The following is a 72089-nucleotide window of genomic DNA, read 5'->3' as shown; positions in this document are numbered from 1 at the left end:
AAGAGGTCAAAGCAGGAACTATCCACCTCAATCGTATAATGTGTTAGTTGTCTTCTAGTCAAAGAGTCTGCCTCTAGCTTGAATCCTACAAATGTCGAATATGAAGTGAATCTAAGTAAAACAATAATCTTGGTTATCAACCTATTGTTTAATTCCTATGTTAATCTATTAATCCCTCCATCAATTGAATTATCATTTAATCTAGTAAACTCAATTAATCAATTAATTATCTAATTAATTATTAAACATCTAATCCATCCATTAATCTCAATCAACCATTTAAACTAACCTAATTAACTATCTAGCTTATCATTAACTAATTAACTTAATCAACCAAAAATCCAAAAATTAATCAACATACCGAATAAATAATCAGTTAAACTAGTTACCTACTTCCTTCTTCATTCTCTGTTTTGCTGGGGTTTGGGAGGGAATAGCTGTGGCTCCTCCTTGAGCACAATTCCGGCGAGGTTGTACATCATCAACGACGACGATTGTGAACACCGAGAGGAAAGAGAGAGCATGCGGGAAATCACACAATGCGAGGGTGAGCATGTACGGTTGCTCGACAAGGGAAGATGCGCATGGCTGCTGCTTGGGACGGCGCTCGCAGCCGGTAACGAGAGGGGTGGCCAGCTTCAACGAGGAGAAGGTGTGGGCTTCTAGGCTGGCCACCGCGTGCGCTTCTCGATTTACCCTGGTGGCTGGTGAGAAACTTCCGTGGGACCGGGTCAGTCATCCCAGGAATAGTCAATAAGGTTAACTGAGATTATCATTTTTAAAATAAGCTTTTCTTTTGTTTCCGAGGCTATAGTGTCGCGGTAGGACATCCAGGTTGTCACCCAGGCACCCATAATTAGTATTTGCAAGAGTTTTTCCTCCAAATGGAAAGTACAACTAAAGGATGCGGGTTGGCCACCGGCTTCTGGACTCTGGGTGGCTAACTAGGTTTATTATTATTATTATTATTATAAAATAAGTTTTTCTTTTACCCGTTTATTTCCATAAAATCTAAAAATATTCATATAAATTATTGAATAAATCCTAAAAATTTAAGAAATTTTTATGAACTTATTTCCTTATTAATTATTAATTATTATTTATTTATTTTCATATATAAATTTAATTAGTTTAAATTTTAATGATTTTAAATCTTTTCATCCTGATATATATTCGGTATTTTATAGTTGTTCTCTGCTTAAAGACATAATTCTAGATACACAGCAGTCTTTTGGGTTCCATTATAAGTGTTTGTCAGTATATGGAAATTAGTATTCGTTGCTTGAAGACATGATTCTAGACACACATTATTATTCTGGATTCCATTATTTTAGTCATAGAAATATTTTAAAGATATTTTGTAAATGGTTTCTCAGCAACCTACTTGATACATGCAATGAGTATGCACTTTTAACCCATCAATGATTTCATTCAAGAGTTAGTCATTACTTGGAAATCATTTATTCTTTTCTTAAAGACATGATTCTAGATACAAAGTATTCTTTTGAATTCCATTATCTTTAATTGTAGTTACATTTTCAAAGACATCTTTTTAAATTCTTTTGTCAACAACCTACTTAATATTAGTATTCTCAATCATCTAAATCTTCACTTGCATCCAGTCAATCACCTGATTTCGCTATGATATTCATTATTACAAAGTGATGAAGATAGTATAAATAAATCTATTTATAGCTTGCAAGATTATGGAAGAAGGCTTCACAAAGCTGCCGAGCCAAATTTTGGGTTTTCCTTTTCTTTACAACATCCAGATCCAGCTAACTAACAACAATGGGCCAAGAGTCTTAAATCTTCATTCTTCAAGGATCTGGACTCGGCACTCGGTAAGCTTAAAACATTAAATTCTTTGTGATCTGTTTGTTTTGTTGATTGAGGCTCCATTCATGATTCTTAATTAGATGAAATTGTCAGCCATCAAGTTAGGAAAGACTTTGACAGTTATAGTGAGGTCCTCGTTTCTAAACTCGCCATCCTATTAATGAATGAACTTTCAATCCTGAAAGAGAACAGTGGATAAATTTTGGTACCACAAGAAAAGAAGCATAGAAAGTTGGCTGTAGCTTCCTCTTCACTTCATTTAAAAGCAAACTTGGTCGTAGTTGCAGTAATAGCCTAATTCAAACATATATATCTATACTGACGTGCTTAATTATTTTAATGTAAAAGAGATGTCTTGCTCACAGCGACACCCACATGAACATCCAAACCTTTCCTCCCACCTTTAATCATTGCGTCTTTATGCCATTGTTGCTGCCTCCAGCTGAAAAGTAATTGCCAACATCCAACCCAAGCAACTAGTTGGTCCCCTGAAGCCATTTATTTGTCTACCTCCCAAGTCCTTCTGGCTGTGGTCCTGATCAAAAGGAACAGCTAAAGTTTGGCACAAGCACAAAGTTGTGTTTCGTGAAGTCTCTCTTTGTGATCCTATGTTCATGTCAAATCTCAAGATGCAGTACAATCCAATCCAAAAATGTAAAAATATGTGGATGAGATGTAAGGATAAGTTTCAGAGTCTGTTTGCCCTGTTCAATATGCATACCTCTCCGATCTTCAATATCACTAAGATGAGGGCCTGCTTTTATACCATTAGCCTAATGCAATTTAAATTTTCAAGAAATTAAATGTAAATGAGAAACCCTTGATATTTAAGCTATTCCAGAGGGACCTTGCATAGAGATGCATTAAGGTTACAAGGCTCTTGCTCTGCTCCATAACCTCCTACTATATTATGTATGGAAGAGTAGAAAAAGATGACATGCAGGGCAGGGGCTGCTGCCTGTGTAGTTGTTGGAGTGCCTTGTGAAAATACCGGCCCAAATGTGTGGATGGGTGTGCCAGCATAGCTAAGCCCAATGACACTGAGTTGATTTAAAAGAGCTTAATCAGTTTGGTGAATTATGTATATAATTAAGTTAAAGATGGGCAGAAGGTTTGATATCTTAAAAGATTCGATTGTTTTGACTTTTGCATTGTATAGGGTGAGAATTCACATGGTCTGTTCAGTTCCTTTGTGGTCTCACAATGGCTTTTGGAAAAGGAGAGCTCCTACGACCCTACCAAGCTTTTTCACCGATGCATGAAGAAGAAGCCATGGATGATGGATATGGAAGCATCCTTCCCACTAGTGCACCCCCATTGAATCATTTGTGTCAAGCTTTGCTTTGCTAAAAAGGAATCTTCCTTGCCATTTAAAACAATTTAAACCCATGTACCACAAATTAAAGCCTTCTTTCCATCTTCCTCCTTTTCCCTTAGACATCACTTTTGCGTTGTAATGAGATTATGAGAATACTCTTCTCTCTCTATCTTTTCCATGTCCAAATCTAAATCTATATAGATTTCAGTACTGTGACATGATTCCACTCTTATTTCCTCTGCCTACTTCCGCTCCTCCTCTCTCTTTTTGTCTCATTTTTTTTGTCTTTCATGTGAAATGATCCACCACCTCGACTGATGGAGATGGAAGCACATGGTCTGGTGGCTCATCCAAAAAGGGACTTCCCAACTAAAAAGAAAATTAAAGGAAGCAATGCAGAAGAAAATAAAGCATATATTTTTTTCCTTTAGCTTATTTAGTGCATGCTTACTTCCTGAAGCATGCATACCGAAGTGACGTTTTGCTACATTCTTATCACTTGGACCAGAAGCATCTCATGTGACTTACCATAGGATATATAAGAGATTTATTAATTAGAATAGAACTGGTAGAAAGGTATTTTAGTCGATACTAGCTAGATTGTTTTATTATTGCTACCAAAATAGGAAAGAAATAGCCATTAATTAAGACTTGTACACAAATATACTTTAGGATTGATTTGTGAATAGACTTGCATCTTTTCATACCATGATATGTGAAGGTGACTTTCATGTGAATCCTATTCTATATGGATCAGAGTTTATGAAACTAAACTAATCTAATGTAAAGGAAGCTTTTACATTAGTTTTCCATAAATGTTCTTTCATTTTACATTAGTTTTATTGATAGTTTTATTCGAGTTTACTGCATATGGCTGAAGCAGTGCTGTCACGATGCGGCTAAAGGTTCCCTTCATGCATTACTGAAGAGCTCAAGATGCCGAGGTGATGCGATGGAACAAATTAAACAACTGTTGAAGATGAAAGGGAAAAAAAAAAGGTGATGAATGATAGGTGGTATTATCCATCGCCAGACCCCTACAAGATTGATTCGATTATGGTTTAATAAGAAGGGGATGCAGGCGAGGCCAGGGGGGCATGGGGCTGTGGGGGAACAAGAGGAGGGAGATGGTGGTGGAATATTTCTCTCGCTTACTTTTCAGAAACAATAATCTCTCCATATCTTTCAAGCCTGAACTCATTGCATCTTCTTGCATGGGACCTCCTCCCATTTGGATATTGGAAGAAGACAAGTCAAGCAAAAACAGTGTTTGACAGTGCCCTGCCTCTTCAATCACACTGCGTTGTTGCTCCACATGGCTGATCCATGTTTGATAGTGCGTCACAGCCCTACTTAAATTTCCTCGCCAAAGACTATTTCTATAGAGAGGCATCCATGAGATTTTACTGCTGATCAGCCCTGCAGATTAAAAAATTTAAGCTTAAATAAAGCAATTCTGTTCTTCATTTTAAGGAATAAGTTGACGAGTCAAAAGTAGTTTAATGATCATGAGCATTAAACAGACGAGAATCTTCAATGCATGTGCATATCACGATCATGATCATGAGCAATCATCGCCTTATGATTTTAAATCTATTTCTAGTTTTTCCTAAAATTACTTACTTGGACATGAGAATCTTCATCCTTCAATGCTTGTGTGTGCGTGTGTATCTTAATTCGCGTACATGGATAGATGCGGCAACAAACAAGTCTTGTGCTTTTGTGGGTGTCATTACAGGAACGAGCTCACTGAATTAGTAGCGAATGCCTTCTTCCAAACATATAAGAACTCAATAATTCCGATGTCGGAACATCAATTAATTAATTAATGGTGGCAAAGCAGAGTATTTTGTTTGTCCTATGTATGTAACCCCACTCCTTCACGTATCGTTTTCTACAATTTTTATATTCCAGCAAATGGAAGAAGCCTGATTTGGCTGCGGGGCATCGCTGTTTTGTCTAACCACCAGCACGCTCATGTGCATGCCCTTCAACTCCTGCGACGCCAAATCAACAACAAACATATAAAAGGAAGATGATAATCGACTAGATATCGATCGATCGAAAGGGAATAATTAATGAGCTAGGACGATCACAAAAACCCCATCGCCGCACTGGCCGATTGAATAGGAACATGATTAGGATGCAGGGCAGGCCCCCCTACTTCACTCGATCAGGTTGTCTTGTATATATCACAAGCTCTGTTGCATGCTACCAAATTGAATTAATAAAGGTGGATCCGTCTGAGTATGTAAGGCCGCGAGGAAGCAGACTGGGTAGCAAACTCCAAAGAGAGCTAGTAAAGTAAGTCTAAACCCCTTGATTCCTCCTGCCTACTGTGAGTGAGTGAGTGAGGTTGAAGGAGATGAGCAGAGTAGTCAATAATTGGAAAGAGCATATATCTGTATACGAACTCGTACAAGTACAAGAGCCAAAGTTGAAGGCATGTATGTGAAGTGAGGAGATGACGCAGGCGGGGGAAGGGGGTGGGCGAGGCCCCAGCGTTGCCTCCCACTTAGAAAAGTTGTGACAGCGTACGCGGACGGCGACGTGTGGTCGGAGAGGTGGACGCTGGGATTTGTCACTACGTGGGCAAATGGGACAAAGAGGGCGCGCGGTCGACGGCGGAGCACCATCGACGCTCGCTTTGGGAATTGGGACGGCAGCAGGCGATGGTGGATGTCAATTGGCCTGCTGTACCGCTGCCTCACTTCTTCACTTCCCAGTTCGGGCAGGGCTCGTGCAGCTTACAGTGCCAGCAGGGCAGCTAGCGCATAGTCTCCCTTCTACTGTGAGTCTGTCTGTGCTTCAAAATAAATCATTAATTTTTCAGACGATCAAACAATTTTGTTTTTAAAAAAGTGACAAATTAATAGAGAAAGTGTCTATGTGCTAATTGATGCAGTAAAGAATTCTGTTCGATTGAACCGAGTAGATTGAATACTATAGTCAAATAAGTCACTTAGGTCATTTGAGTCGATCGAGCAAGAAAGGATTGCTCAATTTGATCAGTCCCGAGAAGATATCTACAGTGCTCCAATAAATTTACTGCATTCTCACTCACATGCCTAAAATATTTAATCAACTATCCAACTAACGTAATAGATAGGCTTAAATGAACTTTAGTGGTTATAGTCAAAAGTGTAATATGAGTTATACATCTAACCAAAAAAAAAAAAAAAAATCATCCACAGTTATATAGATCTAAATCTAATTGTACAATTGCATGTACTTACTAATATCTTAAAAGTAATGAATGTGTTTCAATTGAAACATTACATTAGCACCTCTGTTTTTTAAAAAATAAATAAATAAACATTCTTCTCATAATTTTATCTCTAAAATACCCTAAATCCAATGTTGTTGTAAGAAAAACCTACAGATGGTAGGGCCAAGTGAGAGGTCAAGTCAATGGACTCTTTAACTACATCGCCCGTAAACCATGGTGGCAAAAGATGAATACGCTCGCGCTCAACACCCCCGCCAACCCGTCCCAGGACTAACACGGAGGAGGTAAATCACAGTGGCTACTAGCATTTGGAATAGTGACTAGCACATAAGGGAGATATTTACCTCGGCTTTTGCCAAGATTTGAACCCCAGACCTACATCAAGATCTATGAGAGAGAGTTATCAAATCATCCTTGATTCCTCAATTGAAAGCCTCCCTGTCTCAACTGAAAAAGTATAAAAGACTCGCACACTGAGCTCATTCCTGATAGGAGAACCTGATTAGGGCTTCTTCCGATATCATTCCTAAGAAAAAGAATATTCCTTTATAAAAGGAGTTTATTAAACGAGAAAGGGTGATTCGGGGGTCCACCCTGCTTCAAAAAAAAGATGAGCCCTCTGGGGATTCACATACATTATTAACGAAAGAGGATTCCCATTGAGATAGATGTTTAATGAAAACATATGAATTAGATAGATTCTTACACGAAAATAGAGGAAGTCATCCGACTCCTCCTACTTAGTTCATTAGACTCCTCCAACTCAGCTCACCCAAGTCCTTTAACTCGGTAATTCAACCCCTCCGATAGTTCGGTCATCTGCTCTGATTTGGTTCACGAGACCCCTTCAGCTTGATCACCTGACTATTGAGATCAAAAAAATTAACATATCTCCATAATGGTATGATATTGGTCATTTTAGGCCTAACTCTCATAGTTTTATTTTTAAACTCTACACAAAATATCTCATACCAATGAAGATATCTTCATCCCTTTTAAACCCATGATCTTTTTCAGGTTTTTCTAATATATAACATTAATTGTATTCCCAACAATCCTCCCCTTAAATGAAAGATCACTATTATTATCATGGTCTGGGTCTCCCCACAAGTATCCGATCACTCTTAGTCTACTTCAGGCTTTCCTGAAAATATCCGATCACTTTAGACTTGCTACGGTCTCCCTGTAAGTATCCAGTCACTCTTGACATGCTCCAAGTCTCCCCGCAAACATTCGCATCAGGTCACTTTTGACCTGCTCCGAGCCTCCGTAAGCATCTAATCACTCTTGACTTGTTTCAGCCTCCCCCAAGCATCTGGTCACGCTTAACCTACTCTGAACCTCTTGCAAATTTACATTCTCATCTGGTCACTCTTAACATATTCCAAGTCTCCCTGTAAGCATTTGACCACTCTTAACCTGTCCAGCTCTCCCGGTAAGCATCCGATCACTTTTGACCTACTCCGGATCTCCTCTCAACTTCGTTCAAGGCTACCCCACATGTCATCTGATTTGAACCATAACTTTGATACCATTTGTTGGAATCTAAAGAATTCGCATATCTGCACAATTGTATGATATTGTTTATATTAGATTTAAGCTCTCATGATTTTATTTTTAGGCTAAACCCAAAATGTCTCATACTATTAATAGAAATATCTCTATTCCTTTTAAACTCATGATTTGTTCTATGCGTTTCTAATGTAAGACTTTGATTGTATTCCCAACACCGATTATTTCATCTTAGTCATCCTTGGTTGGGCTCTACATCCTATGTGGCTTACGATACCTTTTTTCTAGAGAACATTAACATAGCGGTTTCTCCCAAAAGACATGGGCAACATAGTTGTTTCTTTCGAAAGACGTGGACAAATGTATGGGTAACGAAAGATCATTTAAAGGTCGCCTGCTTCCACGAACGAAAGTGTAGACACACATAATCATCTAAACTCTTCTACTACTTTGCAACTTTTACCTTTCTCTAGCTGGAGTGGTCATGTTAAGTCCAATCTTTGCACCTAGTTTAACCTCTGGTTGAGTGTTGTAGATATCCCAAGTGTTCTTCTTCATCACAATAGCATCCAAGATCTCCCTCTCAGCAGTTGTGTATCTTGACTTACCAGACCACGATCTTAGACAAGAACATACAACATGTAGAAGATATTGGGTAACTTTTACAAATGAGTAATCATGTAACATAACATGGGGTGGCAAACCCAATTCCCACCAACCACCTAGATAAATTGGGAAAATGTACATGGAGGCTCATCTTAAGAGTTAACAAATTAGATTATATCAAGTTCACTAATTAGATTATATCAACCCATGTAACATATCAAGTTCACTACCCATTAAGGGAAAAAATTCTCAAAAATACGCCACAACTAAATCTTGAACTTTAAATCTCTGATCTATCATTGGATGGTCTAACCATAACACCTTGCTCTTGGGGGGTGTAGAAGACGTAGAAGCTACATGATAGCTTCTACACGCTCGGTCATAATTAGATTATATTCATTTGGACTGTAATAAGTATCATGGAGGCTACATGTTTATTTTACTCGTTGAAATATTATTTTAATCAAGTTATCACTCAGAGAAACAAAATTTAAATGAAATAAAGTCAACATTATAGAAACTAGCAACTATCTTTTATACATTGTAGAAGCTATATTCTAGTTTCTACACGTTTGTTGTAATCAGATAATATTCATTTAAAATATAGTAAACGTATAGAGTCCTCATCATTTATTTAACTCATTAACATATTATTTTAATCAAATTATTACTTGGAGAAATAAAAATATATAAAATTATTATGGTAAAAGTTAGTTCTCAGTTTCTAAGTCGAATGATCAAATAATCTAAAAATATTTTAGATAGTTCATGTTAAGGTATCCATTTAACTTTAATAAAAAATAAATTACCAAACTGATAATTTTATAAATGATGAACACCCTTCTTAATATTTATCCAATATAAAACATATATAACTTTCGATTTGTAAATTAAGACAATATATGTCAGAATTGAAATGGAGGAAACTGAGCAGCAATTGCTAGTAGTGGAAGATGGGCCCCTCCACTAGAGGCTGCCGCCCATGGTGGGAGCCCATGCTCACGTTTGGTGAGGTGTGAAGTAATACATGAAAAGGTCGAAAGGGGAAAAACCAGAAAACTTAAAAAAAAAACAAAGTGAAGAAAACAAAAAACAATTCTCACACTTGCTGCTCTTTATTGATTCTCGTGACTGACCGAGACAAAATGTAGATCTATCTGAGTCAATGAGCTTTTGACCAAGTGCAAGTATATTGTAGTCATCATTTGGTTGGATTTTGCGTATCCAATCATATGTAATATATCATATATCAACAGGATTCTCACTTACAACTCTTTCTAACCTCCATGCTTAGTGTCTGTATTACTAGGCATTTTCTCCTCCGTGTTCATCCTTCCTGATGAGATGGACAGACAGGGGTGCTAGGACGAGCACTTTTTCCCTTACCACTTGTATTACTAGTCATTTGTTGTCGATCACATCGTTTACTGTATCATGTTTCATTTGCATGTTACTGAAGAATAATGTGGCTTCATGGTCTTGGGACCATGAAGAAGCTAAGGAGACAGGGGCTGAGACCTATCTCAGACATGATTTGCTTGACTTGACTTAAGCAACTGGCCAGAACTGAGCTCTTTATTAAGAAAATGCTAGCTAATTGGGTATGAAGATAACAGAGGGTGCAGATCATTAAGATTTCTATATCCATATCTATAAGATGTCTATATTTACTAAGCAAAGACTATGAAAGAACATATCGATAAGATGCCTAGATTTACTAAGCAAAGACTATGAAAGAACATGCTAAGCTTTAGTCATTAGTAAGTGTCAATATGGGAGCTTCAATAAAATATTCTGTTACACCCAATTGTGTACTTTATTGATTTTGGGAAGTTTTGACACTCTACTCTTTTATCAAATATTATGTTCGATAAATTTGACACAATCTTCTTCTACATTCCAAACTCACATTTTTTTTTAAAAAAAAAAGGAGTTTGTGCTTAAACACAAAGTTGTTATCTACGGTTCAATCAATGTGCTATTCAGTGTTGATTGTTTAAAGGCTTTTTAAGTGTTTATATAGTTTGTCCTCTAGTGCTCACATATCATTAATCATTTGACTTAATCATGTTTAAAAATAATGTATTCTTGACCATAAATTTTAATTAGAAAAAAAATAATTAACAATGTTTTTGAAATTCATATATATATGACCAGAGAAATATATGCCACTTCAAATAATGACCATGCTTAGCTTGCACGAGCCTTCAAATATTGAGGCAGCACTGGCCCTTCTAACAAAAGGCTTTATTTAGCTGGTACTCTCGATCATGCTCGATCGAAAATGATTTATAAATATATATAATGTATTAATTAATTAATATGAGATCAGATAGTGAATTCCTTGTCCTCTCGTTCGCCACAAGAATCAACATAATTAAATAAACAAGTACGTACGTACGTAGCTGGCTAGGAAACAAAATTGAACATACAAGTAACTACTCGATCGATCGATCGCGATCTAGTGGAGACGTCATGAGGTAGCTAGCTATATAGCTAGGTCGTCTCATATATATTTATGTGGTCCTAAGTCCACACATCATATATTCATGCAGCTACCACCAAGATCATGAGAAGCCAACAAAGATCATGCTTGTCGGCCTTCTCTCAGCTTTTCCCTTTCCTCTCCATGTTCCTCCGCGACTGCATGCAAACATGATCATGATGCTCTACGACCGGCCTACCCACACACACATCCACCACCTGCAACCCCTGCTGCTCCTCCATTAATGCAAATATATATATATATCAATCCTTGGACATTCTAATTAATGTATATATATAAATCATGTCTTTAGGGTTATTAACAAGGCATGATTCGATTCAGGGATGCAGTATATGGGACGGATGATTACAAAGGACATGATGCATGTGTCGAGATCCTCCTTCCACCTTCAACCACCGCAAAGGCCAAAGTAGAACAGTAGGCGCACGCAGAAAGGCCAACTTTTGAGTCTATATATATATATATATATAGCTAGCGACTTAACCACTGTAGTAGTGCTTAAACTAACTGTGAACTGGCTAATTGCTGTTAATATATTGTTGTACATACGTATACACGTACGTACAGAAGAGAGGGCATGCATGAGAAATTAGTCTAAAGAAAGAAAGGGGGAAGAAGAGAGAGGGAGGGAATCCATTAATCACCTTTTAACACATGGATATGGTTGTAAAGCTAAGGGGACATTAAAGTCACCGCCAAGATCAACCAATGAGACGAGGCTTCCACAGTGTCAGCTGGTGAAGCAAAACTATCATTGTGTGTGCGTGCATGCACTGATGCACAGAGAGAGAGAGAGAGAGAGAGATCAGGGAGGAGATCTAGAGTTTGTGGGATTATATTTATTAATTACTGTTTATTGGCTATAACTTTGGGATTAAGCTAGCTAGTTAATCTGGTGTGGAATAATAATGGCATGAGCTTCGCTAGCTGTGGGGCATCGTCTGCTTTTGTTCACATATATCCAGCTACCACCAAACATGACACACACACACAGTCCCCATGCTGTCCTTCAACTCTTCTTCTTGTTGCAATCATGTATATATATATAGTTTTATTTGGAGTTAATGCTATTGTTAATTAATCTAGACTATCATTAATAGAGATTTAAATTCTGTAAAATAATAATACGACATTTGAGAGACAGAGGTGAAAAATAACAAATTTGAAACGTGAAAATAAATATTAATTAAATGATAGGAAGAACTGATCATCGAGATGAATGCATTAATTGCTATTCTGAAACTTGTTTCACAAAGTTTTTATTACTCCACTTCTTCCTTTGAGATTTGGGCATTGTGATATTGAAAAAAAGAGTTTATATATTAAATTGAAATGGAAGATTTTGATAATTGCAAGAGTATTTTTATTATTATTTCTATGTCTCTTAAGTAAATATTCACAGTTGTGGGGAGAAAACAATTAACTTGGTGTAGTACCGAAATTTTCGCCGATAAGTCCTTTGTTGATCAATGACAATACACATCCAATCATGCTAAGTAAATGGCACCATGTGGAAAAATGAGACGAAATGATTAGACCGAAAGTTCCTAGTAAATTTGAATCATAAATGGATAAGATCTAACACAACCTATCTATTTTTACCATGGAGAAATCTAGTAAGTATAATTTCATAAATTTTTTTAAGTCTCGTATCACATTAATTATTTTTCGAGTTGAGTTTTGCTATGTGACCAAGGATGATAAAACATATATCAAGTAAATTGGAGATTCAGTTCTAATTTTGATAAAAACATACGACGACTCTATATATAGAATATCAACATTTGCTTAGTTCAATTATAAATGAGTATGATTCAAATGTTATTGTAAAGAAAAGCAATACATCTTTAATAATTTGCTATTTTGATTCATTATGTTTAATATATAGATTTATGCTAAGAAAGTTAGTGCATATAAGATGAATATTGTACTAAAAAAGAATATATATATATGACAATAAAAATAATCATAAGCAAATATTATTCACCATACAAAACTTAATTATAATAAAAATCAATGAGAGTTATTTTTATGGCATGGTCATTACCCTTAATTAGTTTGAAATTTATAAACATATAAAAGTGGATAGAAACCTATATATATATATATATATATATATATATATATATATATATATATATATATATATATATATATATTGCAAACCCATAATCATAACATGCAATTAATGCACATCATAATCACATTCATTCCGAATTGATACAATACATTATGTCAAATTAATCCCAACATAATAGTCAACTAAACTATATATATCTCAAATTTTAGCCGCACATAAAAATCCAAAATATCCTCCATTCATAAAATCTAATTAATCACCTCAACGAAGGGGAACATTGTCTAGCTCAATGGTTGCTCAAGAGTAACATCAAGGTCCAAGCAACATAAATATAAATAAACGAGCAAGATGAAAAGTGGAGGAGGCGTTACAAAAAAGGAAGAAAAAATAGACAACTATCAAAGAGGCTAATACAAGAGGAAGATGAAAAATAATACATAGACAAAAATAGGATTGTACATGAGCTAAGCCAAGTCAAACTCTGTGGTGTCCAAGCTTAATTAATTAATTATTTGATAAGGGAATTGAATCACACCTAAAATAAAACAAGTCATTAAAATGTTTGTTCAAGCTTGACTTAATTTTTTTTTACAAGCTTGAGTTTGGTTCATTTATATGTTATCGAATTTTCAATTCAAGTTTATTTGATTTTTTTAAACTTTTACATCTTTAAACTTATTTGATTGATTGTTGAGCTTAAATAATATAAGTTTGTTTATTCATTTTTAAAGATTTTTTGTTTATTTAATAAATTGATAAGAATTTTATTTATGAAGATGAATCACACAAATGTGTATTAAAACTGATTCATTTAATTTAACAAGTAATTATTAAAGTTTGTTTATTTAATTGATCTTGTGTATATTAAACGAATATAAAAAAATTTTACCAAGTTGAACATCAAATATACTCATGAACATTTGATTCATTCACGACCCTAAACAATAGAAATAACATTCATCATCCAATATCATTGCGAATGAAATATCCTATCTAGTGTGTGCTCGAGTGCACATGGACCAATGAGTGAAATATGACTAATCACAGATTGTTCGATGTTAGACGTAAGAGACCTTGTCAATTACCCAAAGATAATAACATTGCCTTGATGCAATAGCATCCTCATTTCCTCTCATCCAACAATGAATTTATTATTATCTCTCCTTATTTTTTCTTTTTTTCTTTTTTTTTTGTCGATAGCTATTTAATCATTCAATTATATGATAATATTGCAGCTAGCGGTACATTAATAATTGGCCTGGTAAATCGCCATCGGAGATGCATGTATTTCCTGCATCATCAAATACACTTTTTCATTGGCCACATGTCACGGTTTGCCCAGAAAGAAAAAGGCATCCAACATAAAAAAACTCCACAAAACAAAATTCATCATTTTTTTTATTAATAATAATAATATTATTATTATTCAATAATAGAGGAAGAGGAAATCTATCAAACATCTCGAAAAAAAACACTCCTTGACGTCTGCGCAACTGTACCTGATACTCATACTCTCAGAAATAGTAGCAATAATATCGTATATTTCCTATGCGTACGGCAAAATAAAATTAAAAAAATAATAATAATTGTAATAAATAAGTGAAAGAAAGAAGGAAGAGAGAAATAAAAAATAGAGGGGGAAAGAGATCTCACGTGTATTTGGAGACAGGGCTGCATTAATGCATGCAATTTATACTGATGGAAGTAGCGATGAAATTATGGTGGCTTTTGTTTCTTTGTGGGGATGTTTGTTCTTTGTCCCAATCCCCTCCGTAGTGGTGGACCTTCAGTACTCCCAATTTAATTGTCTCTCTTTCTCTCTTTTCTCTCCTTCTCTCCTTCTGAAAGATCATCATCATCAGTCTCCTCCTCATCCTCCTCCTCTCACCATTACAAGACCAATTCCATCTCGATCTTCCCCAAATAATAATAATAATAATAATATTATTATTATTATTGTTATGGATCTCCTCAATTGAATTGAGCTTGTAGCTGTTACAAAGCTGTCTTCCTGTGTTACATAGATATCTAGCTCGCTTCCAAACGCACAAAACAAGATTCTTGAGGAAGGCTGGCCTGAGAACTTCCCTTCTTCTTGGGCCTTGGCCGTTCTCTGCCTACTTATAGCTCACTCGCTCACTATTTTGCGCGATCCATATCGCTAGGTAGGTAGTTCAATGTTAGGCTCTCCGTCGCCGGCTCCTCCGTCTCCGCTCGGCTTCAATGTGGGGGGAGGCAAGAAAAAGCGGCGGCCGGCGGGGACTCCAGGTTAGTTAGTTAATTAATTAATTAATGTTCGAGTCGATTAGTTAGTTAGTACTCTTCGATTTGCCTTTGTCTTTGTCTTTGTCTTTGTGTGATCGGGAATTGAATTGAATTGATCGATCGTCGGCCGGGATGTGTGTGTGTATATATAAATATAAATATAGATCCGGACGCGGAGGTGGTGTCGCTGTCGCCGCGGACGCTGCTGGAGTCGGACCGGTACGTGTGCGAGATCTGCAACCAGGGGTTCCAGCGGGACCAGAACCTGCAGATGCACCGGCGGCGGCACAAGGTGCCGTGGAAGCTGCTGAAGCGGGAGGCGTCGGAGGTGCGGAAGCGGGTGTTCGTGTGCCCGGAGCCGAGCTGCCTGCACCACGACCCCTGCCACGCCCTCGGCGATTTGGTCGGCATCAAGAAGCACTTCCGCCGCAAGCACAGCAACCACCGCCAGTGGGTCTGCGCCAAGTGCTCCAAGGCCTACGCCGTCCAGTCCGACTACAAGGCGCACCTCAAGACCTGCGGCACCCGCGGCCACTCCTGCGACTGCGGCCGCGTCTTCTCCAGGTCCAATTCATTAATATCTCTCTCTCTCTCTCTCTCTCTCTCTCTCTCTCTCTTCCTTCTTCCAACTAATTAATTAATTAATTAAATCTCAGTTTTAATCATTAATTTTCTTTTCTCTTTAATTTCCTCCTGCACGCATACGCATTTTTTTTTTTACTATCTATTTAAGCCAGGATCCAGATCTTTAGATCAATTTATATTTATAAATATATCGTACGCATCTTGATAGGGTTTCCTAAATTGATCTCCAGTTCCAGCAGACGATCACACACAATTCCCAATACTAAGCAGCTTTCCCTCTTCTGCCATTTAATTGCCATCTCTCTCTCTCTCTCTCTCTCAAATTTAGATTTTTGTAAATGGATATGATTATGAAAGAACTGATCATTCTCAATTTGCTGATTGAAATTTAACTCATTCGAGAGTGTTTCTATCTATTGCCACATTTATATATACATATTCATGCGGCAGCTGGATCTTGGTAAATTATTTTATTATTTGGCTAGCTAAATTTTATTTTTTAATGATCGGCGCGGCCGCCGCATGCAGAGTGGAGAGCTTCATCGAGCACCAGGACACGTGCACTTCCGGCGGAGCTCGGGCGGACCTCCACGTAGGGCCGGCAACGGCGGCGGCGGCGGCGGCGTGCTTGTCCAGGACGACCTCCAGCCCTAGCCCCTCCAGCGACACCAACTTCGCCCCCGGCACTTGGCCCGCAGGGCCCGCCCTGAGAATGGCCATCCATCCCTACCTCGGCGCCGATCAACCGTCTTCCTCTAGGTCCGTAATTCACCCGCACCGCCGCAACGAGCTCCAACTCCTTCCCGCTCACACCCGCCCTGCGGGTTCCTCCGCCCCCGCGTTAACGTCTCCGGCGAAGGAGGAAGCGATGGATGCGACGAGATTGCAGCTGTCGATCGGACCCCCGGCCGACGAGGAGCCCGCCCGCCGCTCCGAGAACGATCACGGGTCGGTGGTGGAGCAGCTGAAGCGGGCGATGGTGGAGAAGTCGCTGGCCGACGAGGCGAGGCAGCAGGCGAGGAGGCAGCTGGAGCTGGCCGAGCACGAGCTGGAGAACGCGAAGCGGATACGGCAGCAGGCGCAGGCGGAGCTCAGCCGGGCGCACGCCATCCGCGACGGCGCCGTGAGGCAGATCAACGCCGCGCTGCTGCAGGTCACGTGCTACGCCTGCCGGCAGCAGTTCCAAGTGCCGGCGGTGACGGCCTCCGAGGAGAACAACTCCTTCGTCGTCAGCTACATGTCGTCGGTGGTCACCGAGGGCGAGGAGGACATGACGAACGACGGCCGTAACCGCCGGGAAAAGATCTAGCTAGCTAGCTATATCTACCTCCCTCCAACTTATTGCCACAACTCAATTAATTAATATAACTGCATTCCAATGATCGATATTATATAGATCCTCTTCTCCATTTTCTCCTTAATTCTCTCTATCTCTCCCTAAATATAATTAATATTGTTGGGTGATGCATGTAAATTAATATCGAACGTCGTGCTATTGAGACATGCAATTGGATTGTAATATATTTTATGTTCAATGTTCATCAATCATCATCTCCATCTTTATATATATATATATGCTAATTCATAATTAAATAACTAATCCATTATCTTCCTAATAATATTTCAGCTTAATTAAATTGCTTGCTCGATCATGATCCGGAGAAGCAATGCTTTCCAAATGGTTGATTAATTAATAAAAGAAAGATATATATAGGTAGCTAGAAGGAGATGTCTTCTTCTCATGGCGATCTGATTCGAGAGCCCGCCTGCTGCATGCTCTTCAGCATTGTATTTAGCGAATTATAATAGGCATGTACTTGCAAGAGCAGAGGTTCTAATTAGGATATAGTGTGGCATGCAGCTGAGTAAGCAAGAGAGCAGTGCAAGGCAACAAGACTGAGCAAATGCTGACCCAAATCCACTATCTAGATAGCAAGAGATAAAAGTCGAGAGCCAATTCGATAGTGCAAGTCGCAGCAGTAGCTCTTGTCTCTCTAGGCTACAGATAGATTCAGGGAGGGAGGGAGAGAGAGAAAGAGAGAGAGGTGTGTGTGATGAATGTGTCAATGTGTTGGTGATGAATGTGCCTCTGTGTTGGTGTGGAGGTCAGAGCTTCAGTTTGCCATGGTACTTTTCATTACTGTTGGTCCCTACGCCATTGAAGTAGACAGCATACAAACACACAAACAAACACAGGCATCATTCATGACGAGAACATCAATTGCTATGGCATGGTATTCAGTGCCACTCTGCCCCCTCGCCCTCTCTCTCCCTCTCTCTTTCGTGCGCTCATGTACGCGACTCTGAAAAGGCAGCAGGAGCAACAGCGAAGAGAAAGGTTGAAACAAACAAAAGCATCTTTTTTTTCTTCTCACGCATCTGGTTCCATTCGCATCGCCACCCGTATATCATACTTTTAAAATACCAATTCAACGAGTGCTAAAGAAAAGGCTACAGAAGCTTTAAATGAGCTGATGCTCTTGTTTTAATTTGTTTTTTTTTTTCCTCTGATCTTCTTTTTTAACCTTTCTGGCTTTTTTTTTCACTTTGGGTGAGTGCCTCGCGCGTATGTGAGTTTGAGCTTGGCAGCGACTGGCATTGGTTAGGCTTTGTGCAGGAGGAGGCAGAGGAGGTCAGGAGATGGCAGGGCCAGGGGGGCAGTGGGGGTGGGCTCTTGGCTCATTGTGGTTCATCAGCTATGTTTCAGCGTAGCCTTTTGCTTTGTTTTGCTCCACCCTTCCTTTGTCTCATTGGACTTGGGTACAGTTGTAGGGATTGACAGGGGCTCTCGATCTTTTGTGGAGAGGACAATGGTCTTCCTTTCCTAATAACTCAGTCAAAACCCTGCTTCTTTCTTTCCTTCTTTCCTTCTTCATCATGCGTCAGTGTGTAAAAAGACTAATGATTAAGTTGCCTCAGCTCCTCCTCCTCTAGGGTTGGGTGTTGTTGTTGGATCATTCATATTCGAATCAGAAGAAACAAAATAATAATAAAAAATCCTTTCTATATATATATATTTTTTTTTCAGACAATCTAGGACCATCTTTAATTTCCTTGGAGTGGTAAGCTGGATAGGGACTTTAAACCCTTAAATTTTAAGCTACGACAGTAGTGTTTTGAATTTTACTCTCCTAACAGAATTTTGATACTTCTCATTAAGATGTATAGTGAAATTTGTATTCATAATTTAGATTAAATTTCAACACAACACTCACGCTCTATTGTTATGTCGCTCACCATGCAGTGCGTGCCTGCAGTGTACCATATTTTTTGTTTTTTTAAAAGCATAGGGTCTAGCCATTCAGGCTTTAGGGTTTAAAGATTAGGGTACAATATCAAATAAAAAAATAATATTAGATATTCACAGAAGTACGGTATATATCAGGTGTTCATATACATTGATTGTCACGTATTAGGTGCTCTCACAAGCACCATGATTAAGCTTCCACCGAGCATCAAAATCAACTTCCACTAAACACTAGAAATAGCTTCCATCGAGCATTAGGAATAACTTCTATTGATGTACGTAAATATTATGATCATTTATGCATATTTTAACGTACATTCACTTGTTTTATGCATATATATTCTTTGCATGATCGTCTTTTTTATCATATACTCATCATAAATACTCTTTTGTTCGGAGATCTTCTCTTTGTTTGATTTTGTGTTGACAGAAATAATTTTCGAAGCAAAAACAACGATTGTCGACGCACCGAAACGAGGCAGAGAACACGGTCGTGCAACCTCGCATGACCGTGTGACCAAACAAAGGAAGAACAATGCACGGCCGTGCTGCCAAAAGAAGTGGATCCTTGCATGGTCGTGCCCCCCCTCCCCCCGACCAGCAGACAAGCCATACACGGCCGTGAGATCCTACACGGCCGTGTCCCAGGAGCCGAGCCCCAGATCCACACGATATGCCAATTGGCACGGTCATGCAGCGCGACCAGAAGCAAAAGAAGGCACGGCTGTGCCACATTTGCACGGTCGTGCCGCGGCGCCGTACCCTAGCCTATAAAAAGGGTTTGTAACCCTTCTCCCTGGAAAAGAGCGAGCCGTCAAAGGGAGAATTGCCTTGGTGCCGTTCCACGCCATCCAAGACCTCCGTCCAGCGATCCTTCATCACCACATCAACTCCAGAAGCAAAGGATTGGATCCGAAGATCACTCGTCGTCGTTGGATAAGCATCCTTTCTCTTTCTCTCTTCTTGTTTGAGGATTGTATGCTTGATTACATTATGTCTTCGGGTTTTTCTCCGGCGTCTATGGAGTAGATTCCTTGCTCTAGGATTAGGAAGTAGTTGTGGATTGGTTTTGATGTAAGACTCATATTTATGTCTTTATTCATTGGATGATTTCACTTGCTTTGTTTCAACTACTATTCATGAGACTTGTTGCTAGATTTCTATATCGTATTAGTTGATTGTGTAGGAAATGCTAACCTCGTAGAGAGAGTGTCCTAGATCATATACCCGAGGAGTCCTAGTGACAGGGGTAACCCGTTCATGGATATCTAGGGTATTTCTTGAAAGGAGAGGCAACTTCTCCACAAGAAAGTAAGAGACCAAACCAAGCCCTTATTTCTATCCATAATGACACCAATTAGAGTTGCGTTCTTGTGATCTACCGAGACGCCTTAGTGACAGGGGTTGATCGTAACAGGATTTCACAGGGATCTTCTCTATTTAACCCTTAAGGATGGTTGCTTTAGCTTCCGACGAATGTATGTTGACAGACAATGAGTGAAGGGTAGAAAGTGATACATCAATACTACCACAATGAAACCGAACTCCTAGAACTCTTAATAAACCAAGTTAATTAATCTCTCTTCACTAGTTCTCGTTTCCGTTTCTCAATCTCTTTTCTTTAGATAACTTACAACCATCGGTAGTTTATCTAATCCTAAATGAACCATTGCTAGTGCTTATAACCAGTTCTCGTGGGATCAATAATCTTTATTACTGATGACGAATCCATGCACTTGCGAAATCATAACAAGTTTTTGGCGCCGTTGCCGGGGATTGCATCATAACATTAGCAAAAGTCATATTAGATTAGACTAGACTTTGTTTCTTTTTCTTTAACTCTCCTTTTTCTAATATTCTATATTTCAAAGATAAATAATTTTATTTTTGTTTTTCTTTATTTTCTGTATTTTTATTAAAACGCTAAAAAAATAATATTATTATTATTTCAACTCTTTTCTTTACTTTATTTCATTTTATTTTATTTTCCTTAATTTTTCACTCGAAATATTCCATATCTTGTTTTTTTACATGCGAAGAGCTAATCTTTCAGAACAACTTCTACCGTTCGATCCAGAGATCGATAGGACTTTCCTGAGAAGAAGAAACTTACAAAAAGTATTTCAAGCCGAACAAGAATCTTCAGAAATGGCTAGCAAACTGTTGAAGGATTACGCAACACCATATGCACGAGGGGTTCGATCTAGCATCACTCGACCGCCAATCGAAGCTAACAATTTTGAAATCAAGCCTGCAGTAATCCACATGGTCCACTAGAATCAATTTGGAGGAGGACCACACGATGATCCAAATTATCACTTAGAGCTTTTCTACGAGATTTGCGGTACTATAAAAGTGAACGGGGTCCCTCCAGAATTAATAAGGTTACTCCTTTTTGGATTTTCCCTAAAAGACAGAGTCAAGCAGTGGCTAAATTCTCTTCTAGCAAACAACATAACGTCTTGGGAGCAGTGTGAGCAGAAATTTCTGGACAAATTCTATCCGTTAAGTAAAACTGCCCACATGAGGAATTTGATCGCAAGCTTCAAACAGATAGAATCAGAATCATTATTTGAAGTCTAGGACAGATACAAAAGTATGCTGAGACAATGCCCCCATCATGGCCTTGAGAAATGGTTGGTACTACACACATTCTACAATGGAATCAACTATCACACAAAGGTATCCCTCGATTCTGTTGCAGGAGGAGCATTAATGAACAAGAGCCTTGATGAAGCTGAAGATATCATAGAGAATGTGGCACAGAATCACCATCAGTGGGCAACCGAAAGATCTGGTGGTTCTTTCTCAGGGAATCAAATAAAGCCGTCAGGAAAATTCGATGTAGATGCAGTCACACTCATGTCTGCAAAGCTGGACTCTCTGACCAAGAAGTTTGAGGCCATGGGAAACAACACGGCCAATGCAATAGTATGTGTTTGTGAAACTTGCGGAAGTACAGATCACGCTCAAGATACTTGTCCCCTAGGGCCAATACAAGCACAGATAAATCAACTTGAGAAATGCGATGCGATAGTCAGTTACAACCAAAAGCAAAACAATTCGTACTCTAACACATACAACCCTGGATGGAGGAACCACCCAAATTTTCGTACTGGAATAATCAGGACCAAGGACCAGCAAAACAAAGCTATCAACCTGGGCAACAGAGCTACTCATCTGGACAACAGACTTATCAACAACAGCAACCTTCACAACTGTCCAGAATCGAAAAGATGCTCGAAGAAGCTCTCTCAGAGCAAAAAGAGATGAAGAATGAGATCAATCAATTGACTCAAAGACTGAAAAATTCGAAAAAAACATCAAAAGATACAAGACAGCCAGATAGCCCAGATAGCCCAGTCTTTTTCAAGAGCACAGGGAACATTTCCAAGAAAGTCGGATATAAACTCGGTGGAACATTGCAACCGCATCAAGCTGAGGAGCGGACGAACTTTGGGAGACCCCAAATCACTACTCAGAAAGGACTTAACTCAGAGGAAGAACCCTCTCCCCTAATGCCCAATCAGATCCAAAACAGGAATAGAGAGGAGATCACCAAGAAAGTCGAAGGAACTCTTCAAATTCTCCCACAAAGTCAGACAATTCCTTTCCCTCATAAACTGATAACTTCCCAAAAGGATGGAGAATTCAACCGATTCCTAAAAAAGATTAAGGAAATTTGCGTAGAAGTACCTCTGATAGATGCACTGCACCAAATGCCGAAATTCGTAAAATTTTTAAAGGGTATTTTATCTAACAGGAGGTAGAAGGGCGACTTTGAGACCGTAGCATTAACAGAAAATTGCACCGCTCTACTTATGACAAATATTCCATCGAAACTTCAGGATCCGGGGAGTTTTTCCATACCTTGTAAAATTGGTTCAGAACTCATACAAAAAGCTTTCTGCGACTTGGGAGCAAAGTCAACCTACTTCCATACTCGTTATGTAATAAGTTAGAACTCCAAAACATTAAACTAACTACTATGACATTGCAATTAGCTGACCATTCATGTAGATACCCAATGGGAATAGTGGAAGACGTGCCAGTAGAAGTAGGCGGATGCATGATTCCCACAGATTTCATTATCCTGGATATGGAGGAGGATCCCAAGATACCAATCATCCTTGGGAGACCATTCCTTGCCACCGCTGGAGCCCTCATTGATGTGAAAAGTCACAAGTTATCATTGGAGATCGGCAAAGAAATGTTAGAATTTGATTTATCTGATTCTTCTAACTGTGACCCCTCTTCTCAGGGAAATTCTAGCAAGATGAACATACACAAAGCTGAGGAATACAGTTTCCAAGAGAGGTTCCCTCCAGTGAGCAATAAGAAATACCTTTGTCCTACACGAGCGAAACTAAAGGTGCAGATTGGAGCATTAACCCTAGGAGGAGAGCCGTGCTTCCATGGGTTTAGTCCACACTAACTAAAATGGAGTCAAGCTAAAGACCTAAAACAAGCGCTTCTTGGGAGGCAACCCAAAGGTTTTTCATTTTAGTTCATTATTCCATTTATCATTTTATTTCTCTAATAAGTTCAGTCGAGTGCTGTTATTATATATTTTTTTTTGATTTTTGGGTATTCGTTTTTAGGATGTGCATAGCCTCCACAAGCTAATCGTGAGCGTTTCATGGGCGTGGAGGCGACAGAGGAGCCAAAATGGAGAAAGGCGAGTCACCGTGCACTTAAGGGAGTCGGCCGTGTAACCCCACACGACCGTGTGAAGCCAACAGGGGGACAAAGGCCATTGGTCGTGCAACCTTGCACGGCCGTGTGGCCTGTGCAGAGAAAAGAAGGGCACGGGTCGTGCCAATTGGCACGACCGTGCAAGACCACTCGTGAAGAAGGAAACACAGGCTGTGTCAATTGGCATGGCGGTGCGATTAAAGCAGAGAAGAAGGAGGCACAGGCAGTGCCAACCGGCACGACTGTGCGATTTTGGCTGAGGAGAGAAAAGAGGGGGTCGTGCCAATTGGCACGACCGTGCGCTACCCACCCCTCTAAAAAGCTCTAATTCACATCTCCTTCTCTCCCAAAAGTTTTCTCCTCCCCACCATACCTCATAAAACCCCAATTCCTACCTCTAAAGTTCATCTTTACTTAGATCTACATCTAGATCTAACACTTCTTCAAGCCACAAATCCGGAAAGAGAGAAACAACTCCCCTATTTTTCTTCTTTCTCCTCCTCTTCCATCCTCAAGATCCATCTCCACCTACAAGAAATTCCTCAAAGTTTACCTTGCACATCATATCGCAAATCTTGAAGAGACTTCGTCGAGGAAGCGGTGGATCTGACGAAAGAGATGTGCCGGGAGGCGACAAAGGCAAGGGAAAGACTTCTTCTTCCAAAGGCAAAGGAAAAAAGGTGGCGCGTGACGAAGGTAACGAAAATGAGTTTAATATTATTTTTAGAAATCATAAACATAAAGCTAGATATGATTTCCTTGTCGCTAGAAGAATTATATGTACTAGATATATGAATCCCACTACTTTGGATATGCTAGGAATTAGGGATGACGTAGATTGAATGATTAGTTCCTTAGACTAGAATGATATTATGTACGCTTATTTACCGACTTACCCCCGCCTAGTCCTTGAATTTTTGAGCTCAATTGATGTTAAATTTTCGTCTGAGGATGACTACGTAGGGATCATAACTTTTAGGTTGATGAATAAAGAAGTTCGGTGGACGTTTAGTGATTTTAATAATTATTTTAGTTTACCTATTGGTGGTACCTGTAGATTTGATGAGGAGATAAAATGGAATGAATTGTGGACATCAATTACCGGATCAAAGGATCCTTACAAACCCTCTAGAGCTAAGGCATCCCACATGCAAAACCCGACCTTTAGATACCATCACCGAGTGATGAGTAAAATAATTTTTGGTCGAGGAGAGAGTGATGGGATGGTTAGAAAGGTAGAGCTTTACTCTCTTTGGGCGATGTTGAATAAAGTAGATTTTGATTCCGGATTTCATTTCTTACAAAATTTGTTGAGGGCAGCTAAGGCATCATCGGGAATGATAGTGTTTGGTGGATTGATCACTTAAATAGCATTCAATCTGGGTTGTGAACTTGATGGGTTAGAGGTCATTCATGGTAATGACAAGATCGACATTGATTCTTATCTTGCAATGAAGATGATTTGTCGGGATGAGAATGAGTTCGGCTTCCCTAGGAACAATGATTTTCCATTATCCCTTCCTTGCCCCGAGCGCACTTCAATTCGCAACCCCACAAACTGGGTGATTACTGACTTAATCCCCGAAACTGTTCCCTCCATTATAGAAGAAATCGAGTACGACCAAGAGCCCTCATCATCAGGATTCCCGCAACCTTCCAGATATTCGGAACCTCCTAGGAACTCTTTTGCCTATGGAACGGGACCTTCTAGATTTGATTTTTCTGACTTCCGTGCCTCCTTAGACTCCCTCCATGAGAAGCAAAATACCCAACAACAATTGTTGGAGGGTCATTTCAAGTTATCTGATGACCATTTTAGGGAGGTACATGATCATTTTCAGCTTACTAGGGATTTCCATAGTCAAGTGTCTGGATTCGTTCAGGATTATGAGGTTGACCAGAAAAGAATAAGAAATTTTATAGATGATATGGATATTACTAGACAACAAGTAGATGCCCTTTATCAATATCATCAACACATTGGTCATCTTCCTGATATGCCTAGATTTCCCTCCGGCACACATCGGGGACCCTCTTATCCCCCACCCCTGCCACCGTATTGATTTTATCGGAATGATGAAAAGTTTAAGTCTGGGGAGTGTTGTGTCTACGCAACCTGAGTCGAGTTTTTCTTTTCTTTCTGCATATTTTATTAGTCTGTTTTGTTTATTCGCATTTTATTAGTTTCATATTTCTACTTGCATATCATTTGCACTTTCCTACTTGTAGTTCTTCATCGTTTTTTTATGAAAAAAATAAAAAATAATAATTTTGAGGCATATTTGAGAACATCAAACCTTCTACTTTGCTAACTTATCCGATAGTAAAATGTCTAGCATTTTCTTAGTTCATGTGTTGTCAAGATAGTGTTAGTATGTTTGGTGAATCTCCTTTCTCTATCTTTAGTAGCATGAAATAAGCTAAGTATTGTATGGAGTTTGGTATAAGTTTTGGCCTAACCTTAAGGATCTTATTTTCACTACACTTAAGTACTTAAGCTTGAATAGTAGAAATATTTTTGAAATAGTTATGATTCATCGAAATTGTTTAGTATTTTTGTTCCCATGATGATTTCTTATTTACATTTTTGTTACTGGATGACCTCAGATCATGGAAGCTCATTTGGAAAAATCTAAATCCCAACATATGCATCTCGCATTTGTGATTAGTGCTACATCTCTATAGCACCAAAAAAAATGAATAAGGGATAAAAAACAGTTGTCGTGAGTGGAAACTAATAATTTACTCCTTTGAGACCGAGTTAGGTTACTGGGGAAATAAATGTTATGTTTCTCTTGATTCCGAGTAGTATCCTTTGATACCTTGTGTAATTTAAGGAAAACGAACCAAGTGTGTGGCAGGTAAGTGCCTATCACAGGGAACATTGGGAACTCAATTGTATTACGACTTAACTAAGATAGAGAATTGGAACTTGAAGAGTTTGAGTTACTTATTGCACTGAGCACAAAGAACTTATGCTTAGGTCATACTTAGGTTACTTCACAATCATGCTTACCAATGAAACTAGTTGATAGAGTTAGGCGAATGCACTAGGGATTATGAAACACTGTAGGAACTCATGAACATAGTTTGCAACATTTTGCTTGAGTACAAGCAAAGGTTCAAGTCTGGGGGTGTGATGTGTGTAAATATTATGATCATTTATGCATGTTTTAACGCACATTCACTTGCTTTATGTGTATATATTCTTTGCATGATCGTCTCTTTTATCATATACTCATCATAAATATTCTTTTGTTCGGAGATCTGCTCTTTGTTTGATTTTGTGTTGACATAGATAACTTTCGGAGCAAAAACAACAATTGTCGACGCACCGGAACGAGGCAGAGAACACGGAACAGAGGTGGATCCTTGCAAGGCCGTGCAAACTTGCACGGTCGTGCCCCCCCCCCCCACGACCAGCAGCCAAGCCATACACGACCATGCGATCCTACATGGCCGTGTCCCAGGAGCCGAGCCCCAGATCCACACGGTCGTGCAGCGCAGCCAGAAGCAAAACAAGGCATGATCGTGCCACATCTGCACGGTCGTGCCACATATGCATGGTCGTGTCGCGGCACCTTACCCTAGCCTATAAAAAGGGTTTCTAACCCTTCTCCCAGGAAAAGAGCGAGCCGTCAAAGGGAGAATTGCCTTGGTGTCGTTCCAAGCTGTCTAGGACCTCCGTCCAACGATCCTTCATCACCATATCAACTCCAAAAGCAAAGGATTGGATCCGAAAATCACTCGTCGTCGTTGGATAAGCATCATTTCTCTTTCTCTCTTCTTGTTTGAGGATTGTATGCTTGATTACATTATGTCTTCGGGTTTTTCTCCGACGTCTATGGAGTAGATTCCTTGTTCTAGGATTAGGGAGTAGTTGTGGATTGGTTTTGATGTAAGACTCATATTTATGCCTTTATTCATTGGATGATTTCGCTTGCTTTGTTTCAACTACTATGCATGAGACTTGTTGCTAGATTTCCATATCGTATTAGTTGATTATGTAGGAATTGCTAACCTCGTAGAGAGAGTATCCTAGATCGTATACCCAAGGGGCCCTAGTGACAGGGGTAACCCGTTCACGGACATCTAAGGTATTTCCTTGAAAGGAGAGACAACTTCTCCACAAGGAAGTAAGAGACCAAATCAAGCCCTTATTTCTATCCTTAATGGCACCAATTAGAGTTGCATTCTTGTGATCTACCGAGGCGCCCTAGTGACAGGGGTTAATCGTAACAGGATTTCACAGAGATCTTCTCTATTTAGCGCTTAAAGATGGTTGCTTTAGCTTCCGACGAATGCATATTGACGGACAATAAGTGAAGGGTAGAAAGTGATACATCAATACCACCACAATGAAATCGAACTCCTATAACTCTTAATAAACCAAGTTAATTACTCTCACTTCACTAGTTCTCATTTTCGTTTCCCAATCTCTTTTCTTTAGATAACTTACAACCATCGGTAGTTTAACTAATCCTAAGTGAACCATTGCTAGTGCTTATAACCAGTCCTCGTGGGATCGATAATCTTTATTACTGACGACGAATCCGTGCACTTGCGAAATCGTAACATCTACCGAGCACCAAGATTAGCTCCCACCGAGCATCAAAGCTATCTTACTAGGATTAGCTTCCACCATGCACCAGAACCAGCTTCTACCGGGCACCAGGATTAACTCCTATCGAGCACCAAAACCAGCTTCCACCGAGCACCAGGATTAGCTTCCAACGTGTATCAGACTTTGAAACCTTTTGTTAGACATACATGGCATCTTTTGAGTGGGTAGAGTAGTAGTGGATATCAGATCTGGTCTCCTAGATTTCTTCTTTCAATACATGACAATCAATGAATGGAGAAGTGGATAATAGATGTCGGATCTGATCTCCCATATGTCTTTTTCACAACACGTGGCAATCGATGAATGGAGAAGGAGCTAGTGAATGTCAGATCTGATCTCCTTGGTGCCTAATACATGGTAATCAATAAATGGAGCAGTAGCTAACGATTATCAATGGTGGTTCCTTCACTAACTCATACGAGAAGAAGTGAGGGAGTACAACGCATCCAACATGGAGATACTTTCCTGATGACTATATAAGCACCATAAGAGGTAAGTCATAGGTATGATAATTTTCTTATTTTGACAAATGAAGACAATTCTTCTCCACTAAGCCTTTTCTTTTTCTTCTCTCCTACTTCTTCCTCTCTTATCGATAATTGACTTAAGCATTGGGATGATTGACTTGAGCGTTGAAAGAATCATGTCGGTAAACTAGCTCAAGCCTTAACTTATATTATCTCTCAGGGCGTTGAATCTTAGAAGTTTGAAGGTCGATAACATTTTAGGGAGGAGCCCAAACTGATAGAAAAAGATACAATAAAAATTATATATAATATTTATATATATATATATATACCTACGTTTTTCAATTTTTTTAAAAAAAAATTATTTAAACATACATTGAAGAAGTTCTTAATCACAAATAGAACATTATCATCGTGAATCAACTCTCACGAAATTCTAATTCTGAAATTAGAAATAGTACTTTGCAAAACTCAGTAAATTTTCAACTCAAGAACCTTTTATAAGCCCAAGGACTTTCATCAATGTCCATCTCATAAAAGTAAGGTCTAGTTGGAAGACCAGGCACTGTACTCATTGTTCCTGCTAGAGGATAAATGAAACCGGCTACAATGTTAGCTCTCACATCTCCAATCAGAAGAACAAAAACATTTGGGCAACCCTTTTGAGATTGAATTTGCAAAAATGAGCATCTTAAATTCACCTAGCTGACTGTACATCTCAATCTGCTTCTCCACCTCAAGGAAATGTATAATCAGGTTAGCAAAAGTCATAGAAAACTCGATATGAAACTTGGGCACACTAAATTATTAACAGGACCATCTAAACTGTTAGGATGGCTTCATGAAGTACCAATTTATCAATGCAGCACACAGAGGTCCTCCCATGCTCTTTGAACCTCAAAGCCAAGATCAAGCAGTATATTTAGCATAGAATAAGATTGAAAATAATGAAACATGGATACACATATATTAATGAAAGTATCAGCAAGCCATAATCCTTTAACAACTAACAATACAAGATGGCATGACCGGTTAGAACAGAAAATAAATTTGCAGGGTATATCACTTGGTGAGATGAAAAGATATGCATAAAGGATGATAGCAGCATTTAGTACTTACGAATTAAAGGTTAATGAGGTAGACTTGCTTAACCAAATTTGGCCAACCAACCCTCTGGATGCTTTCACATTTTCCAGTGAGTGAAAATTCCTTGGATGGAGAAAATAACACCAATGCATTTCACAAGTTTCGAATGCAAACATCTCAAAAACAAATAGGCCGAAAAAGAATCAAATATTCAGTTATACTTCCATTATCCTGGACAAAGTTTAGTTACATGAAACTATTTCATCAATAACTACAATGCAGCAGAACAAATGTTGATGTAAAATAACAAAAAGAAAAAAGGAATGCTCCATGGACATGAATGTCATGTCTTCCAGAAGACCTGATAACCCTTGGTTCATCTGCTGCATACACAGACTGTTTACGATAATTTGGAACTCTTATTTCATCTGCTGTCACTCAGGATGTAGTCACTTTGTTCATGAATTGAAAGTGGTGTTTGGTCTCTACTCTATTGGTAAGGAGCAAACTCCTTTCTTGTGAAACTAAACTGCCTCCGACTCTTCTTGCCATGTAACAATCTGAAATTTGATATGATGAGATGTAACAATATGAATGAAGTACTGTATAGAAAAAAAGATTCCAACTGAAAGCACAAAAGGCACAGGTGAAAAGATAACTTAATAAATAAACTACTCGTTGTATAGCAAAAAAGATTCCAAATGAATGAACAGAGGGCACAGGGGAAAAGGACGAGTTACTGGTTATTAACAACTATGCAAATGCTGGGCTTCCTGCTGGTGGAAGGGCAACTACTTTCCCAACTGCTACTGTTTTTCCTGTGAAATTGGACTATTAATTTAATTTTCTTATACTGAAGGATCTTATATATATAGTGAAATTCTGGATGTTACCTTCAGTACGAAGCGTGAACCTCCCAAGTTGAGCAAAATCAGAAAAGCTTTCAATACATATTAAGTTGGTTACCTAGAAGCACATGAAGTTAATATCCAAAACATGCACAATCATCCCCTCAAAATTTGAGTGATAGAAAGACCTGAATGCGGCAGACAACAACAGCACCATTCTTAACAAAAAGTGGCTTCCTCTTGGCCTTCTTCTTTCTAGGATCTGCATCTTTTTTTTTCTTTGTATCAATTTCCTCGAGAAGTTCTACAACCTCACACTCCTCAACAATTGAATGAATGTGCAAAACTGCCTTGTATCCAGCAGTAAAAATTGCCTGAAATAGTAATAGAACGTTTGAGGAAATATATCTGAGAACTAGTGTCATTTGTTATCACTATCAAAAATAATTAATAATAACGTGGAAGAAAACTTACATTGTCAAGCAATTCAAGAATCTGCAACTGAGCATTAAATTCAGAGACAGCACCTATAGGTTTTGCTGCAAGAATAAATAGTTTGTCATCATCACTTGTGTCAGAAAAAAAACACTGGGTTCGATGACCAAGAGAATCTGTCTAAAGCAAAAATAAATGATAACATGACGCAATTGAAAATATGCAATCTCTCATTCTTAATATTGGTTTCCTCAATAACGGCTTGCCCAAAGCAAATTAAGTTGCAAGTTAATACTAATATAGTCTCTGTTTCTTTTCAGAACCAATATAAGAATAGACTTAGAAGTCAACAAAAGACATCAGAAGTAGAGGGTTTTCAACATAACAGAAATTATACATAGGAATAAAAATAACAGAAAAGGCCCTATATTTCCCAACAATTTTCATATTGACTATCAAGACCATATCCCACCAATGACTTTTAGAGGAGATTATATGACCCATATAATTGTTCCTTCGTAATTCCAGGTCACTAGAATTTGGATTGCTTCTCTGCAACTCATAAGAGAGGAAGCCCAACCTTTCCATAAATTATTATTAGAATGATAAAGAAAACTTGTATAATAAACCATTAAACATTAAGCATAAGTCTTGACTTGTTTGCTTAAGCTAAAGTTATCTCTACCCTTGCAGTCCTAGATGGGGGCTTCTATGTGTTACCTTGATTCTTTATGCATCTACATTAATTTGAAAACACTGAAACTACAGTATAGTTATATTAAGCCATAATTTTGAAGAAAACAATAGCAAATAGTCATATTAAACCCTAATCAATACAATTACACAACAACATTACAACTTTGCCATGGCAATGAGGGAGTTAGTGATTTTAATTGAGGTTCTAGCTCCAACTTTTAGACTTGTTTTGCTTCATGCATAATTTGTTGATTTTTTTTCTCCTAGCAGATCGAATAAATTTATGTTGGGTCAGTTAAACAATCTGACCAGAGGTTTTTGTGTCCTTCAGTTTAACAATTAACTAATCTTTTCCTATATACAAATGAAAGGAGAAAAATAGGAAAGTCAAAATGGATGCATATTCTTCAAGGCATATACACCATGAGAATTTCTATGTGCAATAATGCAAGCTTTGACACCTTCAAAATCCAATCTTTGTATTTTTCATTACTGGTATCACTGATTTAGGACACCAAGCACGCAATTAAATTTTAATAACAAATGGCGAAAGATAATTTTCCAACAAATAAAATTACATACCAACACTTGAAAGAACAAAACCAGCTAAAATATCCTCTTCTTCAACACCTGCCAATTTCACTCTGACATTCTCACCAGGCCCAGCTCTTCTGACTTTATTTTCATCACAGATTATAGAAAGTACTTTAACACTAGCCTGTAGAAGATCAACCAGATCATGGTATCAATTCAGTGTAAGTAATTTTAGAAACTAAAGCAGATTGCCAAAAAGAACATGCATACTTTATTTGGCATTACTAATAAATTGTCTCCTTCACTGATGCTTCCTGACTCAATTTTCCCCATCACTACAGTTCCCATGTCTTTGTACTTGTCAATAATTGGCATTCTGTATATACAATATTTGCACAAATGAAAAAAGAAACCAGATTTTCTAAGGGGAAAAAACGACATGGAACTGGGTATGCAGAAGACAGTAAAATCTTTTGGAGCCATATAAAGAGAAAGTGGAAGACATCTAAAGAGAGAAGGCTGATGTTGCAACCTAATAAAGGTTGTAAAATTGACATTTTCACCATTAGATAGATTCTGCCAACAGTTCATCAACCAAGATCCTAGACTTGTTACATCCTACAACTTAAATAATTTACTAGAACCATACACATACTCTTCCGAGTATTCTCCATACTATAACTAATTAGAAAGAAAGGTAATTTCAATAGTACATATATCTCAGGAATATATGAACAATCAAAGCAATTCAGATTCCCAATTTTGACTGTGGACAATTGCTTGGATCTGAATAATTTATCAAGCTAAATGTTGAGAATACAAAAACTTGAATTAACTAATCACTTAAGTCTCTTAAATGAGTCCCAATGAACAGAGCACATACCAATATATCAGGGTAGCATACTGAGGTGTATCATTCAGTATTTGATGAAAACACTTAATAATTGGCATGTAAATCTATTTGTTGGTAGGATGGGAGCAGGCCCAAGCTTCACTTGATTCCAGGAAATGTGCAATCTACTTTATTAGATATTGAATAGAAATAGTTAAATGTAAGAGGTGAAAATAAAGTAGCATCATACCTAACAGGACCATTAGGATCGCGTGGAGGAACTTCAATGGAATCAAGTACTTCAAAGAGGCAAGGTCCAGACCACCAATCACAAATGCTTTTCTCCATTCTGGTTTTCATGTTTGCACCAAACAAAGCAGAGATAGGAAGAAACTGAACATCTGGAATAGGTCCATGAGTCCATCAGGAAAAGGAAGAAGCTTATGTTAAAAGGCTATAGTAACATCTGGTGGAGGAATATCAAAAATAAAACAAATCGCAACAACTACTATGTCAGACCACCGTGTTCTACCATACGAGTATTTCAGATGGTATCAGTAATTCTAAAATTAGGGTACAACAAAACTAAAACCACGATAGACTAGATAAGTCTTCCCTTCGTTTTCACATAGGGCAATTATACACATTAATTTGCACAACAGTCCAAGCTAAGATTTTCAACCATGGATGCTTAGCATAAACCCAGTGCCACTACCACCATGTTGGCATTGGATTCAAATCAACAATTTAATTTGTGTTTATAGCTAGGATGAGTATTTTTTTTTTGCACATATTATAAGCTCCCCATTTCAAACTGAGAAAGGTCAGGCAATTCATATCAAGCCAATGCTTCTATCACCGTGTTGGCAATAGACTCACTTCTTATACTCACCATTTGATTGATATTTGATAAACCTTGAATGAATACAGAGCCGGGCTGAATAGATAGCAAGTCAGATCCGCTCTACCTCAAGCAGAAAGATAGGTAGAGCAAAGAATATATGCTTTCTCATAAGTTCTTTGCTAGCTTTAGAAGATTTGAGCTGAGCTCGCAGCGAAACTATATAGAGCCGAGGAAAGACCAACTTGCACAACAGGTTCTGACCCCATTGAATAAGGAATCACCGCACACAAGTCAGCAGGTTGATTGAGCTGGCTGTGATGAATATTTTTTGCACATATCTCAAGTTTCCCATTTCAAATAGAGAGAAGTCAAGCAACTCTATCATAATTAAATACAAACAAGCATTCGCTAAACCCAAATATAACTCCTGCCTAGAACAATTTCCAGTGAAATATATAAAAGAATGATATGTTTGTGAGCAAAAGATAAAAAATATAACTAGAAAATAATATACCTCTAAAGTACATGCCAAGCAAGTTAAAAAATGTAGTCCTAAACAGAAATAATTTAATCCCCCATACAAACAACTCTCTTCCAATCAATGGCATGAATACAACGGGTACACTTTTCACGAACCAGATAAGGACGCCATAACTAAATCAGGATCTGATGATCTCCATAGGACAAATGAGTGTATAAATAAGCAATCAAATACAAACTAGCATTGTAATTATTAATATAAATTTACTTCTGTCCTTCGAATATGTAGTGTCAAATATATATATATATATACCCTGCACACCCATTCGGTGAGTGACGCATGGGCGACTCAGAGTGAATCCGAGTGCCCGGACTACTCCCGTGCGGCCCGAGTGAATTTCGACCACTCGGGGTGCCCGGGAGTGGTCCGGAAGCCTGGATTCACTCTGAGTAGCCTAGAGTCACTCGCCGAACGGGCGTGAACATATATATATATATATATATATATATATATATTACTTGCATGAAATAAATTATTTAAAATAATAATGCGGATAAAGTAATTTAGGTTTCTTATTTTAAGCATTTCTTTTAAATTTTCAGAAATTCATTTTAATTTAAAAAAAAAAAACTAGAGTTTCAATCTCATTAAATAGGTATTGGTAATTATATGCTATCGGGCCTGGGTAATTAATATTTTAATTATTAAGTTAATGGCCTTAAATTAATCAATGACAACCATATAACCCTAGCTTGGCTTCACGAGGGTTTCGGGGAAAAAAAAAAAAAGGGATCATCTCCCAGCCTAGGGTTTCTTAGTCGCCATCCCTCTGCAATTCCATCTCGAAAATTTTGTGTATAGGTTAAGGAATTTTGGAAGAAAAGCTTTCTCGATCATCTCCCGTCAGTCCCCTAGACTTTGCTCAGGTTGTCGCCCATTAAAACGCTAAGGTAAGGTCTCAAACTTTATTTTCTGCACTATATGGGTCATAATATGCGTTTTAAGTGTTATGAATATGAATTATTGATGACGTTCTTTTTTTTTAGTTTTGCGATGTTATGGCAAAGTTTAATGATCCTTTTTGTTTCTTTGTAATTGGAGTTATGAGGTGCTAGATCTTCCTTCTTGTTTCTTGTAATTGGGATTATGAGGTGTTGGATTTTTCCTTCGTGTTTCTGGAAATGGGAGTTATGAGGTGCTAGATTTTTCCTTTTCATTTCTTATAATTGGAATTATGAGGTGCTGGATTTTTTTATTTCGTGTTACTGGAAATGGGAGTTATGAGGTGCTAGATTTTTCCTTTTCGTTTCTTGTAATTGGAGTTATGAGGTGCTGGATTTTCCTTCTTGTTTCTTGTAATTGGGATTATCAAGTATTGGATTTTTCCTTCGTGTTTCTTGTAATTGGAGTTATGAGGTGCTGGATTTTGTCCTTTTTGTTTCTTGTAATTGGAATTATGAGATGTAGTTGGATCCTTATGGGCATGCCTAGAAGTGAATGGAAATGATTTGATGGCCTTGGAGGAACGAGGTCGATAAGGCAATCTCGGAAACTTCGGGCAGCTTTTAATTTTCTTATGAAAAAAGAAATGAAATTATTTGTTTTATGTTTGATGCACGAAAGGTAAAGGTTTTTGATTAGCGAGGCAATTCGTATGTGAAAAATTGACGGGTAAGGAGTCCGGCTTAGAGGATACCGGAATCCGTATTAAACTCAGAAGTGAATAGGAGTTTGACTTAGAGGATATCAAAATCCTTATTAACACAGAGGTGAAAAAGAGGGGTTGTTGAATCCTGCTTAGAAGATACCGATGACCACTACCAAACCCAGTACTACGAAAAAGTTTGGCCAAACAATCAAAGGTTGAGATAAAGGTGCCACATTCAATGATCTAAACTCGCCTAAAAGGACTTAAGAGTGATGTAATGTTGAAGTTCATGTTTATGTTCACCGGTTTAAGGTTAAATGATTAAGGTAAGTTTTTCATAAAAATATTTTGAAATGCATATGGATGTATATATATTACTCGTTATATTAGTTTGAATTTGTTGGGTCTTTAGACTCACTAAATTCATATGGTGTAGGTAACGAAAAGACGGGAATAAAAAGACGAGAGACTTGATGGATGAGTAGGCTCGTACCAGGCAGTGCATAACTGAGGCCCTTTTTAGTTTATGTATATTTCAAAATAATGTTCCGGGAATTAACAAGAGAAAGGAGTTGATTCGAGTTCTTTGTTAGCCAGATTTCTTTCTTTAGTTAGTTCCGTTAGACATTTAAGTAAAGCTTGATATTTGAAAAAAAAAAAAAAAGTTTTAGATCTTTAATAAAAATTCTTATTATGTCTTTTTAAATACCTTCTTGCTACTTGAATGATCAGGAAATGCTTCATTTCGGAAATGTTTGATGAATAGTGCTGTGTGAATATGAGCTGCATGAACAGAACCACACCAAAAAAAAAAATCTCTAGCATTTCTTTTAAGGTCACCAGTTGAGTCCGTTTAAGAAAAGGATCCGAGCATACTGGAGGATGCATCAGCAGGTGCGTTTAGGAATTTTATTTATAATCTTTGTTTTTTTTAAGGAGAAAAACTAATTTTTGTGCTGATGTTAATTCTCCTAACCAATTATAGGTATCAGTTGGATTAAAATTTGCTCTGTGATGCTCAAATATTCTTGAACACACGTAGACTAGGAATGGAATTAAAACGGGTGAACTAAGTTAAAAGTGGACAATCAAGAACTAGTACTATACTGGAAAAGTTTGGCTTGGCATTGAAAAGGCAGGAAAACGGACAAAGCTGGGGAACAATAGGAGGCAGCCTCAATTGCATGTGGTAAGAATATCCACCTCCTCTTCTTCTGCTCATCCACCCATTGAACCTAATAAGAAAATCCATTATCCTATACCCATTAACCTCAATCCCCTTAATTCAACTGCTTCCTCCAATCATATACGCCATCCTTGTTTTCTTCCTCTTCTTCCGCTCCCTCCACTCCTTTTCTATTTCTTAATCTTCCTCTTCTGCACTAGATCAGCTCAGCTATTCTCTATGAACTAGTCCAAGAGGAATCATACCAAAATAGTTCTCTATGAACTAGTCCAAGAGGAATCATACCAAAATAGATACTTTGAATCTTGATATCAATATTTCTACCAAATTACCAATCCCAGATTTTAAACCTTTCTGAAAAGATTTCGTTACATAGAAATAAAGGAAGAAAAGAATCTATGAAGGATCAACAGAGAGAATAATATTCCTGTCAACAATCTTGAAAAAAAAAACATATTTAAAAAAAAACATGTGGAAATTAAAAATTAAGCTTGTTTACCTTTCTTTACATTGTAACCAGAGGATTTGAGAAAAGGCACCATCTTGGACTCTATTTCATGAAACCTAAATAACAAAGAAACTAAATCATGAACCTGGCAAAGTGGTTAGATTTCTATTAAAAAAAGAACTCTGAACCTTTCTTTGGACCATTTCACAGTTGGATCATCCATTTTGTTGACAACGACAACCAATTTAGAAACACCTAATGTCTTTGCAAGCTGGACGTGCTCACGAGTTTGTCCTCCTTTCTCATACCCAGTTTCAAATTCACCTTTCCGAGCAGATATTACCTATCACCAAGCAGAATACAATGTGATTATTGAATAGTGGAATATATCATATCTTAGACGAACTTGGTTGACGGGAAGAGGTACCAAAACGCCAACATCTGCTTGAGATGCACCACTTATCATGTTAGGAACATAACTTTTATGGCCCTGCATGGAAGGAAAATAAATATTGCTTATAGACTTGGCAATAAGCAGTAATTTAAGCTGAGGAAAATATACAGCTCCTGAGGATCTTATGAAGTGCTAAAAATTAGAGCCAATGAATAATAAAAGATTTAGCATTGAAACTTAAAAAGGATCAAAAAACATTGGCGACAGACCATGACAGAAAAAACAGTTAGGCCTCTGTTTTAAAGAACAACCAAAGTTCTTGTTAGAAGAACAATGGAGCTATTATATATCAAAATAGATACAATGTCTCATTTATCAGCCAAAAATTCCTACAGAAATACACTTAGAAATTAGGATCAGAGCTGCAGGATGATTTTCAATTTAAGTTTCATCCTACAAGTTCATACAGAACTTCAAAGTTCAAACTGTTGATTTTTAAGGCTTAATGGATCATGATTTACTTTCATTTTTCCTCTTGGTTTGTATTAAGAAAGACATCATCCATTTTTTATTATTGATCCTTTTCATTGAGATATATATATGCATGTGTCTATAGGATATAGTGAATGACAAAATTATGCAAAATCTCTATACATCCTCGTAGAAGGAAAACAATAGTAGCCAATAAAGCTCTAAAGAATCCAACATGAAGTAATTAAGTTTACAGTTGAGTGCAATCTGGTGGTTGTGGCATAACTTTGCCAAATAAACTAGTGTGCACTCTTGAACACCATCTAATGCGCATAGCCACTTACTGCACAAATTTTTAGCCCAGTATTCTTTGACGATAAAAAGAATCAAGATAGGTGAAACATAAAATAATTAAAGCCTTCAATCTAAAATTTGCATTACTGCGATTTAACTGTTGTTCAAAACTTTGGCATGGCAATGCTCTATTGATGAAATTATCAATAACAATAACCAAGCCTTATCCCACTAGATGGGTCAGCATTGATGAAATTACATGCATAATTTATTTTGAGAAAAAGGTTATTAACAGTTCACATAAGAAATCTATAGCTCAGAAGCTCTGTTCATCCCAATCTAATCCAATATTGAAGAGTCAAAACAATAGAATTATAGAACATAAAAAAGTTGAGCCACCAAACATGCACATATGAAACTAGTTGCTAAATATCAATTAATGTCAAGAACTTATACAAGGAAAGAAGTGAACTTTAAGTTACCGGTGCATCCAAAATTGTAAACCTTGTATTCTCTGTTTCAAAATGCGCTCTACCAACCTCGACAGTTATTCCCTATAAAACACAATAACAGATGAACAAAGAAAATGTTTCGAAATCAGACTAGTCATTTGGCATAGAAAGTTATCAGCAACAAGCAACTTCTTGTGGTTCATTGCCAACATCAAATGCACACAATTTCCCATTTCAAAAACTGCTCAGTGAATAAAAGACAAGTAAACTTGAATCACAAAAACAAATGCTTAAGCATAATCGGAAAGATGTAATACTATGAGAAAGTGTCATAACAATATAGAAACAGACCTTAACACGCTCCTCCTCATTGGTGTCCATAATATAAGCCATGTACCTAGAACACAAAGCATTCAATTAATATCTTGTAATATATGATATGAATTTGTTCAATTAGTGTCAGGTAGAAGATGAGAATTGTCTACGAAATTCATATAAATGAATGGAAAAAGTGAATAAACTAAAATTTTACAAAGATAAAAGATGATAATATATTGAGCTACAAGCTTCATACGACCTGGGTCCAATTGACAATGACAAATCATTATTCTGTCTCCCACTCTTAGAATCAATATGGTGTGTTCACCATCAATTGAACTCACATGAAGCCGTGCATCAGTCTAATGCAGTCTAACTACATATCATAACAGAAAAAAATGTAAAAAACTAATATGAATGTGCTAGGGTTCTTGCATTAAAAGGCCAATAAGTTATACATACATAGAATCAACAATCTCAAATGTGCAAGAAGGTTTAGTTAAGACTGCAAAGCATAAATTACCAAACACGATTTTCAATTTCCTTTCAAGAGACCTTAACAGCATGGTTATTAGGTAGCAATTTCATAGTGAATTAAAAGGTCAATAAGGTATACATTCATTGAATCAAATAATCTTAAAGGTGCAAGAAGGTTTAGTTAAGACTACAAAACATAAATTACCCAAGAAAATTTTCAATGTCCTCTCAAGAAGACTAACAGCATGCTTGGTCATGTTACGTACTTCATGAATTCTAACATAATCGTAAATCCTCAGTTGGGTTAAAAAAATGAATCTCAAAATACTAGTTTTGATAGAATTGCTATTCCTTCTTAATTCTTCTTAGTTATTCCTTTAATCAATCCCAATAATTATTCCAATGTTCTAGAAGGTCTGGTCTTGTGGAAATTCTTCCTTGACTACTTCTTACAGAACCCCCAATCTGTTAGTTAGAGCCCTAGAGCCAATCATTTGATGATTGTATGGACTCATGTATATCATATTCTTGTATATATATTAAGGCATTTGGTTTTTGGTTATTATGCTTATTTGTATTAGTGCCAGATAAAATAAGTATAGTAACGTCCTTGAGTAGAAGGTTCTTACCTATATCAATCGATTGGTTGAATCGATAGTGAGATGATATAGGGAACACTACTCTAAATCATTCCTAGTCGAGTATTAACATTCAGGGACAATGTTAATACAATAAGGCTAGCATGTAGGTCAGCTCGATGACTTGATCTCACAAGTCATGGATATAGAGATATCAGGCTGACACATGGGTATGCATTAGAGAATGTATACTGAATGACCCGCCATGAGAAAGTATCATGGATCGTTATATGGGTGTCATATACTTTCTCATGTGGCTATTAGAATGACTATTAGTCCTTTGACCTGAAGTCACCATGGATCCCTACATAAGGAGTTATGTACTTTGATTTCGTCAAACGTCACCCGTAACAGGGTGGACTATAAAGGCGATTACTGGGTATATAACAAATTATGCAGAGGGATGTGAGTGATGTAGATGGGATCTATCCCTCCCATATGACGGGAGCGACATCAATATTCTTGATAGAGTTAGACCACGAAGTGCATGGCCATGCCCAAATGAGCTCAACATTAGATGTTGAGCTCATTTGATCGAGTGAGTCTACTTGGAGTTCAAGATTTAGATTGATTAGAGGATGACACGGTCTATGCCTCATATTGATCAATCTAGATGTCTAGGATAAAAGGACAATGTCATATATTGTGAGGAGTCACAATTAGTAGTCACAAGGTGATGTTGGATCTCGACATTTCTTGTAACTTGGGTAACAATGATGTATTGCTAGATGCCGCTCATTGCTTATGTTTCTAAAGGAGTTTAGAAACATTGTCAACGTTACAAGAACCTATTGGGTCACACACAAAGAACAAGTGGATGGAGATTAGGTTCATATGATGAACCAATTGGATTAGGTTCATATGATGCACCAAAGATTAGATTCAAATTAGACTTATTGAGTTAGACTCAATTAGATTCAATTGTTGAATGAGTCTAATTTAAATTTGATTCATTGAGTCAATTTATATTAATGGATTGAGATTCATTAAATTGAAATTGACTTAAATCAAAGGTTGGATTTAACTCAATAAGGAAGACAATTGGTCAAGTTTGACTTGACCAAGTAGAAGTTGAAACATCAAGTTTGACTTGATGTATTGCCACATCATAAGGATGACTCATCCTTGCCACATCACATGCCACCTCATGGAGGTTACAACACCTCCCTAGCCATTTAATGTGGCCGGCCACATTAAATGAGGGAGTTATGTGTGTGGCCGGCCACACTAAAGAGTGAATGTTTTTTCATTTAGTGTGTATTGATGTGTGGTAATTGTATCTTCTTCTTCCTTGCTTCTTCCCTCTCTTGGCTAGTTGTTGCCGTGACTTTGATGGTGGAAGAAGGTGGGTGAGTGAGTTAATCCAAGAAGTCCAAGAAGAAAGGTAATATTTTTAGAGGAGTGTATTGTATTCTCTTCTTTGCTTTCCTTTCTTCTTCCATTCCCATTCGAGAGCCCTAGAGAGAGTGCTAGCACACTTGGGGTCTTTCTTCTCCATCTTTGAGTGCTAGCACACTTGGGGTCTTTCTTCTCCATCCTTGAGTGCTAGAGAGTACTCCTTGTTCGTGTGGATATCACTAGAGAAGTATCTATCTTGATACTTTGGAGATCCGACACGTACCTTGGACAAGCGGGATTTTGCGAGGGCACGCATCGAAGGTAAAATGTTTTCTTTGTAGATCTACTGTAGATCAAAGTATTAAAACTCGTACTCGTGTTTTCCGGAAATTTTCCTTGCACGGATCTACGGCTTTGGGTGATTCGGGGTTTTCGCGGCCCGAAAAACCCAAGGTATCAGAGCCACGTGCAAGGCTTGTACAAGTTTAATTTTTGGTTTTATGAAAACTAAAGTTTCTGTAATTTTCTGTAAAATTATGATTTTTATAGTTTTTATGGGTAATTTTTCCGTAGAAGCGAAGCACAAGTGTCTCGGCACTTGTAGGCTTCGGCTACTGGAAAGATTTTTCCAAAACGGCTTCGTTTTGCCCCAAATCCGTTTGGGACAGCGGGCTTGGGTGTCATTAGATCGCAAAGGAGCAACTCACGATGGTTAGATCGTGGGTAGGGGTACTGCCCTAACCCCGCAAGGGGATTTGCTCCGCGATTGCACCCGAAATCGCTAAAAACGAACCCGCCGGGAAGATTTTTCCGAAACGGCAATGTCTCGGCCCAAATCGTTTTGGGACAGCGGGTTTAGGCGTTGTTGGATCGCAAAGGAACCCTCGTGATGGTTAGATCGCGGGTAGGGGCGCTGCCCCTGGCCCCGCAAGGGGATCCGTTCCGCGATTGCGCCCGAAACCGCTAAACGGGACCGCCGGGAAATTTTACTCGTAAAAATTGTAAAAATTATTTTTAAAATTATAGAAAATTATGAAAATATATAATTTTGAATTATATATTAATTTTGTGATAGTCATGGCCCAAAAACCCAATATGATTGGATTGTGTTGTAATTCATAATACGGCCTGCGTGCCGTTATGTGTTTGCGTGTTGTATGTTTTATTTTTCCGCGACCTGCGCGTCGTGCCTTTCTCTTATATTCTTGTTGTAAATTAGATTTAGACTCGAATGTAACTCGAGTTTCAAATTGTAATGTACAAATTGGAGCGGTGGAGGGTCCACACGAGACGGAGTTCCGAGGCGGGCACGAGCAACACAAGGTGGTCAAAGGGAGGAGCTTGGAGAAGCTGTTGACCCTAGGTTGACCATTCGATCTTCTCATTGGCTTGAGAAGATCGTAGTAGGGCCATGACTAAATCACAAATATATATTAATTAGTTAATTGCTTATGTATATGATGCATGTTTAATAAGTAATTAATTAATTAGTGCCTTACGATTAGATTAGATCGTGCACATGATGCACCCTTGCGATTAGATTAGATCTAAGTCGTGCACAAGATGCATCCTTTTTCGATTAGATTAGATCTCGATCGAACCAACTCTAAATGCCTAACCGTGCCGTGATACCTATCACTACCTCGATCACATGTATTGTTGAATCTGCTAAAGCAGAGCAATACATATTATCTTGGTAGGGTACGGAGGGACAATCTTGGTCCCGCCTATCAACGCATGGGTGAATACAAACTCAATTAGATTGAGTATTCCTAGTTACTCGGTTGGATCGAGTCAACTATAGGCATTATTCCAACGGTTGGAAAAGATAGGTCAAAATCACATCTATATTAACTCTCGAGCGTATTAGCCAAAGCTAACTCGAGTTTTAATATAAATGCGGATATTGATTCTATAAACAAGAGTTGCATAGAGATGTAATTGGTAATCGTTACCTACCGATCATGCTAAGCCTTTGGCGTATTAGCCAAAGCTAACTCAAGGATTAGTTTGATGTGGATCTTGTCCCACAAGAATTATAGAATTCAGTGGGAGCATCATTTAATTAAAGGCCTAATTAAATGATTTTAAGAATATGATATTTATTTCTGCAAATTTTTCTGTTGTAGATAACCATGACGTCGAATACGAACTCTTTCTCCCTGCGTTCTGTCCTTAAGAAGGACAAGCTCAACGGAGCAAATTTCCTGGACTGGTACAGGAACCTGAGAATAGTGTACGTTCTGGAGCAGCCCATTCCGGAGGCTCCTCCTGTCACTGCCACGCGAGCTGACCGGGATGCTTACAAGAAGCATCAAGACGACGCATTAGATGTGTCCTGTCTAATGCTCGCAACCATGAACTCTGAGCTTCAGAAGCAACATGAGTTGATGTGTGCTTATATGGTTGAACATCTTCGCCAACTATATCAAGGACAAGCGAGTCACGAGAGACTTCACAGGATACCGGAAGATCTTAACAAGAAGAGAAATAAGATTTCTACTTGTAAATGTTATAGAAGTCAACCTCTATTTCTTCGTCGTGGGTATTAGATACTGGATTCGCACATTTGTACTAATGTACAAGCACCGAGAAATAGCAGAGCATCGACAAAGGGCGAGATAGACCTACGAGTAGGCAATGGAGCACGGTTTGCTGTTGTTGCTGTTATTTTCTATCTCTGCCCTCCGGGCTTATACTAGAGTTAGGCGATTGTTGTTATGTGCTGCATTAACTAAGAACATTATATCGGTTGTTTGGACAAGAAAGGATTCTCATTTATAATAAAGAACAAATGTTGTTCATTTTATTTAAACGATAATTGTAGTGCACCTCTCATGAACGGACTCTATATTCTGACCTTGAGAGCTCTATCTATAACATTAGTACCAAGAGGTTCAAATCGAACGATATGAACCACACCTATCTCTGGCCTGTCGCTTAGGTCATATAAATGACAAGCGCTATCCCACTCCATAAGGATGGTTCTGGACTCATTTGATTTTCAATCATATGAGATATGCGAGTCATGCCTACGAGGCAAGATGACTAAGACTCCTTTAGTGGGCACAACGAGAGAGCGATCGATTTGTTAGGACTCATACATAGTGATGTATGTGGCCCTTTCAATGTCATTGCTAGAGGCGGTTATAGGTACTTCATCACTGATGACTTCAGTAGATATGGTTATGTGTACTTGATGACACATAAGTCCGAATCCTTTGAAAAGTTCAAAGAATTCAAGAATGAAATCAGAACCAGCCTGGAAGAGTATTAAAATACTTGATCGGATCGAGGTGGTGAATACTAAGCCACGAGTTTTGTGACTATTTAGCCGAGTGTGGGATTCTATCCCAACTCACTCCTCCTGGAACACCACAGTGGAATGGTGTATCCGAAAGGAGGAATCGTACCTTATTAGATATGATACGATCTATGATGAGTCACACGGATCTTCGACATATCTATGGGTACACGACAGCTTTCATTCTCAACCGAGTTCCATCCAAGGTCGTGATAAAGACACCATATAGGATATGGATCGAGAGACCGAGTGTCTTTCGTGAGGATTTGGGGTTGTGAGGCTTACGATCGACGTCAAGTCTCGACAAATTAGACTCAAATCCGACAGTGCTATTTCACTGGATATCCCAAGGAAACTAAGGATATTACTTCTACATTCCCAGTCAGTAGTTGCAAAGACTGGGGTCTTTCTAGAAGGGACTTTGTTTCTAGAATGAGAGCGCGCTCGATCTTGAAGAAGTTCAAGATGCGAACAATAATGATGCCTCGATGGAAATTGAACCGAACCACAAAGTGTTGTGGATGATGTTGTTCCACAAGGAGTTGAGGAACAACAACCGTTCAGTAGACATACCTCTTCGCAGATCGATAGGTTCGTCGTCAGCCGAGAGATACTCATTTCTCTTGTCGACCATGATGATTGTGCTCATAGAGGATGAGCCTACCACCCATCAGGAAGCTGTGATGAGATCGATTCAGAAATGGCTAGAAGCCATGAGATCCGAGATGGAATCCATGTACACCAACCAAGTATGGACTTTGGTTGATCCACCTGAAGGGGTAAAACCCATTGGGTGCAAGTGGGTCTAGAAAGACTGACATGGATGGACTTATCTATAAGGGTCGCTTGGTAGCTAAAGGTTTCAAACAGATTCATGGTATTGACTATGATGAAACCTTTTCTCCAGTAGCGATGTTTAAGTCCATTCGGATCATGCTTGCTATTGCAACCTACCGTGACTATGAGATATGGCAGATGGATGTCGAAACCGCGTTTCGAATGGAAACCTGCTCGAGGATGTGTACATGACACAACCGAGGGTTTTGTAGATCGACAGATACTAGCAGAGTATGCAGTGCATAGGTCCATTTATGGACTAAAGCATGCTTCTCGGAGCTGGAATCTTCGATTCGATGATGCAATCAAACAGTTTGGTTTCATCAAGAACGAAGATGAGCCTTGTGTCTACAAGAAGGTTGTAGGGGATATAGTTGTTTTCCTCATATTATATGTGGATGACATACTACTCATTGGGAAGGGCATCCCTATGCTTCAGTCTGTCAAGACCTGGCTAGGGAGTTGCTTCTCAATGAAGAACTTAGGTGAGGCATCCCGCATTCTAGGGATACAGATCTATAGAGATAGATCTAAGAGATTGCTTGGCCTAAGTCAGAGTACATACATTGACAAGGTACTCCATCGGTTTGCCATGCAGAACTCCAAGAAGGGGTTTTTGCCGATGTCACATGGCGTGAGTCTTTCGAAGACTCAAGGTCCCTCTTCTAGAGAGGAGAGAGACCGCATGGATCAGATCCCTTATGCCTCAACCATAGGATCTATCATGTACGCCATGCTATGTACTCGACCTGATGTTTCGTATGCTTTGAGTATGACGAGCAGATACCAGTCAGATCCAGGTGAAAGTCACTAGATAGCAGTCAAGAATATTCTTAAGTACTTAAGAAGGACTAAAGAATATTTCTTGATAGCGATGATGAGCTAGCTGTAAAGGGTTACAGTGATGCCAGACCGATCGGGATGATTATCGATCGCAATCGGGGTTCGTGTTTTGCTTAAATGGTGGTCTGTAAGCTGGAAGAGTTCAAGCAGGACACAGTAGCTGATTCTACAACAGAGGTCGAGTATATTCTGCATCAGAGCAAAGGAGTCGATTGGATCCGCAAGTTCATCATCGAACTGGGGTGGTTCTAGCATCGATGACCTCTATTGTGACAACAATGGAGCTATAACACAGAAAGGAACCTCGCTCACACCAATGGACCAAGCACATACTACGGCGCCCATCCATTCGAGAGATTATCGATAGAGGAGATGTGAAGATTCACAGTACCCTCAGAGGCTAACATCGCAGATCCCTTGACCAAGGCTTTGGCACGGAGGAAGCATGATGGTCACACTCAGGTCTTTAGGCCTTAGAGCCTATCTTGATTGTAGAGCTAGTGGGAGATTGTTAGTTAGAGCCCTAGAGCCAATCATTTGATGATTGTATGGACTCATGATATCATATTCTTGTATATATATTAAGGCATTTGGTTTTGGTTATTATGCTTATTTGTATTAGTGCGGATAAAATAAGTATAGTAACGCCCTTGAGTAGAAGGTTCTTACCTATATCAATCGATTGTTGAATCGATGGTGAGATGATATAGGAACACTACTCTAAATCATTCCTAGTCGGGTATTAATATTCAGGGACAATGTTAATACAATAAGACTAGCGTGTAGTCGATGACTGATCTCACAAGTCGTGGATATAGAGATATCGGTGACACGTGGGTATGCATGTATACTGAATGACCCACCACGAGAAAGTATCGTGGATCGTTATATGGGTGTCATATACTTTCTCATGCTATTAGTATGACTATTAGTCCTTTGACTGAAGTCACCATGGATCCCTACATAAGGAGTTATGTGCTTTGGTTTCGTCAAACGTCAACTATGTGGACTATAAAGGCGATTACTAGGTATGTAACAAATTACGCAGAGGGATGTGAGTGATGTAGATGGGATCTATCCTCCCATATGACGGGAGCGACATCAATATTCTTGATAGAGTGAGACCACGAAGTGCATGGCCATGCCCAAATGAGTCAATATGAGATATTGAGCTCATTTGATTGAGTGAGTCTACTTGGAGTTCAAGATTTAGATTGATTAGAGGATGACACGGTCTATGCCTCACATTGATCAATCTAGATGTCTAGGATAGAAGGACAATATCATAAATTGTGAGGAGTCACAATTAGTAGTCACAAGGTGATGTTGAATCTCAACATTCTTGTTACTTGGGTAGTAATGATGTGTTGCTAGGTACCGCTCATTACTTATGCTCCTAAATGGGTTTAGGTGCATTGCCAACGTTACAAGAACCTATTGGGTCACACACAAAGAACAAGTGGATGGAGATTAGGTTCATATGATGAGCTAATTGGATTAGGTTCATATGATGCACCAAAGATTGGATTCAAATTAGACTTATTGAGTTAGACTCAATTAGATTCAATTGTTGAATGAGTCTAATTTAAATTTGATTCATTGAGTCAATTTATATTAATGAATTGAGATTCATTAAATTGAAATTGACTTGAATCAAAGGTTGGATTTAACTCAACAAGGAAGACAATTGGTCAAGTTTGACTTGACCAAGTAGAAGTTGAAACATCAAGTTTGACTTGATGTATTGCCACATCATAAGGATGACTCATCCTTGCCACATCACATGCCACCTCATGGAGGTTACAACACCTCCCTAGCCATTTAATGTGGCCGGCCACATTAAATGAGGGAGTTATGTGTGTGGCCGGCCACACTAAAGAATGAATGTTTTTTCATTTAGTGTGTATTGATGTGTGGTAATTGTATCTTCTTCTTCCTTGCTTCTTCCCTCTCTTGGCTAGTTGTTGCCGTGACTTTGATGGTGGAAGAAGGTGGGTGAGTGAGTTAATCCAAGAAGAAAGGTAATATTTTTAGAGGAGTGTATTGTATTCTCTTCTTTGCTTTCCTTTCTTCTTCCATTCCCATTCGAGAGCCCTAGAGAGAGTGCTAGCACACTTGGGGTCTTTCTTCTCCATCCTTGAGTGCTAGAGAGTACTTCTTGTTCGTGTGGATATCACTAGAGAAGTATCTATCTTGATACTTTGGAGATCCGACACGTACCTTGGACAAGCGGGATTTTGCGAGGGCACGCATCGAAGGTAAAATGTTTTCTTTATAGATCTACTGTAGATCAAAGTATTAAAACTCGTACTCGTGTTTTCCGGAAATTTTCCTTGCACGGATCTACGGCTTTGGGTGATTCGGGGTTTCCGCGACGCGAAAAGCGATTTTCGCGGCCCGAAAAACCCAACAGAATCCATTCCATAAGCCAAATTAAGAAATATATATTCATACACTAATTCCATTTCCAACAGTATCTACTTTATTCCTGGTCAATTCCATTCCATAAACTAAACATATGATTGTGCTCTAGACAGAACAGAAACAAAAGCATACTTCTGACCACAGCAAAATGAAATCAAATAGGATATACAACAACAACAAATGCATGAGTCACAACTATTGGAATTAGCTATATGAATTTTATTGATAAAATCAAATAGAATATGCAACAACAAAAAGTCATGAGTTGAACAATTAGGGGTAAACTACATGTATCTTATGCTATAATTGAAAACACTTTTAATGTTTGAATAAAATCTTCTCGGTCAAAACAAATTAGAAAAGATGCAATTAGATATGCATTATAAATCCACTTAGTCAATCAAACTAATAGAATTTAATGGATCAATTTATTGAACATTTGTCATAGTTTAACGCCGGCTAGCAACCTAACGTAACCCTCCTCCTTTTTCCTGACTTGGGACTAGTCATGACTAGGTCATCATGGGCAGAGTTTCAAATTAATAGTATAATAAAATAAATTTATAAATGAAGATTATGTACAGAAAGGATAAAATAAATAAAATTTTAATGAAGTCCCAGATAACCTTATCAGTAAAGATTTTATAAAAGCACTAGCGACCAGAAAATTGAATTAAGAGAAATAAAGACGTAGCACATTAGATATGGTTATCAAAGCTTCAGTTCAAGATCATTAAAAACTTCTATCAGCAGAATAAACAGGATAATGGCTATCCACCAGGAAAGCTAAAAGGCATATCAAATCTATAGTACAGTGCACATCAGATAGTGCATTAAGCAACAAACAGGGAAGTTTGTATCAAGTCATGATCTTTGAGGTACACAGTAAAACCATATTAGCAATTATCTTGCTGAACAGCTACTAAAAAGGACATGGCTGATTTTACATCTAGCCCAATCAGTCATTATGCAGTCAGGCAAAATATGCATTTAGATAAAAGGTTATATGGGTTACATGCAAATTTCCAGTCCGATGTTTCTCTAATCTTCAACAAGTAAGATAGATCTTGCATGTTTATTGGGTTAAACAAAACATAATTCACATATATCACAGGTGTTTGCATACATATGTAGACAATCTCACAATAGAGAAGGAGACTGTGGAAACCCAAATACTGTATTAAATTTAACAATGAAACAACAACAGGGATCTCTTTTATAGACCCTATAATAATTCATCCTAACAAGACTGATTGTAAATTACTAAATTTGCAAGAATTAGTAAAATATGAAGGAGGATAATCTAATTTGTTTCAGTGAATAGCAAATAAAAAGAATCAATAATTCGAATAAGAAAGGATCCTTTAACTACGAAAGACGAAATGTTCAAACAAATGTTTGTTTGATAGTCCCCAACGATGTCACACCTGAATAAGAATTATATGTATTCTAATTGCACACTTTTGAAAGATAATAAGACATCTCATCATGGGGATCCATAAAGAAGACAAAAAATGCACATAAATTTTTCACTTTAGAAATTTTTTGTATAATAAGCAATGTATATTTGCCTTGGAAACTCAGACCTTTTTTGCATTTTACCATTCATAATGTGGTATGGGTAACCTATTTTTAGTTGATTATTGACATTGATTGAGTTCTCACACATAATTATTGTATAATTAGAGTTAAAAAAAATTGATTATGTAAACAAACACATCTAGATTGAATCCAATGGCCCAACCAATGCCCACATGCGCTATTTAAAATTTTCAACTAAAGCAACCAATCAAGACCAACTAAATGTAGATTTAATTCAGTTAGGCACTGACTCAATGATATATGCCAAATAGACTATAATGGAGTGCCCGACACCAACTAGGCCTGGCTCTTGGTGAGTAAGAGTAAGTTATTTGTAAGTATTGGAAAACTGATTTGAAACTACTGCCAAAGTAGCAGTACAATATCAAAACAATTTCATAGAACTTGAAGAAACTACAAGATGAAACTTAGAGCATTACCTAACCAAATGATAGATAGACATGATTAATATATATCATTCCACTGCAGTAATTCTTCTATTGTATTTATATAACAGTATCTGAAAAATGAGTAGCAAAAGATGATTTTGAAGAATCATTCACATACCAACTCTCTCGACTTTTATCTTTGGCCTCCTTTTCATACTTCTGAATTGTTCGGTCGTCAACTTGACCACTAAGTAAAAGTATTTGACCACCAGCTGTTGACTTACCAGCATCTGAATGCATGGATAAAGAATTTGAGGGGTGGGGGACAACATAAATAATTAGCGTGCTTATCAAATCAGAGATGTGAATTAAAATATATCAATTCTTTTTACAAAGATTGAAAATTCTGCATCAGTTCCCACCTCAAGGGAAATAGAAAATATAATTATAGGTCAAGTCAAATAGAGCCGTCAAAAAATAAAATGGACCAAAACATAATGTAAGAAAAATCTTCCTATTAATCATTCCAAGTCAAATCTAAGAAAACAAAGTTTCCAGGTCAACACTCCAGATCCACAAACCAATTATCCGGGTGCTTATCTTTCTTATGGTCAGTTAACAAACAATTCATTTACAAAGATTCAGCATTTATTCCCACCTCAGAAAAGCAAAAGGAAAATAGGTAATGACACAACTCAAATAGAATTTGCCAATGTGGAGACCAATAAATTTGTTTCTGTTTCTAGATTTTATTATATTTTTGAATTATTATTTATTAGATTAATTTGTTAGAAAAAATTATTTCAGACTTAATTGTGACATGAAATTAATTGGTAAAAGAGAAATTCCTAATTTTAATTAGAGAAATTCCTAATTTTAATTATTCATTATTTGATTTAGATTTGGCGAGAGAGCCCACTTAAATTTGAGGAATCTAGATGAGGAATTCGAGTGGTGTAATTATGATAATCAACAAATTATGATCCACATGAGAGATTGAGTTAGGTTTGGGTTTGAGTTTTGGTAGAACCAACGAATTGGAGGTTGACTACGGTTAAAAGGTCGCTTACTAGAAATATCCACTTATGAAGGTTTTGAGGGATGTGAAGACATGAGAGTGCAAGTGAGTACTAGAGTGAGGGCGAGAGGTAGTGGCAAACAGAAGGTTATGGCAAGGAGAGGAGTTCAATCTTGTGGCCTTCGAGACGTTGGTAGCAAGGAAGAATATCAAAGGAAGGAGGGTTGTGCTACAAGCAGAACTTTAAATATTTGACCTTGAATACATCATGGTTTCCTTTTGAGCTTGATTTATTCATCTGAATTGTCTCTGTTCAATTTGAGTATTGATTCATGCATGCTTATATATGATTATCTTTAGCTTCAGATGTTCGCATGCTCCAACTTTTTATGACAGTTGTTTTAGAAAAATAAGTCTCAAGACAACTTACACTCAATTAGATGAGTTGGAGCAGAACAAAATATTATAATTCAAATGTAAGAGGTATATAGAGTATCTTATAGAATATAGCAATACATAACATCAAATGAAATTTCACATGTAAAACAATCATAATATTCTATCTTTTTTCGAACAAATCCATTTACATTAATGCTATTTCTTCTCAAGTCCCTGATAATGGTAAATACTATCTTGTTTCACTTTGATAGATTTCAGGAGAGCATTTTCCGAGTTTTGATTGTATAGGTTAACTTAATAACTAGTGTAGCAATAAAACTTGAAAGCATCCAATCCAAAAAATGCTGTAAACAAATGAATCTCAATAAGGTTTGTGATATGGCATCTAAAACTAATTAGTCAAAAAAAAGTACCTAATGGCAAATCAAAAAATTGAACATGTAAGATAAGTTTAAATTTTCTCAAACACAGTAAAGATAGTTTTAGCATAAGCAAATGTAGTTTTCTGGAGAAAATTTATTTGCATAAATAAAACACAGATCTAATCAAAAGAATCATGATAATTTTAATGTATCTTAGACTCAACAGAAAAGAGGATTAATACAATCTATGTTGACGTACCAACATGACCAATGAAGACAACATTAAAGTGTCTCTTCTTGTTTTCTTCTTTGTCATCAAGTCCTTCAGCATTCTCATCTGTAATTGCCTTCTTATCTTTAACTGTCATTCAGGAAAAAACAAGCATGGGAGTTAAAATAAAGAGTACAGTAAAATGGTTCCATTGTCGAGGTGTAATGAAGCTAAGACTAAAAGTTGATTGAGTAAAGCAGAAGAGAAATTTGTTTCTAAAAAGTAAGGGTCAAGTTAATCTGAACCAAAATTCACCTTCACTATACATCACTATGACAATGAACTTATACAAGAGAAATAATTTTCATTGATAAATTTGTGATCTTCTTTGTAGTTCGTCTATTATGCAGATTAAGTTCTATGCGATAAGACTCAGATGGATCACAAAATACATTACCTCCTGTTTCCAGCTGTAATGACTGAAGGCCAGACTGAATATCTGCTTTTGTATCTACAAAAAGAAAAATATCTGACATCAGAAAATGCACAAGGGGCAAAGGGAATGAATGTTAAGTGAAAACAATAATTATTGAGATAAATAATTTGAAAAGATTATAGAAGTTGTCTTGCTTAATTCATAGAATGTTTATTTGCATGGCGTAAGAGCATGAACGTACCAAAGACTCAAAAGTAAAAAAAAAAATGTCATATACTCTGCAACGTGAAAAGTGGATGAAAGAAAAGAAAATCTGAATCATTTCTTGTATATTTACAATGAAGATTAGATCCCAATCAAAAACTGACTCAATCCATATTACAGAAAGCATGCACAAGCAATCACTCTATATCATTCTAAAGTCCGTTTACATCAGACTGGAACATCAAATTACACCAGATAGATTTTCAGCGAACTCAATCTATTTGCAATTACTACTACAGCAGATAGATTTCATTAACTAAAATTAAAACAAACGATAGCCTATGAACCACAGACTCTTAAATGCTCTACATGCACAAGTATTCAAATTAAATTGTGACACCTCAATTTAGTTCCACAATGGGACTTGAGGGGTAAGTGTAACCACTACCAATTATGCTTAAACATTTCCCTCATAACATGCAAGAATTCTCAAACTAGTTTTGTCTCAATCCTCTTATTTCTTTACTCTTTTCATCTTATTTCCCGTAATCTTCATCTCCATGGTTTATAATAATTGCATCAATTAGGAACTAAATAAAAACAAACTTCCTGCGTGGATTTCAACACCCTGTTGCGGGGACAATGTTATAAAAAGGCCCATCTCTATATGCAAAATAATTAATTCCTGTATCACAACATATTTCAGATTTTTTTTATTGGCAACAATAAGCGAGAAACCAAATCATCGTCTGGAAGCCGTGTCAGATCCACTTTACTGACGAACTTGAAGTAGGACTTGGGATTTAGCATATAGAGCAAAAGAAGGTACCTTCGAGATGAGGATCCACCAGGTCAGTGACGGCAGCTGAAGGCTGAGGGTGGTCCTCCGCCATAGGATCATCGTCCTCCTTGCTCCAATCGTCGGTAGCACCGTCTTCGACTACGGAAGGCGGGTGCGGAAGGGCCTCCGCCGGCAATTCGTGCTCCATCCCTTCAAGGTAACTTCTCCGTCAGCGCCGCCTCGACCCCTAGGGCTCTTGCTAACAGGGGCGCTGGAGAAGGGACTGAAAACGTGAAAACGGCGGCACTGGAGTAGGATAATAAACAAAGGAACGCTTAAGAGTTGGCACCGAAAAAAAACGAAGATCGTTTCGATATAATAAATAATAGTAACTGTAAACAGTAGAGTAGAGCACGTGTTTATGGAAAAAAAAATACAGTATACATTAAATCATTTATTTATACTCCAATTTTCACATAAAAATTTGTTAAATGCTGGCAAAAAAAATCAAAATAAATTATATTTCACATCTGGTGGCAAAAAAAAAATTGAAGCCGTCCGACTACACCCGGGAGTGACTATCAAGTACAGATGATGCACTGAGTATCTTTGTGTGTGTTTCTTTAACTAACGAATGCTATTTGCGTGTGTTTCTTTAACTAACGCCATGCATGGATTGCCATGTCGTTTTAGCACTGTCAGAAGCACTATAAAGGTGCATTGGCACATGTCCATTGTCTCTACCAAATCACTAAAACTGGAGAGATTGATCCGCAAGAATCCACACAAATCCAGAGAGCAAGAGAGGGGAAGAAAAGATACACATGTACAAAATTATCACTGAATTATGACTCATCTATATAAAAGTTTGCATTTCTTTTCCCCAACCTCTCTTTTCCCACCTAGTTAGGAATCCAATCACATCATAAATAATATGCCACTTGTTTTGAGTCACGATACAAGCATAACATCAGGTGCAAACTAATATGCTCTTTAAACAAGCGTAACATAGATAGATGCAGGCTATCCATCTCCCTTTAATGGAGGTCGTCAAACCACAGGTATCTCTGGAGCCAACACAAGTGAAGGCTGGACATATTCTTCTTCATCCTTCGGCGGATGAATGGTGACGAGATCTGGAAGTGGGGTAGTAGGGCCTTGCTTACCCTTTGGATCCCAATCCAGCATGATTTTCACCTTGATTCCAAGAACACCCTAAGCAACACAATATCAACAATTAAACCCAGATGAAAAGTTTGACATAAAGAAATTTAGGAACTTTAAAATAACCAGAGATCATGGCAAAGTAGGGAGATGAAAACCTGTCGCAGGAGAACATGTCTCACTGCTGAATCAATATACTCCTTGACTGGCTGCCCAGAAGAAATCATGTACCCATCCTTGAATTTCATTGATTTAGCACGCTGTGCCCTAAGTTTTCCGCTTACAATGACCTGTGAGATTGATCATGATATCAATTTAAATCTCCATAGAATATAAAGCTTAGGAAAAATACCTCACACCCCTTGGCACCACTCTCCATGACAAATCTCAAAACACCGTAACAGGCCCTGAAAATAAGACACTGATACCTTATTGCTGGAGTATGTAATACACTGGTATTGGCACAAGTTAAAAGTAGAAATCCAAACAAAAACATAGGGAAGTTATGGTAATAAAAAAACAGCTGATATATTAAAAAAAATAAGTTATAAAGTTATAAAGAAAATTAAGGGTCAAATTTTTTTTATGGGAAGTATGACATATGGAGGGAATAAAGTTAAAAGCACCATGAAGAAACAACAGGATCTTCATATCTGGTGCAGAACAATAATCAGTAAGGAATTTCTTTCATTATTGTCTCATGACCATGCAGGTGCAATTGCAACTGCATTAACTTAAATTTGTTTACAAATTCACTTCTTTTCTTCTTTACATAACATGACGGTGAAAGGAACATTCATATGCATATAAGACGCAACAAATATCCTCTTTAATGAATGATAACAATTAGCTTACATTAAGTTAGTGAAATGACCATTTCAACATTAGCAGAAAAAATCTCAGTTAACTAGGAATAAAACTAATCATCGCTATCAATGAGGACAAGCTTGGAGACTAAATAAGTCAGACTAAATATGATCCAAGGGATTTGTGGAATAAAATGTTGGGGCATATTCCAAACTTCAAGTACATAACCTATACAAGAAGCCTGACAAGCTCCTAACTCATTATATGAGCATAAGAACAAGCCATTAGACAATATAATGCCTAGCACTAACATAATTAATGATGCTCAAGGAAAAAAAATGCAAAACCACAAGCCCTAAAGCCTGAAAACAAACATAGTCACGCTCACGCTCAGTAACAATAAGAGAAACAAAGTTTCATGTTGACTTGGAAGACATGTTTCATTGGTCAGCTGTCCAACAGAAATGGGGGATATACCTAAAACAACTACAGACTAATTGTAAAAAAATATATTAATCAATCCTGTATATTTTAAACAATCTCCACATGTGTGGATATATAGGCTGGACTGCAGTAGTACAGGGAAAACAAGTGGACTTAAATGGAGGATATATATTTTGAATATTAAAACCAGTGAGATTATCACAGAAGAAAACAAAAGTCGTGTGTTATTATAATAGCTTCTTTTAAATTTGATTGAACGACTACCTGTCTCAAAAGCTTAAGCAGTTAGGAGTATTCAAATTTTTATATACTTTCACCATCAGGTTAAAATTAACAATCTTAATTGAACAGGGGTTTAAAATAATAACCATGCCTGAAAAGGAAATAATTGTACTCTCACCAATCATGTAAGATCCATCTTCCTACACAAGTTGGAAGATAAACTCACTTCCTTGACCTAGGACAAGGAGCCATCAGTGCTACCAAAGGGTACAAGCATAGGCACACTCTGGGTCAAGAACCATTGCCAAAGAAATAAACATGGAAAAACATTAATCAAAAGTAAATTGCATGTATACAAGGGAGCTTCAGCCATGAGATAAAAAAAATATATGACCCTTAATTGCCCCAAGGAATACTTGATTTTGTCACCTTCCGACACAAACATGGTACCGAATGACCTATTTGCTTTATAGATGACTATAAACATGAAAGAAAGTTAATTCATGGAGGCCAAAAGGCCAAAAACCATTACTATTAAAAATAAGTTATAATCTTACTTATCGTGCAAAATTGAACAAAATGGTCAACTTAACGAGGGAAAATACACCTCACGGTACAATACCAAAAAACCATCACCTTAATATATACCATGAAAAGAACTCAGGGCATTAGAAATAATACTTAAAAAAACTTCAGGATATGAAACACAATAAAAATAACAGAGTTGGCATAAGAAATATAATGAATCCATTTTGCAAAAAATTAAACGGTGTAGAAATGATCCAAACCTCCTAACAGCAAGTCCCCCCAGAAGCTTGTAACGGAGCGACTCAGCCTGAGCAATCGCGCAAAGCCCTCTATTGTTCACCTTCTCTGCATATAGCTCGACCCCATTCTCAGGAAATTTAAATCGTTTCTGCACAACCGAAGTCAACTCCCTAATTCTCCTACCCTTTTCACCTACACCAACCAAAGAGACAGCATAAATAGCGTTGAACAAATAAACAACGGAAGAATAGAATTTCAAATTTGTTTCACTACCGACCAAGAACATTCTGGGTGCGGGTTGCCCGTATGATAATCTCGGTCCGCATTGGCGTAACTCTGACCTCCACGCCCGAATACCCATCCTCCGCCAGTTCTCTCGTCAGAACCTCGTTCAACTCCGCGAAGAACACGCCGTCGGCCACGAACTGCGACACGGAGACGACATTCGACGAAAATCAGGCGCAAAGAAAGAAATTATCAGGAAGAGAGGAATCTCGTGCTACAATTGTTTACACCTTTCGCTTCTTACTCATTTGGGTCGCCATGTTTTGAGGGAATCGAAAGGGATGAATTCGCGTTCGCTCTCCGTTCGGCGCAGCAGCGTCGGCTTAACGAAAACCCTAGAATCGGAGACGAGGAGCTAGTAAATCGTGTGTTAAATATGGGTAAACCAAAAAGAACGGACGGTGGTAAGGTGAGACACATAATGCAGGGTTGAGATAGACGATTGAGATAGTCCCACGGACTGGTACTTGCATGTTACGGGATTGATCAGTTCACGCCACCTGACCAAATTGTTTGACTCAATCTAATTGGCCAAGCCAACCATCTACTTGACCTAGCCCACTTAGATTGAATAATCCTGGATTCAATCATTTTTTAATATATTCGATGAAGAATATAAAAATGTTTTAAAATACTTTTTCACCTATTTTTTTATTACAAAACATGAAGAAAGGGTACCAATACATAGATTCGTCAAACCTTAATACTTTCTATATTTAAATAAATTATTCAAAAAAATGCACTCCAGTATGCTCTATTTCTTAATTTATGATTATAAGATTGTAAGGCCGATCGTATTGGACATCTAGAGTATACCTTTTACATAAATATATTTAAATAAATTATTATTTTCTTCATGTTTTTAAAAATCATCAAAGATGTCCATTCTGATGTCTTTTTCAAAAGGACACTTCAATTCATATACACCGTCACTCAACTAAATGTGATGTATTAAGTACACTTAAGGTTTTATAATTACTATAATATGAATATTAAGTGAATAAGTTAAATTCGTGTTATAATAAATATGAAATAATATTAAGAGTTATGATTTTATAGTTGTTACAATAATATGAATTCACATTGTAGTAATTATGAAATTATGAATATTTTTAAATAAATTAAATGTGTATTATAATAGTTATGAAATCATGACTACTACAATATATGCATCAGCTACAAAATTATAATTATTATAACGTGTCAGATCAATTTAAATTTTAGATTGAATATTTAGAGAAAATAATAATAATATAATTTTTAATTAGTTGGTAGTAGGTATTCATATGTTCAAATTGATTAATTCTAGAGTGATTGATATGGTCCTACGAAAATGTTTCATCCATCACTAGGATAAATTATAAAAAGCTTTGGAAGGCCATGCCAATTTTTTAGATACGTTTCTCGCTGGAACAAAAAATTCCTACAATGTACCATAGTTGAGATTCAAATATTAGATTATCCTTTTATTATCCATGGGAAGATATAACAATTACTTTTTTAATAATAATAATAATAGAGAAAAAAAATTGATAACGTCTCCCTCCCTATCACCTATTCCCCGCTAGATACAGGGAAGAAATATTTTTTTATCTAGTAAAGCAGGATGATAATAATAATAATAAGAGAAAAATATCTTTAACCCCTCTATTTTCTATCAACTAGCATTTTGTCCTTCTATATTTTAAAAATAATATTTAATCCTCTTTAATCAAAGTCAAAATATGATAAAATAATTATGTGCTTGTCTAATTTTATATATTTTTTATAATAGTAGAGGGGAAAATCATATTAAATTTATTTACGTCTATTTCTATTTATATCTGAACTAATTTTATATTTCAATATATGCATATTACTGAGTTAAATTAATAAATAGTATATAATCTCTGACAATATATAAAGATTAAAATTTAATTATAAAAATAAAATAAATTAAATTAATTTAAAATGTATATTTTCATCGCCCTAATTGCACAACTTTCTAATACAATGAATAATAATTATTTTCTTTACATGAAGATAAATTTTTTTCGTCTTCTTCAAGTTTTTTTACTTTCTTATGCATCTACGTGAGCCTCGCAGTCCTATCTTAGTTCATCATTGATTTGACCATCAAAGAGGATAACATTGAAAAACTTTATTTTATAGGACTGAGAGTAAACTGTAAACGTACCGCTAAACCAACATCAACCAAAAGACTAAGTGAGTGACAAAAGACATTATCACTGAATGCTTTTTATATTTTTTTATCCTTTTTTATATATTTTTCTCTCAGTGTATATTATCGATCCAATTAATTAATAATTCAACAAGTTTATCTCGAAAATATATATAATTATTTTCCATGTTAATTGAATATGTTTTTTTCCTTTTAATATTATAAAAAATATCAAAAAAACATAATAATATAATTATCTTTTATAATTTTTTTATATTTGACTTTGGTAAAAAGGATTAAGTATTATTTTTAAATATAGGAATAAAATGTTACTAGATAAAAAATAAAATCAAATTCAGACATCCGCATGGTCACATTTGGTTCAAGTTAATGAATACCTTAGGGGACGTTTGGTTTAGGGGAATAGGAGTGGAGAATGGGAATGAAAATCATTGATTATCATTGTTAATGTTTGGATTATAGGAATAGGAATACAAATAAGGGAATAAATCATTGAAATTGGGTAATAACTCATTCTCATGTACCTCCCCTTCAATGAGTTATTACCCTATTTTCATCAATCAAAATATTCCCTTATTTCAAAAATACCCTTGACCTAAAACTAAAATTTTCTCCCTTAATATCAAATATCAAAATTTATTTATTTATTTTTTCTTTCATATCACTTCTCTCTCCTTGTTCTCTCTCATCATATTTTCTCTCTCATTATTTTATCACACACTTTCTCTCTCCTATCACACTCTCTTGCCTCTTTTTTTCTCATTACACTTTCTCTCTCATCATACTTTCTCTCTCCCCAATCTCTTCCATCACACTCTCTTCCTTTTTTTAATTATAATTTATCTCTCATCATATTTTTCTCTCTCCTCAATCTCTCCCATCACACTCTCTTTTTCTTTTTTTTGCTCATCGCACTTTCGCTCTCATCACACTTTCTCTCTCCTCAATCTCTCTTGTGACACCCTCTCCTTTTTTTTCCTCAACACACTTTCTCTCTCATCATACTTTCTCTTTTCTCAATATCTCCCATCACACTCACTGTTCTTTTTTTTTCTCATCATACTTTCTCTTTCATCATACTTTCTCTCTCCTCAATCTCTCTCATCACAGACTATCTCTCTCCTCATTACATTTTCTCTCTCTTCATCCTCTTCCATCATAATTTCTCTCACATCATATTTTTGTTGGTGCAACATCCCTCAGGTCAAGGTTGACCTGGTTGACCAAGCTGAGTCTTGGTTTGGGTTTAGATGTTTGACAATAAGATATTGATTGAAGAAGAGTCAAGTAGGTCAAGGATGACCGGATACTTGACTGGGAAGTCCTAACTGGGATGTTAGGCAAGAGGAAAATCCTGGTGAGTGAAGCCAGGTGAAAGACCTAGTGAGTGAAGCTAGGCAATTGGGAAGTCCTAGTGAGTGAAGCTAGGCAGGAGAAAAATCCTGGTGAGTGAAGCCAGGTGAAAGACCTAGTGAGTGAATCTAGGCAATTGGGAAAGTCCTAGTGAGTGAAGCTAGGCAGGAGAAAAATCCTGGTGAGTGAAGCCAGGTGAAAGACCTAGTGAGTGAATCTAGGCAATTGGGAAAGACCTAGTGAGTGAATCTAGGCAATTGGGAAAGTCCTGGTGAGTGAAGCCAGGTAAGAGAAATCCAGATGGGTCAAGGTTGACCAGACATCTGGTGAGAGTCCAAGTAGGTCAAAGGGATTGACCGGATACTTGGCACGAGGAAGAAAAGTCCAAGTAGGTCTTAGGGAGTGACCGGATACTTGACAAGAAGAGAAAAGTCCAAGTGGGTCAAAGGGATTGACCAGACACTTGGTGAGAGAGTCCTAGCTGGCCAAGGGTGACCGGATGCTAGGTCTTATGTACCAACAAGTCATGGTTGACTAGATGTTGGTTTAGGGGGCTTTGGGCTTGGTTTTGGGCAAAAACCAAGGTTTGGATTGATCCGTGGATTGATCCAGCAGGTTTGGATTGATCTGTGGATTGATCCAGCAGGTTTGGATTGATCCGTGGATTGATCCAGCAGGTTTGGATCGATCAGTGGATCGATCCGGTGAGTCCCCACGAACAGAACCTCTTTGGATCGATCCGTGGATCGATCCAGAGGTCCCAATCGATCAGTGGATCGATTGGGACGCTGCTGCTTCGCGCGATAAGTGCTAGATCGATCCGTGGATCGATCCAGAAGTTTTTCCAGAGCACAGAGGCGCTCTGGATCGATCCGTGGATCGATCCAAAGCCTCCCCAATCGATTGGGATTCGACCGTTGGCGTCGTTTATAGCTGTTGGCGTGCGATTTCTTCAGCAGAACTTCACCGATTCATTCCAGATTCAACACAGCTCCTCCCCAGCACTCTCTAAGCTCCTCACCGCCAGTTCTTGAAGGTTCTTGGAGGTTCATCCAAGTCAAGAGGCGAGTTGCAACGAGAAGAAGAAGAAGCTAGGGTTTTTACTGCATTTCTTGTAAGCTTTTGCTTATTCTTTACTACCCTTTCTTCTTCTTGTACTGAGAGTCTTGTAGGGCTTCTCCGCCCTCGGTAGTTACCGAAAAGGAGTGTTTTCATAGTGGAGGGTGCGTGCGTGGTGTGGATCCTTGGATTAGTCATCTCCGTTGGAGGTGGATACCAAGTAAACTCCTAGTGTTAGCGTGTTTGTGTTTGTTTATGTATTTTCCGCTGCGCATTCTTGAAGAAACAAGCAACACCGAGCAACGAGCACGTGACGAGCTATTCACCCCCCCTCTAGCTACTTTTGGTCCTAACAAGTGGTATCAGAGCGAGGCCGCTCTTCACCGGAATCATCGCCGGAAGGGTCAAGCATATCAAGAAAAGCTAGAGGGTGAAGAAGTTGGAGCAAATTCTTCAAGTTCAAGACTTTATCAAGCTCAACTTCAAGATGCAATTCCAAGATGGGCTTGGATTTCACACAAGGGTGGCTCCACCATACACTTCTACGAGTTTCGATTCTTGGAAATTAAGAATCGAAAATTTTCTTATGATGGAGATAGAGCAATGGTTTGCTCTAATGGAAGGCTTCAAGGCTCCAAGAAATTCAAAGGGCAAAGTTCTAAAGAAAATCAAATGGAGCCCGGAGCAAGTCCAAAGGTGCGAGGCAAATGACAAAGTGACCAAGCTTTTGGTCAATTTATTGCCAAGCACCATCCTTTGCAAAATTGGAGAGTTTGAAGATGTAAAGGAGCTATGGAGCAAATTGGCCAAGCTTCATGAAGAGATCCCCTCCACTGTACAAGATCATGAAGAATCCAGAGAGGGTGACTCTTTGGAGCAAGACCAAGAGGAGGACTCCGAGGTTGAGAGATGCTCAACCTCCGAAGAAGAGGAAATCCAAGAAGCTTCATCCTCAAGGGAATGCAACGAAGGGAACAAGGAGGGAGCATACTTCTTGTTTCATGTTCAAGATGATGAAGCCTCCACCTCTAGGATTGAGGGGGAGCAATCCTTGGTGACGCCGGATCAAGAAGAAGGAGAAGCTTCTACATCCGGGTCAAGTGAAGAAGAAGAAGATGGTGCCACCTCCGAAATTCAAGAAATAGCAAATGGAGGAGCAAGTGTCATCCCTACACAAGAAGGTATAAATGTTTCAATTAAAAATAAAAATCATATAATATGTTTTGAGTGTAGGGAAAGTGGGCACTACAAGAGCAAGTGTCCCAACTTGGCCAAGAAGAAGGACAAAGTGGCACAAAAGGGCAAGGAGAAGCCCAAGGAGACCATCCCCGGAACAAAAAGGAGCAAGGAGCACATTGTGTGTTTTTCTTGCAACCAAAAAGGGCATTACCGAAGTCAATGCCCCAAGGGGAAGAAGATGGTCAAGGCTCAAGGAGGCATTAGTCAAGGGGGAGCCTCCAAGGTAAAGAAGAAGGTAACATTTATTGAGCCTACCCTTTTACATTATGGTAAAAAGCATGATAGTTCTAATTTTTATCATTTTAATGCGATTTATCATAAGAATAGGAAGCATGAGGGCTTTAAGGAAAAGCATGTGGCCCTACATGCCAAAACTACTACACCTAAGGCTAGGAATGTAGGTAAAAGTATAGGCAAGAACTCTAAGGATTGTAGCTACAAGCCTAGAAACAAAAATGCTCATGGATTTAATGGAAAACCAAAAACTAAGGACTTAGTGATGGAAAATCAAGTCTTGAGGTCAAGACTTGATAAAATGGAAAAGACCCTAAGAAGGATGGAAAATATCTTATTAGGCCAAAATGAGCATAGCCTAGGTCTAGGAGCACAAAGGTCATCCAATGGTCATAGAGGTTTGGGATACAAACCCAAAGCTAAAAAGGATGTGCCTAGTTATCATAGGGTTCCATATAGCTATGGAACAAACCCTAAGTCTAGAGGTCAAGTCCAAGATACAAGGGAAGATATCCCTAGAAGTATCTTTGCAACCAAAGTGACTAAGACTTCTAAGAAGTCTAAGAAAGTCACTAACAAGGTCACAAGAGAGGCTATCCCTAGAGTTGACCTAGAAAATGTGACCAAGGCTTCTAAGAAACTCAACAAGGTTACTAGGAAGGTATCTAGGGAAGTTATCCCTAGTGAGTACCTAGAGCATCCAAGGAGCACCAATAGGTGCTGGGTTCCTAGGAGCATCTTCTCTACCCCATAGATGGGTTAGAGAGTGTCAACTCCGATTAGAAGGGTAGTTAACCCAACTTTGAGGAAATTGACACTCAAGGAGCATTTTCAAGGTTTTTGTTAACCTTTGAAAATGAAATGGAATTATTATTTACTCCTTGAAAGAGTAAAATGTGCCTAATGGTGGAAAATTGATTTTATCTTAAAAAGGCATAAATTGGGAAAACCTAGAGAAATACCAAGTTGGGATTTTGGTATTCTCTTATAAATTTTAAGGCACTCCGGGCTTTGATTTATGTGATTACTCTTGAGGAAAAATGGAATATGCCAACATTTGAGGATAAGCTTAATTTCAATTGGCATAAATTAATCAAGAGAATTAGAAATGCCCATTTAGGTTTTGGCACTCTCTTGAAGCACTTTGGGCAATCTAGGGTTTAAGTTTTAGGATTAGCTAAGATTAACGATACTTAGATAGGTAATCTAGGTATATTTTATTTATGCTAAACCTTGCCATGATTGTTTGCGCATAATATGCCATGACATCATATTTTATCTTATTTGTATTTTGCATTCATGACTTATCATGAAAAATACAAAAATACCATGTCATGCCATACATACATCATGTAGTTATAGGAATCTTTCTTTTGAAAGCTATTTTATTTTGATGTATGCCATAACATTATCATGCATTATGTTTATTTCCTTAACAATTAAGGACATATGGCATTAGTTAAACAAGTGGCATTTGTTTACAACAAGTGGAATAAACAAGTGACATTTGTTTAACAAGTAAATCAACAAGTAACATCCTTTGTGGATGTCTACCTCTCAAAATGCCTAGATAGATATGCATGATCCCTAGAATAGGGCAAAACCAAAATCTTACATCTCACAAAGACCTATAAGATGACTTGTATGTGTTTCAGTGCACATTAGATACAAGTGAGATGTTAGGATGATGAACAAAACTCAAGATGTTGATTTAGTGCATTCTTTTGAGTTTTAAGTTCATCAAACACATAGTTATGTGTTTTCCCATCATTGGGAAAGCTAATGTACAAGTCATGTGCATTATGCCCAAGGAACATGATGGGATATTGGTTTTGAAAATGTTTTTAAAATGTTTTTGGAAAACTTTGGTGAAGGCTATCTTTTGATAGTAATCACCATTGAATAGTTAGACACAAACTTGAAGAAAACGCTAAAGTTTTTGCAAGTTTTCAAGTTTGTGTCAATCTTTGAAAATATAAAGTATTTTCATAGAAAGCTATTTTTCCATGATTAAGTATGCCCTAAATAATGTCTACACGAAATTTCATGATTTTTGGATTTTTGTAGAATTTTCTAGGGGTTTCTGAAGTTGACTGAAATGAAATTTCAGCAACTATCAGAACTCCGATCGATCCATGGATCGATTGGAGTTCCTGAATCGATCCGTGGATCGATTCAGAAGGTAAATCTTGCGAGCAGAAGCTCGCTGGATCGATCAGTGGATCGATCCACACATACTGAATCGATCAGTGGATCGATTCGGTTGGTTCAATCGATTGGATCCCAACTCCAATCGATCCAAGTTGCTGATTTTGGCTGGGAAGGCCTGACTTCAGCATCTTTGAACCATGGTTAGTCTATGTAACCATTCCAAACCCTTAAAATACATTTGTATACATAACAAGGGTGTTTTCGTGTTGAAAACAAGGATGGAATGGTTAAGGAAGACTTCATTGAAGTTTAGGTTGAGGTTTGTTTCAAATTTTGAACATTTGAACCTCAAAACTTCTAAATCTGGGTTTCCTAAAGGTTTAGGGATTCCAAGTCATTGTTGGTGCAATGACAGAAGTTACCACCATGTCTTTAGGGGGAGGGACTCTTTAAAGGCATGAAAATTATTTTTCATGAACCTTGGAAGGTGGTTAACCTTCTTTAAAGAAAATGCTCATGGACGAGTTTTTGAACTTGAAATGGGGAGTGGATATCCTCATTATTTCAAGTGGAAACTCAAGTGGTTAGAAAATGCTCAAGGTTGGGTATTTGTCTACATTGAGGGTGAAGTTAAGGATAAATGAAGGGTATGGGACCTTCATTGTCGTGTTGATCACAACGAGTGATGTTGTGAACAACTATGAGCAACTCTTCAGGGGGAGAGTTGTCAACAAATGGATTTGTTGATGTATACCCAAAATTGGGGCATGGGTTGATGTGTGCCCAAAGATGGGTTGATGTGTTTTATCAGTAGGGGGTTTGATGTGTGCCAATAGGGGGAGAATGAAAGGACTTGTGAATGGGAGTAAGTTAGGCTTTCATTACCTAGAGGGAGTTTGCCCTCTTAGGGGGAGAATGAAGAGTCTAACTTATGTGTTCATTACCTAGTGGCATGAAGAATGAGGCTATGGGATTAGCATGTGGCATTGTAAGTGTTATTGTGGTATTGTCAAACATCAAAAAGGGGGAGATTGTTGGTGCAACATCCCTCAGGTCAAGGTTGACCTGGTTGACCAAGCTGAGTCTTGGTTTGAGTTTAGATGTTTGACAATAAGATATTGATTGAAGAAGAGTCAAGTAGGTCAAGGATGACCGGATACTTGACTGGGAAGTCCTAACTGGGATGTTAGGCAAGAGGAAAATCCTGGTGAGTGAAGCCAGGTGAAAGACCTAGTGAGTGAAGCTAGGCAATTGGGAAGTCCTAGTGAGTGAAGCTAGGCAGGAGAAAAATCCTGGTGAGTGAAGCCAGGTGAAAGACCTAGTGAGTGAATCTAGGCAATTGGGAAAGTCCTAGTGAGTGAAGCTAGGCAGGAGAAAAATCCTGGTGAGTGAAGCCAGGTGAAAGACCTAGTGAGTGAATCTAGGCAATTGGGAAAGACCTAGTGAGTGAATCTAGGCAATTGGGAAAGTCCTGGTGAGTGAAGCCAGGTAAGAGAAATCCAGATGGGTCAAGGTTGACCAGACATCTGGTGAGAGTCCAAGTAGGTCAAAGGGATTGACCGGATACTTGGCACGAGGAAGAAAAGTCCAAGTAGGTCTTAGGGAGTGACCGGATACTTGACAAGAAGAGAAAAGTCCAAGTGGGTCAAAGGGATTGACCAGACACTTGGTGAGAGAGTCCTAGCTGGCCAAGGGTGACCGGATGCTAGGTCTTATGTACCAACAAGTCATGGTTGACTAGATGTTGGTTTAGGGGGCTTTGGGCTTGGTTTTGGGCAAAAACCAAGGTTTGGATTGATCCGTGGATTGATCCAGCAGGTTTGGATTGATCCGTGGATTGATCCAGCAGGTTTGGATTGATCCGTGGATTGATCCAGCAGGTTTGGATCGATTAGTGGATCGATCCGGTGAGTCCCCACGAACAGAACCTCTTTGGATCGATCCGTGGATCGATCCAGAGGTCCCAATCGATCAGTGGATCGATTGGGACGCTGCTGCTTCGCGCGATAAGTGCTGGATCGATCCGTGGATCGATCCAGAAGTTTTTCCAGAGCACAGAGGCGCTCTGGATCGATCCGTGGATCGATCCAAAGCCTCCCCAATCGATTGGGAGCAATCCAATCGATTGGGATTCGACCGTTGGCGCGTTTATAGGCGTTGGCGTGCGATTTCTTCGACAGAACTTCACCGATTCATTCATTCAACACAGCTCCACAGACTCTCTCTCCTCACCGCCAGTTCTTGAAGGTTCTTGGAGGTTCATCCAAGTCAAGAGGCGAGTTGCAACGAGAAGAAGAAGAAGCTAGGGTTTTTACTGCATTTCTTGTAAGCTTTTGCTTATTCTTTACTACCCTTTATTCTTCTTGTACTGAGAGTCTTGTAGGGCTTCTCCGCCCTCGGTAGTTACCGAAAAGGAGTGTTTTCATAGTGGAGGGTGCGTGCGTGGTGTGGATCCTTGGATTAGTCATCTCCGTTGGAGGTGGATACCAAGTAAACTCCTAGTGTTAGCGTGTTTGTGTTTGTTTATGTATTTTCCGCTGCGCATTCTTGAAGAAACAAGCAACACCGAGCAACGAGCACGCGACGAGCTATTCACCCCCCCTCTAGCTACTTTTGGTCCTAACAATTTTATCTCACATCTTCTCTCATCATGCTCTCTTCTATTACACTCTCCAGGGCCGGCCCTAGACTTTGAAGGGTCCGGTGCAAAAAACAATTGATGCTAAAACCACATATTAATGGCATAATGCCTACGACACACCCTTTAATTATCCACCTTAATTCCTAGATATTCAAAAACCACATATTTCAGAGAAAAAAATACTTTAATTTGATGTTGAAACTAACAATCAATGGAAAGTATAATCCAACCAAATATATTTAAGTAAAACAATTTATCATAGATGCGTAAGTAGAAATTGAAACTTGATACGCCAACCGGATGCTGTGATAACAACCACGAAGACCAAAGGTGACTGTGAAATTATGAATTTATGATGATGGCGCTCGAGATCACTAGGGTTTGTCGTTCACGGCTTCGCATGACCGGTGGGTTGTCTACCCACTATAAAGCTTGTCGAGCCTTCGGCGTCAGCCTCGGCGTCGGCATGGGCACGGGCGAAAAGATTCAAAAAGCAAAAGGTAAAATTTTAGCACTTTTTATAAAAAATGTCCATAATAGTTTATAATTTATAACTAGATCATTTTTAATTAAACTTTTTTTATTGATATAGGAATGTTAGTTAATACTATGAAAAATATCAAAACTTCATTTTAAAATTTAAAAAATGGGGCCCACTAGGAAGATGGGCCTTGTGCACCGGCCCCACCTTGACCACCTCAAGGCCGGCACTGACACTCTCTTTTCTCATTTTCTCTCATCGCACTTTCTCTCTCTTCATTTTTTCATCACACACTCTCTTTCATCATACTTTCTCTCTCTTCGTTCTTTTTCATCACACTTTCTCTTTCATCATACTTTCTCTCTCATCATTCTCTTTCATCATATTTTTCTCTCACATTCATCTTTCTTTTACATCTAATTTTTTTCTCTTATTTTTCTTTAAGGGTAAAAAAGAAAATATTGATTTATTCCGATAGAAAGTATGCAACTAACCAAACATTACTTTTAGGAGTGATATCCATGCTCATACTCATTCCCATTCCACAATACAATGATTCTCATTCTGATTCTCATTCCCATGCTCATACCAAACGCCCCCTTAGTTTAATATTTTACCGTATTACCCTCAGTTACAAAATCAACTATACATATTATTATTATTATTTTTTTTTTATGTTTTTTACTTTTCTTTTTCTTGTATATTTTTTTACTTTTTTATGTTTTTTTAATTTTTTAATGTTTTAATATTTTTTTATTTATATATTTTTATTTTTTTACATTTTTCAAATTTTTATTTTTATTTATTTATTTTATTTTTAAATTTTTATATTTTTTTTAATTTGTTTTATTTTTTATTTTTAAAATTTATATATTTTTAAATTATTTATTTTTAAAAATTTAAAAAAATTGTAAACATTTTTTTTAGTTTTTTTACATTTTTTAATATTTTTTTTTATTTTTTTTTCCATGTTTTTTTTTATCGGAGGATATTTTTGGTAAAAAAAATCCTTAATCCCGGAATCAAGAAAAACCTTAGTTTTATGAGATTTTCCGATTCTGGACCGCATGACCCTTTTGCTGACGTGTCGGGCATGAAACATTACTCGGGAATCATCGAAACCAAACAAGATTTTTGTTGATAATCTTGGATAGATAACCAAGATTATAAGAATAACCCCGAATCAAATGCACCCTTAATTCAAGTTATCATGTATAACTTTGGTTATGTGATTACCAGGTAATCACATAACCAAGGTTATGGGGAATAAAACATAACCAAATGTTGTTTGGTTCAACCTAGGTAATGCAACAAAAACTTGTTTGTTTGAAGGTTTTAATGAATACCTTAGTTTAATATTTTATCATATTACCCTCAGTTATAAAATCAACTATACATATTATTATTAATATTATTTTTTTACTTTTATTTTTCTTGTATATTTTTTTACTTTTTTATGTGCTTTTTTATTTTTTTTTAATGTTTTTATATTATTTATATTTATTTATTTTTACATTTTTAAAATTTTAATTTTAATTTATTTATTTATTTAATTTTTATAATTTTTTTTATTTTTAAAATTTTTTAAAAAATTTTAAATTTTAATTTTTTTTTTTAAAATAAATTTTTTATTTTAAAATTTTTTATTTTTTAAAAAAATTTTAAACATTTTTTATTTTTTTTACATTTTTTCTCTTTTTTTCATATTTTTTCTTATAGGAGGATATTTTTGGTAAAAAAAATTCGTTAATCCCGGAATCAAGAAAAACCTTAGTTTTTTGAGGTCGATTCCAGGCTGCATAACCCTTTTACTGACATATCGTGCATGGAACATTACTCGAGAATCATCGAATACCTAAACTAAATAAGGTTTTTGT

General features: G+C 37.6%; 3 protein-coding genes across 4 annotated transcripts; 1 reads left to right on the top strand and 2 right to left on the bottom strand.

Moving 5' to 3' along the window:
* The first annotated feature begins 14902 nt into the window (after positions 1–14902).
* On the top strand, positions 14903–17507 carry LOC121989204 (protein indeterminate-domain 16-like). Its single transcript, XM_042543102.1, has 3 exons — positions 14903–15358; positions 15520–15919; positions 16469–17507. Exons 1-3 carry the CDS (start codon positions 15268–15270, stop codon positions 17247–17249), a joined length of 1272 nt encoding a protein of 423 aa, XP_042399036.1. The 5' UTR covers positions 14903–15267; the 3' UTR covers positions 17250–17507.
* Positions 17508–30259: 12752 nt separating this feature from the next.
* LOC121989185 (eukaryotic peptide chain release factor GTP-binding subunit ERF3A-like) lies at positions 30260–55542 on the bottom strand. The gene is made up of 17 exons (XM_042543069.1): positions 55231–55542; positions 54219–54272; positions 53810–53911; positions 51950–52061; positions 39974–40019; positions 39653–39724; positions 38439–38501; positions 38200–38354; positions 38063–38127; positions 33655–33805; positions 32843–32948; positions 32621–32756; positions 31382–31446; positions 31096–31281; positions 30953–31025; positions 30800–30877; positions 30260–30619 (listed from the first exon to the last, which is right to left on the bottom strand). Exons 1-16 carry the CDS (start codon positions 55388–55390, stop codon positions 30813–30815), a joined length of 1611 nt encoding a protein of 536 aa, XP_042399003.1. The 5' UTR covers positions 55391–55542; the 3' UTR covers positions 30260–30619; positions 30800–30812.
* A 467-nt stretch (positions 55543–56009) lies between these two features.
* On the bottom strand, positions 56010–59248 carry LOC121989192 (40S ribosomal protein S3-3-like). 2 transcript variants are annotated; one of them, XM_042543081.1, is made up of 6 exons: positions 59103–59248; positions 58865–59012; positions 58608–58779; positions 56699–56753; positions 56505–56636; positions 56010–56397 (listed from the first exon to the last, which is right to left on the bottom strand). In XM_042543081.1, the coding sequence occupies exons 1-6, from the start codon at positions 59130–59132 to the stop codon at positions 56233–56235; spliced, it is 702 nt and encodes a 233-aa protein (XP_042399015.1). In that variant the 5' UTR covers positions 59133–59248; the 3' UTR covers positions 56010–56232. The 2 variants fall into 2 exon arrangements, with proteins under 2 accessions (XP_042399015.1, XP_042399024.1); XM_042543090.1 differs by having other exon boundaries at positions 59117–59231.
* Positions 59249–72089: the final 12841 nt, after the last annotated feature.

Source organism: Zingiber officinale, chromosome 1B (genome assembly GCF_018446385.1).
Source record: "Zingiber officinale cultivar Zhangliang chromosome 1B, Zo_v1.1, whole genome shotgun sequence".
Classification (NCBI taxonomy): domain Eukaryota; kingdom Viridiplantae; phylum Streptophyta; class Magnoliopsida; order Zingiberales; family Zingiberaceae; genus Zingiber; species Zingiber officinale.
This window is presented reverse-complemented; position numbering and strand designations above follow the sequence as displayed.

Bases quoted from the DNA above. Each gene is read 5' to 3' on its own strand.
- LOC121989192 (XM_042543081.1), bottom strand. From the start codon at position 59,132: ATGGCGACCCAAATGAGTAAGAAGCGAAAG. The intron at 59,013-59,102 runs GTGTAAACAATT...TCCGTGTCGCAG, and splicing joins AAATGAGTAAGAAGCGAAAG to TTCGTGGCCGACGGCGTGTT. The intron at 56,754-58,607 runs GTTTGGATCATT...TCTTATTTTCAG, and splicing joins GGGGGACTTGCTGTTAGGAG to GGCCTGTTACGGTGTTTTGA.
- LOC121989204 (XM_042543102.1), top strand. From the start codon at position 15,268: ATGTTAGGCTCTCCGTCGCCGGCTCCTCCGTCTCCGCTCGGCTTCAAT. The intron at 15,359-15,519 runs GTTAGTTAGTTA...ATATAAATATAG, and splicing joins GCGGCCGGCGGGGACTCCAG to ATCCGGACGCGGAGGTGGTG. The intron at 15,920-16,468 runs GTCCAATTCATT...CGCCGCATGCAG, and splicing joins TGCGGCCGCGTCTTCTCCAG to AGTGGAGAGCTTCATCGAGC.
- LOC121989185 (XM_042543069.1), bottom strand. From the start codon at position 55,390: ATGGAGCACGAATTGCCGGCGGAGGCCCTTCCGCACCCGCCTTCCGTA. The intron at 53,912-54,218 runs GTAATGTATTTT...CCTGAATGACAG, and splicing joins ATTACAGCTGGAAACAGGAG to TTAAAGATAAGAAGGCAATT. The intron at 33,806-38,062 runs GTAAACAAGCTT...GACCTATTCCAG, and splicing joins TGGTTACAATGTAAAGAAAG to ATGTTCAGTTTCTTCCTATC.